This window comes from Prunus avium, chromosome 2 (genome assembly GCF_965620075.1).
Source record: "Prunus avium chromosome 2, drPruAviu1.hap1.1, whole genome shotgun sequence".
Classification (NCBI taxonomy): Eukaryota; Viridiplantae; Streptophyta; class Magnoliopsida; order Rosales; family Rosaceae; genus Prunus; species Prunus avium.
In genome coordinates this window covers 26436912-26507001 of record NC_142285.1, presented here as the reverse complement: position 1 = coordinate 26507001, position 70090 = coordinate 26436912, and the positions used below count along the sequence as shown (strand labels likewise).

The 70090-nt window shown below is 36.1% G+C and overlaps 8 protein-coding genes, 1 long non-coding RNA gene and 1 pseudogene across 13 annotated transcripts in view; 4 read left to right on the top strand and 6 right to left on the bottom strand.

The window, feature by feature from the left end:
* The window catches only part of LOC110759847 (uncharacterized), a 3029-nt gene extending 1218 nt beyond the window's left edge, over positions 1-1811 (top strand). The window contains exon 2 of the long non-coding RNA XR_002527185.2: positions 1095-1811. This is a non-coding gene — a long non-coding RNA (uncharacterized LOC110759847). The remainder of the gene's footprint in view (positions 1-1094) is intronic.
* A 3179-nt stretch (positions 1812-4990) lies between these two features.
* On the bottom strand, positions 4991-11676 carry LOC110759829 (RING/U-box superfamily protein). 3 transcript variants are annotated; one of them, XM_021961965.2, is made up of 8 exons: positions 11454-11676; positions 9861-11312; positions 8877-8995; positions 7269-7895; positions 6808-7120; positions 5778-5946; positions 5522-5624; positions 4991-5385 (listed from the first exon to the last, which is right to left on the bottom strand). In XM_021961965.2, exons 2-8 carry the CDS (start codon positions 11016-11018, stop codon positions 5268-5270), a joined length of 2607 nt encoding a protein of 868 aa, XP_021817657.2. In that variant the 5' UTR covers positions 11019-11312; positions 11454-11676; the 3' UTR covers positions 4991-5267. The 3 variants fall into 3 exon arrangements, with proteins under 3 accessions (XP_021817657.2, XP_088105018.1, XP_021817658.2); XM_088248892.1 differs by having other exon boundaries at positions 9861-11676; XM_021961966.2 differs by having other exon boundaries at positions 5778-5943; positions 9861-11676.
* A 13551-nt stretch (positions 11677-25227) lies between these two features.
* Positions 25228-29646, bottom strand: LOC110759871 (RAP release 2, galactose-binding-like domain protein, putative (DUF1997)). Its single transcript, XM_021962009.2, has 6 exons — positions 29253-29646; positions 28947-29137; positions 28817-28862; positions 27469-27551; positions 27237-27353; positions 25228-25485 (listed from the first exon to the last, which is right to left on the bottom strand). The coding sequence occupies exons 1-6, from the start codon at positions 29470-29472 to the stop codon at positions 25414-25416; spliced, it is 729 nt and encodes a 242-aa protein (XP_021817701.1). The 5' UTR covers positions 29473-29646; the 3' UTR covers positions 25228-25413.
* A 1312-nt stretch (positions 29647-30958) lies between these two features.
* On the top strand, positions 30959-35292 carry LOC110759854 (uncharacterized). Its single transcript, XM_021961991.2, has 7 exons — positions 30959-31099; positions 31900-31933; positions 32051-33363; positions 33969-34136; positions 34254-34709; positions 34791-34859; positions 34957-35292. The coding sequence occupies exons 2-7, from the start codon at positions 31924-31926 to the stop codon at positions 35092-35094; spliced, it is 2154 nt and encodes a 717-aa protein (XP_021817683.2). The 5' UTR covers positions 30959-31099; positions 31900-31923; the 3' UTR covers positions 35095-35292.
* Positions 35293-36097: 805 nt separating this feature from the next.
* Positions 36098-36667, top strand: LOC110759849 (monothiol glutaredoxin-S5 pseudogene; annotated as a pseudogene).
* Positions 36668-36849: 182 nt separating this feature from the next.
* Positions 36850-41061, bottom strand: LOC110759848 (phosphorelay protein). Its single transcript, XM_021961986.2, has 5 exons — positions 40732-41061; positions 40158-40615; positions 39284-39396; positions 38138-38242; positions 36850-37576 (listed from the first exon to the last, which is right to left on the bottom strand). The coding sequence occupies exons 2-5, from the start codon at positions 40549-40551 to the stop codon at positions 36929-36931; spliced, it is 1260 nt and encodes a 419-aa protein (XP_021817678.1). The 5' UTR covers positions 40552-40615; positions 40732-41061; the 3' UTR covers positions 36850-36928.
* Positions 41062-41808: 747 nt separating this feature from the next.
* On the bottom strand, positions 41809-42531 carry LOC110759853 (uncharacterized). Its single transcript, XM_021961989.2, has one exon. The coding sequence runs from the start codon at positions 42529-42531 to the stop codon at positions 41809-41811; it is 723 nt and encodes a 240-aa protein (XP_021817681.2).
* A 1815-nt stretch (positions 42532-44346) lies between these two features.
* BTR1L (binding to TOMV RNA 1L (long form)) lies at positions 44347-52509 on the top strand. Of its 3 annotated transcripts, none has more exons than XM_021961963.2 (8): positions 44347-44708; positions 46411-46649; positions 46744-46850; positions 48735-48928; positions 50797-50858; positions 51673-51768; positions 51845-51906; positions 51994-52509. In XM_021961963.2, exons 1-8 carry the CDS (start codon positions 44624-44626, stop codon positions 52088-52090), a joined length of 942 nt encoding a protein of 313 aa, XP_021817655.1. In that variant the 5' UTR covers positions 44347-44623; the 3' UTR covers positions 52091-52509. The 3 variants fall into 3 exon arrangements, with proteins under 3 accessions (XP_021817655.1, XP_021817652.1, XP_021817653.1); XM_021961960.2 differs by having other exon boundaries at positions 50731-50858; XM_021961961.2 differs by having other exon boundaries at positions 44348-44708; positions 50794-50858.
* Positions 52510-53626: 1117 nt separating this feature from the next.
* On the bottom strand, positions 53627-54831 carry LOC110759839 (uncharacterized). Its single transcript, XM_021961978.2, has one exon. It carries the CDS (start codon positions 54474-54476, stop codon positions 53853-53855), a length of 624 nt encoding a protein of 207 aa, XP_021817670.1. The 5' UTR covers positions 54477-54831; the 3' UTR covers positions 53627-53852.
* Positions 54832-66083: 11252 nt separating this feature from the next.
* Positions 66084-68577, bottom strand: LOC110759832 (rust resistance kinase Lr10-like). Its single transcript, XM_088247986.1, has 3 exons — positions 67757-68577; positions 67409-67432; positions 66084-67258 (listed from the first exon to the last, which is right to left on the bottom strand). The coding sequence occupies exons 1-3, from the start codon at positions 68439-68441 to the stop codon at positions 66129-66131; spliced, it is 1839 nt and encodes a 612-aa protein (XP_088104112.1). The 5' UTR covers positions 68442-68577; the 3' UTR covers positions 66084-66128.
* Positions 68578-70090: the final 1513 nt, after the last annotated feature.

Sequence of the window (70090 nt, the reverse complement as noted above, 5' to 3'; positions counted from 1 at the left end):
TTCTCTAAGCTTAGTTGTTTTCATTTTTTTTACCTTTTTTGTGGGATTTTTAGTTTTGGGTCTTATGCTGTAGTGATATTTTGTTAAGTGTATTGACAACTCTGTATTTCCTATTTGGTGTGCTTATACCATAAATTGTACTCTTCACTAGCAAAATTAATTGATTGAGAATGTGGAACTTTGAGATTGGGCGTCTGTAACAATAGCCATATTACCCAGCCAATGTAATATGCCAATTATTATGTCTTTACTATAATTTGTTTCTCTCTTGTCTCAATCAAATGTAGATAATATGCCAATTGATAAATCATGGATGCGATCAGGGAGGTCAACACATGAGTATTTTATTAATTACGCATATAAGCATCTCAAGTATGATGACATGAAAATTTATTGTCCTTGCGTTAAATGTAGTAATAGGGATAGACGGGTTTGTGATGGAATACACCAACATCTTCTGTTTAAGGGTATTAGGCATGTTTATACTTGATGGTATTTGCATGGGGAGGATGAGGATAATGATAGTGATGAAAGTGATAGTAGTAGTAGTAATGGAAATGAAGTGGATAATCTAGATTCAATTGATAACATACATGGTTTAATAGAAGAAATTTTTCCACAAGAGGAAAGTTTTACAAATTGTTAGAAGAGGCGGAAGATTCATTGCACAAAGGGTTTTGAGACATACTCCTACTTGTCTTTTGTTGTTATCTTGATGCATATCAAGTGCGCAATAATTGGAGTAACCAATCTTTTAACATGTTGATGGAAGTGTTGAAAAAAGTATTTCCTTTTGGTAAAATGTTGCCCACAACCAAGTATGGTGCAAAAAATATTGTTAAAGATCTCGGCCTTCATTATGAGAAGATTGACGCATGTAAGAACGATTGTGTAATCTATTATAAGGAGCATTGTTGGGTTCTTTTTTACACATGATTTATCATGTTATTCACCCAATATTTTGAGTTAGTTCTTGACATTTTATAGCATTTTACTTCATTTTTGTGTTTTTATAGAATTTTACTTTGGTTAGAATGAAAGTGAGCTAAAAATGCATTATTGGTTATAATTTCTGTTTTTGCTCATTTTCGTAGGTTAACTTCATGACCATGGATGATCATCTTACGATGCTCGAATGTAGTGAAGCTCTTCATGAAACTTGTTGCAATGGATGTCAACTATAACATATCTGAATTTGAGCTCCATTGAACAAGTATAGCTTATCCAACCGATCCAGCATTTGACCCTAGCTCTAAAGGTTCGTCTTGGGCCAATTTTTACCTCCATGATGTCATCTTGATTTTTCTTGTTACCATACCATTTGGTAACTAGAACTTACCTTGATGGAGTGCAATTTTCTGAGACAAAGAGCGTCTTTGTGAAGACAAAAACCAAAAATCTCATCATGACATAGAGAAAAAGAATCATTATGTTATTGATGGGTGAGTTGGAAATGAGGAGAGAGAGAAGGAGCAAAAGAAAAAGGGGCATAAGCCCAATTGAAGGGGGGATTCGACAAATTTGGATCTAGAGAGCTGGAGAGGAAGCAGAAGGTGCAGCCAAGCAAGAAGGAGAGGAAGCAAAAAGTAAGGAGAGAAAGATTTCCACCATTAAAGACCTTGAGCTTCCATCACTTTCACAAAATCTGTAAACTCTTTCTAGTTATATTTTGAATTTGTGTTTGAAATAAGTATGAGGAACTAAACTCCATAGCTAGAGCTGAGGTTGAAGCCTTAAACATGATTACTCTATTGTTTTGATACTTGAGTTTATGAATTTCTAGATGTTGTTGATGAATTCACATTCACTAATTGAATATATCCTTGATGTATGTTCTTTGATTGATCACCTTTGAAAGCATGTTTCTTGAGGTTGTTGGGATTATATGTACCCTCATGTTTTTCTAAGCAATAAATGGATGAAGTAAGAATCATCCATGTGAATTGGTTTCTTGAATGCTTAATGTAAACACCATACTATTAGGGTTCTTGTGATGTTCATATTCTCTTTGAACTTAATGGGTTTTCCATATAATTAATTCGAAGTATTGAGCACACCTAGATTGATTTTAAGGAAAGCACAAGTATTATAGCACTAGCCCCGTACTCTACTTATTTTAGAGAGAATCAATGCATCTTGAGCCACTGGACTTGATATTGATTGCGAATATCTTCATCAACACATTTAGAGTTCATTACTTGAGTGTCCATGAACATGAGTAGGATTGTTTAAGGTGGATTCCGAAAACCCTAGTGTTTGTTACATACTAATTTCACACTTTGATATTCATTTTTGTCAATCTTGTTAAAATTAGAGTTTGATTACATTTAAGCATTAGAATTCGGTCACTTGAATCAAACACCACCACCACCACCCCCCCCCCCCCCCCTCTCTCTCTCTCTCTCTCTCTCTCTCTCTCTCTCTCTCTCTCTCTCTTAATTGTGTGTGTGTGTGTGTGAAATCTTGAGTGTTAATACCCCGATTAGATTTTTGGCTCGTGAGAGGACTTGTTCAATTTCCGACAAAATTGAAAGTTGGATCAGGTTGAGAAAAGCAGGCAAGCACGGGCTGGGCCCTGATGACTTGCTTCTTCTAGCCTGATCACAGATTGCGTAGGCGTGCCACTTTTGGGGATGAGACCAGCCCAATAGACCTGGTATATATGATGTAGAGTGCTTGTTTAATGGACTTGCGCTTGTTCTAGACCTTTAATCAAGCCATTGTGTTCCAAGGGGGGGTACTAGCTCAAATGAGTTCTTTTTCTATACCTCAATTAAGAGGACTTCAATATTCTTTCAATCGTACGTCGATGGTTTGGCAAATGCATATGGTACCTAGCCAAATAGGAAAAAACCAATGTTGAGGTCAATGCTCCCTTGATTGGGTTCATAAACCTAATTTGGGCCTGAGATAACCCCCTAGACTGGGTTAAGACTTAGCTAATTCGGGCCCGGATAAACCCTTGTTTTCTGGCTAATAAAGCCCTATTCAGACATAAAACCCTTATTTTGGGTCTATCTAGTAATGAGCAGTTATATCAAGAAGTTCAGATATAAAAATGCGGGAATATAAACTTTTAGAAAGTACGATGCAAAAAAGATCAATGACAAGAGTGTAAAGCATGATTAATGAAAACTGCAAAGAGAATAAAATTTCCAGAAGCCGGAGATTTCTCTATCTAGCTCCAGCATGATAACAAATTAAAATGAAAACCAAAGATTTCTCCATTTTGCTGTTTTTTCAAGAACAAGTTACAATATTGAAGAGATTGGATATTTCTCTTATCCAATCTATACAGGTTTTAGCTGTTTAGAAGAAAACTATATTGAGTAGTTAAACAAGAATCATACCATATAGATGGCAAAGCAATAAAAGATAAACGCAGGAGTTGTCAATTGGTTATTTGGGTAGCAAGTTGGCTAATTGAAAAATCTTGAAGTTTGTTCAAGTGTTTACAAGACGTTGCGTCTGATTTTGGAGAGAGATTCCTCTTGTGCTGCTGTTGAGCCTCTATATTTATAGGCAAAAGTCCCTAATGATGACGGTGAAAGCTGGAGGAGGATACTTGGGTGTTGTCCAAAGTCAGTTGCTGATATGTCCTCACGCATTGATCCAAAGGTAGCAGAAAGGATATCTCTGATGAAAATATTGGTTTAAGGGATGTCCCTTTGATTTTTCATCCTTTCGTAGCTGGAAAATCAATTGGAAGACGATTCCTCTTTGTTTTGGCATCCATTATCCAGCCTGCTTTCTTTCTGAGAGACATGGTGGTCAAGTCATTCTTAATGACGAGAACCCATCTTTAGACTGTCACATGGGTCAATTGGTAACGGTTACCCATTTTCTAACTTTAGTGTGGGTTAAAACTGGAATCATTTCGCAACATGGGCTTTTGAGTGGGTTTCATTCATTACTAGCCCGAATCCAAAACAGCCCTTTTCGTTGGTTTTATGAAACAAAGAAATTGGGCTTGGGTCTAATGTAATTTTATTGGGAAGGCAAACCATCTTTGGCCCATTTTCTAAATATGGTACAAACACTATTGAAATCATATTTTTACATACAGACAGCTATGAACCATATTTTGATCACTTGAAGGCATAAATTTTATAGGTTTGGTTAATCATAAGTTGACACCAAGGAACTTCGTTGAAACTTTATGTACCATTATGATGCTGCATGATTCCTCTGAGCAGTAAAAAATAGTTGTGATTTTTTAATTATACTTTTTTGTTACATTGGAGGAAATCAAACACTTCTCTATCATCTAATTCATTATTCCACATTCCCTTGCCACTTAAACTAACCCCAAGAATTTGAGGGTTGGGATTCTTGGTTCAAAAGGGCTCGCGCCTTGCCCAACCTGAACCAAGAAAAGCATTACCTTTGATCAAGCGTTAAAGTTGCCCATTAGCAGTCATCGGCTATCTCAGGTGGGCAGAGGCTAGAGATTTAATAGAAGAAAAAAAAAACCAAAAGTATGTACAGAATTTGAGATACAAAGGAAAATTGCCATTCATGACTGCAAGTCAAGGTTGCATTTCCACAAAGCAGATTTCTAAAAATTACACAAAGTAGGAAGCTGTAGTCAAAATTACACAAGTGAGAATCCTTGCACGACATCACCAAACCCAAGCTTGTACAAAGATAATATCTCATTCTGCTACTTATACTATACTTAAGAAAAAAATCTGTCAATCGTGACACAGGGAAATGTTAGTTATGTTCTAGTACATTAAACATAATGTTAGTAATTGATTTTTACAAAAATAAAAAATAAAAAATAAAAATAATAAAGTTACTGTAGTAATTAAAACATTACCTTGCTATTTACCCACCCACCCACTTTTATCCTTACCATGTCCATTTTTTCTCTCTCATGCCCAACTTAGTCACAAGATGAAGATTCTACTAATTTTGTGTCAATTTACTGGACACAAGATTCTGCTACCTATTTTTGCTTTTGCCTATGATAGCTAGAGAAAGAAACAAAAACAGAATTTTCATGAGAAGATTTTATTTACGCAAGAATGATGAATCAAGAGTGCCATTTGTTATTCCAATTATACAACGCATTCTGTTTTCCATATATAATCAGAAAAACATCGGCAACTACTGAAACAATCTACAGAAAAAAGGAGGACCTCAGAAGCTTCCCAATCATCTTCATCCTAAGGAACAACCACTGCATTTCCCCCTTCCACCATTCAAGTCATTCTATTCAAGTTTTATTCTTTTCTTTCCTTCTTTCCTATTAAAAGTTATTTTTACAGTATGGAGTATGCTCGAATCACCTCAACAATCGGTGCTCGACAAAGTGGGCACTTCCCTCCGCCACGAACCAACTCGTTTGCACATTTTGAACAAGTGCACATGTGCCCGCATCTGCAAACAGAAACAAAAAGAAGGGAAAAGGGGACACACAAAGAAGAGTGTATTATAAAACCATAGTCATCCTGCACACCATCAAGTTCCAAAATAGTTATTCAAAATGAATGTGTAACGGTTATAAGCACAATACCTGTACAAGAGAGAATCGATGTGACTATCACAACAAACACAACAAGTCCCTTTTCTCACATGACCCCATTTAGACCCATCCTCTGATGTCTCAGCGCCTAACCCTGCAATGTATTTGCATATTTCAAATCAATTACGAAAGATCAATAGATGACAGTTACAAGTTACAACACTAGTATGAAAACCCATCCACAATTTTGCTTCAATGATCACATCTACAGTTCCATTGCACACAGAGAGACATTTCTTGAACAAACCTTTTTCACCAGATGAACGATTCAGAGCTGCAGAAACTTCCTGTCTGACAGAACGTTGCAACTCCAATTGCATATCCATGCAGGCCTCCAACATCCTCTGCATGTGGCTCATGCCTTGCTGAAGTCTTGCCATGTCTGCTCTTAGATCATTAATCATCTCCCATTCCTGCTACAAATCAGAATTCACATTCAAAGAAAGCAACAGAGAGCAAGGAAACTAAAACCTATGCACAGAAAAGAATGTAGAATAGAAGATCCAGTCCAGCTCCCATTTACATCAATCATCAACTAATCAGGCAAAATGCATTCTAAATGAGTCTTGAAAAGTACTTTTGGTATGGTATGATGTCTTAGCAAACAAGACATCATAAGAATCTTAAAGCATGTGAAAGATGATAGGCCCCCATTAAATATCAAATTGGACAATAATTTTCCACAAAAATGCAAAATATTAGGTACTAGGCTATTTATAAAGAATAGCACATGGTAAGGGGAAAAAAGTAATGAAACAACCCCATGTCATTATTCCTCAAGTTAATGTCATACTAAGGTCCCAATTCCTTATGATCAACAGAAAGATTCCATATATAAAATAGAATTCTATTTCTAGTACTACATTCTTTTTTTCTATACATATTTTAATTCTGGAATAAAAATTTATAAAATCTGTAAAATATATTAATACATATTATATTATGTACATAATAGATATTTAATATAATAACTACATAATAGATATTTACTAATGTACTAAATATTGAATAAAAATAGATATTTATAAGTAAATATTACCTTTTATTAAATTTATCATACATATGGTTATATTATATACTTATTAACCAGGTGATGGTTTAAGAACTCAGAAGCCATAATGATAGCATAAATCCACACCTCAAATTTTGAGAGGGAAAAAAATATAAAATCAGAATGCCTGAGTGAACTGCATTTAGAGAAGAGAAAAAAAAGAGCCAGTATGCTAACAAATGGGATATGAAGTCCTAAAAAAAATTGTATAAGGGAGATGGCTCACGATTTCTGAACGATGCATGCTATGACGAGACCAGCCAGTGTGATGTAAGTCCTGATGCCATAATGGCTGTGGTGGGGGCACTGGTGGAGATGGTAGAACAAGTGAAGGTCTGTTGATGGCATCATGTTGATCTTCATTCTGATCATCCCTCTGTTGCTCCTGATCCTGCTCTGGTGAAGCCGGAGTTGGTGTTGGCAAATTCCTATGCAAATCCCAATCAATGGGAGAACGACTTTGCCTTTCGACATATGACTGTATTAGATGGTCCAGACTTTCACGGAACCCACTACGAAGAAGATTGGAAACGCTTCTCCTACAAAATGAAAAATCATAACCATCATAAAAATAATCAAATCATAATCATCATAAAAATAATCAAATCATAACCATCATAAAAATAATCAAATCATATGTCTACGTTGCTTGCAATGCATATAATTCATCTACTATTGATCAAATACCTGCTCAAAAGTTCCCTGAGTTCCATACTGTACACGTTATCATCATCTGGCGGATGAAATCTATTGAATCTTCTAACTGGAACAGAACGACGATTTCTCACGGGAGCAGAAGGCCCTTCGACCCAATTTCCAACAGCTTCCCGAGAACCATTCTCATGCCAAATCCCCTGGGCTTCTTGCTGATGATCTGTTTCTCCATCAACGTTTCTGGGAGTCTCCTGAGGCCAATTATTGACTGAATTTTCTTGCCAATTTTCAACAGTATCTTCAGCATTACCACCTCTCCATTCATTGAATTGACTGAAAGTTGTCTGCTGCCAGTTTTGTGTCTCATCTTCAGCAATTGGCTCCTGCCAATTCCCTCCTTCATTAGCAGTTTCTTGCCAATTGAGACGTTCAACAGCTGTGTTGCTTTCCAAGTTCCCCATTGGATCAGGCAACAGATTGACGCCAGTCCCATGACTCCCAGTCTGCAATTCCTCATGATTTTCCTGTTGGACATCCTGTGAAGCATTTGTTTGAGTATGATCGCTTCTAGAATCATTAATGTTACTGTTAGTCGCAGAATCAGTATGGCTGCCAACTTGACCACGAACAATGTTTTCTAATCTGGAGCGGAACCCTTCCCTAACAAGGAAACAAACTTGTCACTATGCTAACAACTGACATTCATAGCAATTTTGACCATTACCATTCTGACACTTCAAGGGAGTCAAACAATACGCAATAGATAAAACTGGAGCAATTAATCCAACTAACAAAGTAAACCAAACCAAAATAAAGAAAAAAGAAAACATAAATCAAACGAGTGCCCTCTTTATTCTGGCTTTTTACTATTATCCCAGGAAGAAATATTGTAAATCTCTTCCCATAAGTATCATAACATAGCCACCAAACGAGTGTCCTATTTATGTAGTACTGACGAACATTTATTCATCTATGACAGTTCTATTTGACACCTTGAGCAAAGCAGGTGCTTAAAGCAATGATTGCTCTGGCCACGCCATCTAGAAATGTTTCTATGTACCCCAGCCTAAGATCACTATTAATGTTTTTGCAAAGCACATTAGACTTGGAAAGAAATTTAAATCTCCTAAAGATACAAATAAATACCAACCAGCTCTTGGTCCAGTGGTACAAACCTCCCAATGTTGGAAGAGGTCTTAAGTTTGAATCTCCCCTCCACTATTGATTAAAAAAAATGAAAAAAGAATTTTGGGCAATGCTTCATATATTAATTTGAAAAAGAAAAAGTAAAAATCGCAATCAAGCTTTAGAATATCAACAAATTTATAACGATGTAAATAAGTTCAACAACAGAAGCAGACAGAAATGACAAAAAGATGACAAAAGATGACAAAACTTAAAACTGCTTCTTCAAGATAACAGAGATAAATAAAGAAAAATTAAAACTGTGTTTATGGCATTCTAAAACGTATGATATCTACACTTCATTTTTTCCTTGTAGATGCATTGCAGAAAAGACAGACCCACAAAAAGTCTGAACAAACAGAGAAAAGTAAAATACGATTTAAAGCTACAATAAAGGCAATGATGAACCAATTAAGTCATCTTAAGAAGTATGGCATGACTAAAAACATCTCATACCTTAAACCAGAAACAGTGTGTCGTTGTCTCAACTGAACTAATTCACCAGCAGCCATAGAAGGCGGTCTTTCTTCTTCAACAGGTCTTTCATTGCGTAAGAATCTACCTCTGAGCAATGACTGGAAATGTTCAATTGTATTAGTAGCCAATTCATGCCCATTTATGTAGGAAGTTTAACATCCACATTATAATATAAGGGAACTTTTTGGAGAGCAGAACAAGGAAAGAACTACGCAATTCCACTATATTAGGATGACGTCAATGCAACATCTAGTACGCACATGTAATGACATTATAGGCCATTGTAATAAGAACAGGCATATACAGGAAAAAACTTATAAATTTGCATTAGGGTTTAGGGTTTAGGGTTTAGGGTTTAGGTTTGAATACTAAAAGGGGAAAAAAGATCAATGGGTATTAAGACACGTAGGGGACAACTAATAACTATTTCCTATATTAACATAACTTAAGCATTCACCATATAGCAATATAATTATTAATTAAAGTGTGAGTTAAAATTTTCTTCACAGGGAGTAGAGATGTTAATTTGGGAGGAAACCAAGTGAATACAATGATATCCATGCAACCGGATGTAGAAACCTAGAATAAGTCCGTATCACCCACTGAGACAGAATAAAGGTATATCAGAAAGGGAGGAAAAACTAATGCTTTCTTAACCATCAGCTCTGGCTTCTGGTTCGTAGGACTTATCCACTAATATGAGGGGATACACTAATATGCGACCATGAACATATTATGAAGACTTAATCTGCTACTTGCCTGACAACGATTGTACTCAGCTATTTTGATCTCCTAAAGAATCCGGTCAAATTACAGAGCTCAAGTTTGAAGCTCTAGTAATTTACAAATTCTGTAGGATGGCAATTTGTAGATGCTCATTCATTGATAGACACCACACCGTGGGAGCAAATTGATTTATGTTAAACATACGAACAAATGAACAATCTTCATGAGGCAACTGACCTGAATGCGGTTGCGATGAGCAAAATCAGAGACAGCCCGATGCTCCACCAAAGATTGGAGCTCCCTTTGTCTTTCCGTCTCAATCCTCACAAGCAAATCAATTACAGCTTGTCTTCCGCGCAACCTCAACATGTCCCTGCGAATGTGCTCTGGTTGGCCTTCTTCATGGTCAGCAACAGGAGCATCACGAGCTCGATCAACTTGAGCACCAATGCTCGTAACTTGATCTTCCCTTCGGCCCCCACGTGCTCCTCTTTGCTGACTTGCCATTTGCACCCACTCACGAACAATTCTCACCCTTTCACGCTCTGTCTCACCAAGCCACTCTGCTCTGGGACTATTATTTCTCGGAGCAACATTGGATGAATGATCACTAATGCCAGTTTCCATCCATCCTCGTACAATCTGCCTCACTCTCTCCCTCTCAACTTCGCCAAGATCAGGAGATTGCTCCCTACTAGACGCGTCATTAGCGCCACGTTCATGTTGTGAAGCCATCTGATCGTGTGACCAAGTCCCATACTCATTCTCGCTCTCACTCGCATCCACCAAACTACCCTGATTCTCACTCCCTCGACTATCAGACATATTTGTGGTCGACTCATTAGTATTAGAAACAACACTCCTCCGATGCCTCAACCTTTCCCTCACCCTTTCACGCGCTCTGTTCAACACATGCTCATCCTCTAACTCCCTCCACATTTGCAAAATTGCAGAAGCCTGAGTGCTTGGCCTCTCCACAGCCCCCTGCCGCCTTGAAGTAGGGGACTGCGACTCCCTCAAGAATGAGGAGTCAAGCATCGACACCGTATGCAGCCCTGCAAGTGCCATCAGCTCAGACTCACGATTCCTCCTCTCAATGGTAGTTATCATTTCTTGTGCCTGCCGCGCAGCCCAACGGCTCAAAATCCGGGAGTGGTGGCGTCGGGCAGCAGATGACTCTGCTAAATCATCACCCTCCAAATCCAACCTCCGTCTCCTCCGCACGAGCTGCTCACCCTCATCATCATCATCATCAGGATTACGAGGAGAACTACATGATGCAAATGACATACATTCATCCAAGTGCCCACGCATGAATTCCTCAAATCCACGCTCAAAATCGGCGCAGGCATCGGCGGATTCTGGCTTCTGTTGTAGCGGCTCAAAATCCGTCATTACTAACCTATCAAATCCCACACTAGGACACCCAATCACCAACCTTTAACCTCTTTTCAATTCCCAAAACTCGCCTAAACCTTAGCACTCCATTTCCAAGCCCAAAAGTCAAAAACAATAATAAAATAATCAAAAAAACAGTTGCATCTAAACCAACATTCACAATCTACAGCCATACAGAACCAAATCCCAAATTGATTCTCAAAATCACAAAATTAAGAAATCGAGGAAACAGTGAACACTAACCTAATCAAAACCGAAATTCATTCATAGGTTGTACACACATCCCCACAGCTAATAACAAAATCACAAATGAAATTGAGAATTGGATGATTCCAAGAAGAAGAAAAATAGAAATTCGGAGGCCAAATAGATCGGCTTAAGAACATTCGTGAAAATGCCGGAATTTCGATTGGTGCGAAGAAAAAGGCGTACCTCTGAAGCTTCAATGTTTTTCTAATCGCAGTGGGTGTGTGTGAGAAAGAGAGAGGAACAGAGAGAGAGAGTTTGCAACGAAACCCTAAGCTTCAGGCAAATGTGAGTGAAAGAGAGAATTGTTGAAGACAGAGAAAAAAAGGAGAGAGATCAGAGAGACGAGAATGATTTCAGAATTTATAAATTAACATTCAGAGACACAAGAGAGAGAGAGAGAGAGAGAGAGAGAGAGAGGAAGAGAACGATCCAAAAGGGCAGAGAGAGAGAAGAGCGGCGGTCTATTAGGTGTTGCCACGTAGTTCTTAGTTTTTTGTTTAAAATTGATTTTCTTTTTGCTGTGGGCCATCGGTATTTTCCACGTCACGTCAGAAATTGCAAAAATTATGTGGTGATATTTACTTGTCTTAGTTTTCTCAATAATTAATATGAGAATATCTCAAACCTCTATAAATCCCGTTTGGTTTATGGGAAATGAGATTTAGGGATGGGAAATCAATTGTTTTCTCATGTTTAATAAGTTCATGCATGAAAAATGGTTGCTTTGCACATGGAAAAGTATGGGGGAAAGTGAAGCCCTCCTTCCCCCTTGGGTTTTATTTTCGTTTTCTCATGTTTAATAAGTTCATGCATGAAAAATGGTTGCTTTGCACATGGAAAAGTATGGGGGAAAGTGAAGCCCTCCTTCCCCCTTGGGTTTTATTTTCCCTTCTCATGGGAAAGTTTGGAAAAATGAGCCAATATTAAAAGCATATTTTTCATGACCATTTTGTCCCTATTAACAATTTAGAATTACAATGTATCATTAAATGCATCCTTTTTTTTATTTAATTTAATATGGGTATAATTAGAAAATTATACAAATTTTGTTTTCCATTCATACTCAAAACAAACATGCGAAAGGAAATAAAATGATATCTCCATGTTACTTTCCCAACTTAACCAAACATGAGAAAGGAATCTTCCATTTCCCATCCCTTGGAAAATGACATGGAAAGTGATTTCCCCTCAAATTCGTTCCTTGAACCAAACGAGGCCTAAACAGAAGGAAATTCAGCTATGAGAACGTTTTTGGAAACACCATAATTGTTTTACCAAGTAAGTCATATTATTCAGCTTTAGTTCAACTAGCATTAGGAGAGGATGAGCAATGAACCAAAAATAAAAGGGTTCTCGTATGAGAAAAACTTCCAAACCTTGTGTTGTTTGTTCCAACCATGTGAAAACATTATAGAAAAATTTATGTGGGGCTGTTTCTGTTACGTGACATTACAAAATGACATAACAGTCTAGGTAAAATATGACATGTGCTGGAATTTGACAACTAATTTTTATATCATCAGCAGGTGTCATTTATTAATTAGATCAATTTACCACTATGTACTAGCATGTAATTAAAGGAAACTGTTTTGTAAACCTTGGTAATATATTTGAACAACATATGCAAGGTACAATAATCATGACAACAAAAGTTTTATATATTTAAGCATGAGCTCAAAAAATAAAATTACACCCAAGGTCAATATATTAATTGAGTTCATTAAAGTTTAGTACCCTATAGTTACACCCTTAAGACATGTTAGTCCCTACCTTCTCAATTTTTACAATAACATACCCCGATCTTTTAAATTTGTTACAATGTGGCTCCACCGTTAGGTTTCTGTCAAATCTCTTCATTAGTTGCCTATGTGGCACTATGGGTCCAATATATATATATATATATATACAGAGAGCTTCCATTGAGGGATCCCTCAAATAAGCTTATTTGAGGGACACCTCTTGTAGGCCTCACTCCGGATTGTATTTCACTAATCCAAACCGTCTATTTTGTAGATACTCATTCAAAGATCATCTCTACAAAAAATCACTTGAATCCGATATCATTTGACCACTCAGTTGTGTTATTGAAATTTGAGTACTTTCTTGATGCACCGTTGTTCGTTGATTTTGTAGGAAACAATTGGATATCGAAACGGTTTCCGATTTGTCTAATTTTTTTGTAAGGACGATCTATGAATGAAGACCTAAAAAAATAGATGGTTTGGATCATTGAGAAAAAAATTGTAGGGTACCCTAAAGGGCGTCCCTCAAATAAAACTATTTGAGGGATCCCTCAATAGAAGGGGACTGATATATATATATATATATATATATATATATATATATACTTCAAATATGAATAAAATATTAAAAACAAAAATAAAATTAAAAAATAAAACTCTCTCTCTCTCTCTCTCTCTCTCTCTCTCTCTCTCAACCACCCAGCACCCCTCCTCTATGATTTTGACAACTGAATGATGCAGTTCTGATTTTGAGACACATTCCGTTTTTCCATAGAGACCCAAGTGGTACGAGCACAAGTGGACCTGGTGACAGTAGCAAGAACAAAGGTAGAGAGGGATCCATTAAGCCAAGAAAGCACCATTTGATCTTGTTGAATCCAGGCTTCATAAGCAGGATTGACTTGGTGTGTCGTTGCTAGTGTCATCTTTAAGAAACGCAGAAGGGCAGGAACTTTTACCTTCGGCAAACGACATCCAGTTCCGACTGCGAAGAATAGGAACTATATGTGCAAGCCACAACATATAGTTTGTAATAACCTAGTCCTAAATTAATAGTTAAATATTAAATTATTCAAGAAAAAGAAGATTTTAACTCGGGAATATTTTAATAGGTTTAAAATTTGACTTTTTGTTCAGGAAAGAATTTGGAGATTTGAGAAGTACCGCTGTGTAGAGCACGTCGAGATGAGTTCGTAGACACATAGTGCGCTCAAATTGGAGTTGTAACGAAGAAGTTACGATAAAAAATAGTCTAGTGGCAAAACTGTAATTTTTTCAAAAATGATTTTTTTTTAAAACATGATCTCTCTCTCTCTCTCTCTCAATCTCCCTATCGCGACAGCCCCCTCCCCCTCGTTTTTTCTTCTAGCCAGTTGGCTCTTGGAGCTACCGTCACCACCACATGCCACCACTGGCCCCAGGGTTGGAGCCAAACGAACCCCCCAGCTACCTTTGAAACAGTTTTGTCATTTATGAAAATGCCCCATGAGTTTTGAGGACACCTGAATTGTGTGATGCGAGGATGTGCATTCTTGGGCTGATTGGATGTCCCCCGAGTTCTGCGTGGAATGCGGCTTAGGTTGACTAGGTGTCCCCTAAGTCTTGCAAGGATTGCGGCTCGGGATGACTTTGTGTCTCCGAGGCCTGCGAGGATGTAACAGTTCGGGTACTTGGAATTGACAATATACTAATAGAATTAACGAAATATTAAAGGAATTGACGGAATATGAATGGAGGTACACCTAGGTGGAGAGTATTTGGGTTTTAAGATGTTTAACTAATATTGATAATTTTATCTTGGTAATTGGAGTAAAAGTTTAGTACCTATTTTATGATTATGAGACAAGGATTGATAGTTTTCTAAGTTTTAAGGATTTTATACAGTTCACAATTATTTTCTTAAGCGGTGACTTTGTTTTTACATATAAAAGAGGGAAACATATTTTATCTAAATTGTTGATATTGACATTAAGATTTCACGTGGTCAATGCTATTTTAATAATTTTCTCGTTTTCCTACTTATCTGTAATAAATTAATTATATATATATATATATATATATATATATATATATATGTATGTATATGGGCCTTATATGAGTTTCGAAGGAAAGGTTAAAAGTACCTTTGGAGTTGGTTTGTTTTATATATATAAACAATACGCAAGTAATATATATATATATATATATATATATATATATAAACTGATTTATGAATTAGAGGAAATTCTTTAAGTAGCCTACTTATGTGCAAGTATGAACTATTTTGAGAATTGGGAAAGTTGGAAAGTATACTTTAGAGTTTGTGAATATGATTGGGCTTATCACTAACATGAGTACTTAGATTGATTTGCAATCATATTGAAATACAACAAATGATAAAGATATACACTTGCATAATAAAAATGAAAGAACTACGTGTGGCTTGATCTCTCGATAAGGATACGTAGGCAACCTAGGTTAATCTAGGTGCAACCGCAAAATAAACTGTTGAACTATGTTTTGAATGGATTTAGTTGAAATCCATTGTAATTGAGCAGAATATGAACTACCGTTTATTCCCATATATTACAGGGTGAAGGCCAGTGTTTCGTTTATGTTGTGAATTACTGTGAATTGAGTATGGATAAAATTATTGTATGCTGAACGTTTGGGATTATGGAATTGTGTTTTATACAAGTGAAAATTTTGGGAAACGATCAAGTTACAGGGGAGACTACCGAATTTTCGGCAGAGGTCAAACTTGAAAAAGAATTTAAAACTTATAAGGGCATTTTGGTCAAGTGTGCTCGGCATCTGCCAAGTGTCAGACACGCACAGGGTTCGTCACAGATTCCAAAGTGGAATTTGGGTCGGGTTCTGTCATAGTTAGTCCTATCCAGTTTGACAAAAAGAAGGCTGGTAACCTTAGCAACACCAATGTGCAAGGAAACTAAAGTAGAAGAAGAAGCTTTAGTCGCCATAAGAAAGAAGAAAAAGAGAAGTCGCTTAACTTTTAGATTGCTTTGATAACAAGATAGGTTTTGGTAAGCCTACAATTTTAATTGATTAAGGTTCCTGTGTATTGTATTTATAAGGGCTTGTCCAATATAGATCCCTACATTTTCTATTTCCTAGACATATACCCATCACTCTATAAATCTATGTGTCAAACCCAATTTCAAATTTAAATGACCAATATGATATAAGAGGTCGTAGTATTCCTAGGTTTTTACATCGTTGCCACCAAACTTCATATTTTATTTATAATTTATTTCAAGCATTTCATTAAATGTCATAATTGTAATTAACACTTCCTATTAATAGCATATCAATCACCTCATTTCTTTTGGTTGTCATTCCCTCTCACATACCGCCCCCTAAAATTGCAAACCAAAAAAAAAATTTGTAAATTACATATCCAATAATGTACCTATGAAAAATATAAATATAAATATATTATTTAAATAAAATATAGGTATATTATTTACCAAAAAAAGTTTTAAAAAAACTAAGTCAGTTACTTTGTAATTGAAATTTCCGTACATTTTTCATAAATTAAAAATAGGTAAACAATAATTTATAGAAAATATAGGTACATTATATTACCCATAGGTAAATTATTTTACAATATACCTATAAATATGTATAGGTACATTATTTGGAGAGGAAAAATAGGTTCATTTAAAAAAAAAATACGTACATTGTTTTACTAGGTACATTATTAGAGGAAAAAAATAGGTACATTATTTGGAGAGAGAAAATAGGTTCATTTAAAAAAAATTATTTTTCATAAAACAAATAATAGGTACTTTATTCAGAGAAAAAAGGGTACATTATTTTGAGAAAAAAATAGGTACATTATTTAGAGAAAAAATAGGTTCATTTAAAAAAAATGTTTTTCATAAAACAAACAATAAATAGATTATCAAAATATTTTTCAACATAATTAGAATGTAAACTATTATTCATAAAACTATAATAAAATAGATTACTAGTAGTATAATTCATAAAAGGAAAACCATAAAAAATAAAAAATAAATAAACCAAAACATTTTTTTTTTTTTTGGGGTCATAAAACAAACCAAAACGTTACTAATACTTTAATGTTGAATTTAATATTTAATTTCAAATAAGTTTCTAAATTAATTCCTATATCCATTACAACCATTTGAATATCTTTCCAAATTCAACGTGTGCCATTAGTTACACACCACATAACACGTTAACTTGTAAATAGGTAGTTTTGGAATCCAAAAAATAGAATAAATCAAATTTTAAGTTAGATTAGGTAACTTGCTTACTTGGATCATAGTTATTGGGTTTTATTTGAAAAAATTGGGTATTTTAAATAGAAAAATAAAGGAAAGGGTTGTAGGTGATTATACATAAATTTTATAGATCTAAGCTCAATTTACTATATTTATAAATCACATAGTCCTACTGCAATAGGAGTTACATTCAATGATATACAAGTTATATCCTATCAGATAAAGAATGAAATATACAAAGATAACTGCATGAGAATGAAAGCTATCTAGAACTCTAAATAATTATGTCTAGCCATGACTTATGGGATTGTTGGCATGAATACTGGAACTGCTCATTAGTAGCTCCATCAATATTGAGCTTTTAGAAACCTTCAGGGAACAGCTCGAAATCTCATTCTGATTAACCCCTGCTCATTAGTAGCTCCATCAATATTGAGCTTTTAGAAACCTTCAGGGAACAGCTCGAAATCTCATTCTGATTAACCCTACAAGCACGTGGTTGTTCTTAAAATTGATGAAATTCTTCATAAAACTCAGAAAATCCTTTGAAGAAGATTGGGGTAGGATTAATTCGATTATAAAACTGCACTGTGAGATACACATTCGTTTTTAATTGTGGACATCCTCAATTTAGAATTCTCCTATGAACTGCTATCTTTATATGTTTTAGATTTTCTCTTTGGTGGAACTCCCACTCAATTAAAGCAACCATTTACTTTCTATCAAAAAACAAAAGAAGCAACTATTTGCTTTAATGGGTCAAATCTGTTTTAGGTGTGTGTAAAAGATCTTATGCCAAATTCCACAAACATTCAATTACATTCATCTATTATGTGGATGAGCACTGAAATTAGATTTTAATATCAACAGAAATATCTTCTATAATTTAAACTTTTTATTTTGTTAATAAATTGGCAGCAAAAAGTAGCTGACGTATCCCAACATAGAAAAGTGCTTAATTTGTGCGTAATAAAATTGTTTTGTTTTTTTCATAAACAGATACATTATACAAATTATTTTCAGTCACATCCGAATTTAAATACAATGATTCAAAAAGTAATTATAACAAATATCAAAATTTAACCATCATATGATGGTGGCATGTCGGTCACTTGTTCAATTACCTTTGACAAAGGCCCAATTATCTCTTGCCACTGCTCGATTCGAATGGTATCCAGCCATCCAATGCACTATGTTGAGTTATATTCAACGCAAAATCTATTGACAATGAATAAAGAGACATATGAACTCTGTATTTTCGTTTCTCGATATGAGACAATATTCTTCAACGTTTAATTACTTACGTGTAAATAGCCGGTTCATATTTAGGAAAACGTACTGCATTGTTTGTACTTTCTCAACACAGGCTCCTTATGTTATGGGCATAATTTTTGCATCCTAAAAAGGTATGGAAAAGCTACCAAAGCTCTCAAAAGCTAGAGAGTGAAGATTATAGTGACAGTAGAGCTGAGGAGAATAAAGGCATAGCTTCACAGAGTCGCAAAGCCAAAGGTAACTAAATACCAAAAAGTGAGTGGTGTGATTTTATTTTATTTTATTTTATTTTTGCGGGAAGGACCATTTTTCTTTTTTGTGGTTGAATTTGGCACGAGCGAAATCAGGTCCTTGTCTTACTCTTACACACATTTGGGGTTGCGTGACGGCATCGTTTCATGTACGTTGGGCTGCCTTTTTCAATGTAGCTCAGTACTTGGTCGAAAATTTAAACTCAAACAAAAAAGGTCGTCATGTGTTGATTGTTTGGGGCAGACCAACAAGGTAGTCTAAGAATCTAACTTTAGAACTTCTGTTGGTGTAGAGAACCGAGGAAACAAACATCACTCCTTTGGCATTAATGGCATGGCGTTGCATACTTGACCAAACTTGTTAAAGGAAAAAATCATTAATCCAATTCAATTAGGATCACTGCAGATCTAGGAATTTTCTTTTCTGAGAGCAAGAAAATACTACTACCAACTCACTAATAGTGAAGATTAATCAACTTTTAAACATTACAATCGTATAATGCACAAATTAGTAACACAGACTTTACATATTCTACCTAGTTCTTTTATCGCATGACACAAAGAGAAGAATGAGTCTAGAGAACGAGAAGACTAACATAAATAGAAGAGTAGAGCAAGCCACCCCCTTTGCCCTGCCTTAGTCTTCTTTGAGGAAGTTTATCCAACAAACTTCCCGCCATTCAATACAAAATTTCATAACAATTTGGCACCTTCACATGTAAAAAACCATAATTGTGTGAAGGCAAGTGCCTTTCACTAGACCCTTAATGGATCCGCTATACTTTCTTGAGTCATATTTTGTCACATGGATTAGATTTTACGTGCATAATTTATCGATCATGTGGTTCGGCACGGGGATGTGGTCATTTTGCTCTTTGACCATTATGTCACGTGACCAAGGGTTTGTGGCTAAAAATATGGCCTTATTACATCCGAATAGTGTCATTTCTAACACACATTTGACCATTAACGACGCTCTTGCTAGTGGACATCATATCATACCTCTCGATGAGCATAACAAATGATCAAGCTGACTTTGACGTTTTGAGATTCCAATTCTCCATGAATATTCACATGAAAAAAGTTTAATTTGTGATATACACACAAGAATAACAATTCAAACATGGATTGTTTTTTTGTTTTTTTTTTGGGAAATTAAACTCGACGACCATTTGTTGATATAGTTCACCAAAACTAATTATGTTTTGAAAGGCGGTTTTAAGAACATGATTAAAACTTGCCAACTCTTACCTTAACTAAGTTTCATAACCTAATTACAAATGAGGCTGCAAGAAAATATAGATACAATCATATAATAAAGAAGTAAGACAGAGAGAATATCAGTCAAAGAATTCCTTATCTCACCTCTTTCTTTATGAGGCCCCCTGTTAATTCAGCTAAATAAAACATGATTTGTCCTGTGCTCCTTTTATGATTGGAGAATAAGATTCCAGTACAAGTTTTGCTTTATCTCAAAGTCAAGAAAGTTGAGGAAAATGTCATAATTATTTATTTCAATTTGCAGTTTAAAGCTGGATATTATAGAATTAAATAAATTAAACTGCTATTCATTGGCTATCTTTTGCTGTCAAGTGATGAAATTGGAGGGCACTTAAGTTCTCTAGCATGCCTATGATATTGAAGTGAAACAAAATTATTTTGTTGTGGACCCTTTGATTGAAGGGTTTGAACTTGCCTCATGACCAATGTTGAATTAGCATCCTGCTATCATTACCACTAGGCAAACCTTTTTTTTGAATTCTTTTTTGTTGGAAGGGAAGGTGGGTTTAAAATGGAGGAAAAAGCAAATTACAAAAAAAATTCAGTTTAAAAAAATTAGAAGAGAAAGATATGAATTCTCACATCTCATAATGAAAGAGTGGAGGAATAACATATAATTTTGTATAATACTATAATACAGTCATATGGTATAATATGTTCACGCAGTGGCGGAGCCAGAATTTCATATGTGAGGGGGCCTCTTACAAAATATTTATAAAATAATTCAAACTCACAATACATATATGATGACATCTTTACACTTTTTTTTGTTTTTTTGGTAATCTACAAATTAATTGAAAGATCCATTGAACTCAATAGAGAATAATTCAAATTTTTACAAACTCTAACAAACCATAAGCAAAAAGAAAAGAATAAATAAAAAAATAAGAGAAAGATTAACAATCTTAATTAAGTAAGTTAACCCAATTGAAACTTGATAATTTGGCAAAGAAAAAAAATTAAAACTTGATAATATATTATATGAAAAATAAGAGAATAAATAGCCACAAATCGAGAGAAATGGGTGAAAATGACTCTTAGATTTGAAGGACTTGTGTGAAAAATAATAATATGTATACTAAATTTTTAGAAAATTGATCTAAAATGTGACAAAAGATGTAAACTTGAAGAAAAAATCCTAGAAATATTAGAAGTATCATAAAAGATATTAATATATAATATTTTTTAATATAAAAATGAGAGGGGATTCCAGAACCACACTAGTCTCTTAATGACTCCACCCCTGTCTCTTAATGACTCCACCCCTGTGTTCACGTGTTATAATATAAATAGATGACATGAAACATCTATAAATAAAGTGATCACCATCGATCCTCGAAATATATTTCTCTACATTGAAAAAATTCCTTGTCACTGGAATTATTGTTGTGTGTGTATATATACATATTTTATATATTATTTGGAGGATATTGGGTAAAAGTTCATGTGGATAAAGCTAGAAGGAGCTATGATCTTCCTAATCTAATGCTCCTCGAGGGCTTATAGGTACTTTCCAAACTGTTTTTATGTTTTTATTCTTTGTAAAGCTAATAATAGAGCAGGATAAGAATTACAAAGAATTCTCCAGTTGTCGTAATCTACAAAATATGCATATGTAGGTACAGGTGTCCTGCCTGCATTGGGTCTGTCATGCATGCTGACAAAGAAAGAATGTTACAGTGGAGCCCACGAGCATCTGCTTCTTCTGCATGGCGACACATTGTGTTCCTTCTCCCACTATTAATTATGTGAAATGAAAGCCCATGCGTTTGCTTTGACCTTTAGCAAATAAGTGGATAGACCACCAAACTTTTGTAAATAAATAAAGGACAAACACATAAACAAATGTAGCACCTAAAAAATGCTAACCTAGCAGCAAGCATGGCCCTATTGTTTTATATTCGAAAGAAAGCAACATCCGTTTATAGGGAGACTATAATGAGGAGTTATAGTAAGGAATTCTTTAATAGCTATTCGATCAATTTCCGAATTATTATTGAGTGGTAGAATTGGGCACCCACCCTCAACATAATCGCTTCATTATAAAAGCTCCCGTTTGTTTATGTCTATAAAAATGGTTAGTTCTCAAAAGGCTCTACAATGCAATCAATTACGGCCTTATTTTAGGTTTGATTACTTCTTTTCAAACTAGGGCTTTTTTATGAAAAAATAAAGAGATATTTAGTAGTCACATACTCATTCTTAGTACTAATGATTCCTACACCATTTAATTTCTATAAACAAACTATAAAAAAAAAAATTCAAAAAATGCAGCTGGCCCTATTGAATTTAATTTTAATTATTAAATTACTTAGATACCTTATTGAGTGTTTTGGGTTTTTTATTTATGAGATTTTGATGTTGGGCTTGTTTTAAAAAATCGATAACTGTTTTGTAATTTAAAAGAAGATGGAAAAGCAACAAAAATAGAATACAATAACAGGTGGAAACAAAGAGTCTTGCAATGGTGGACTGTCGACCAGCAATGGAGCTTCCAAGGTATGAGTCAGAGAATTGAGAAAGGGAATTGTGACTGATTAAGTTCTATATATGTTGATGTGGAGTGATTTTGGCCATTAATTTGTTTTTTAGTGGCAAAGATAGATAGGGTTGGGAGGAATTATATAAGAAAATGAAAAGGAGAAATGCTTATGGGTAAAATGGTCATTTTGATTAAATGACAGGACATCTAATAAGTAATGTGATGTGAAATTAAACCATAACGTGTATAATTTTGCCACATCAAAATTTCATAACATTGACGTTTAAACAAAATTAATAGATGATTCTTAAAAAATAAAAATAAAAATAATAGGTAATATAACATGAAACACATTCCCGAAATAAATAAATAAATAAATAAACCGACATAAATTTTGATATCCCAACAAGCAAAACAAACACAAAATGATGGAAACATGTACAAAAGTATGAAAAATGTGGCTACTTGGCAATGAATTTCCAGACATGCCATTTTCAATTGGGTACGAATGAGTGCCCACAGCCGTAAAACAAGCACAATTATTTACATTTGTCCATTAACATATGGACAAAGGCATCGGAAAGGAGGAAACAGTGCAGGATACGTTAGGTAATCTGTCTGTGTTTTGCTCAACTCCATGCAGATCGTCTCCTCTCAATTCTCTAGGGTTTCAGCAAAACTCCATCTCCAAGAAGCCAGAAAATCATTTCCTCCATCACACTTTGGTCCCTTGGAGTTATCTAGGGTTTGGTCTTACTCTTCCATGTGGAGAATAAAATTGGGTCAGAATTAGTGGCCTTTTTGGAAAACAAAATCGCACTGCAACCCCACATTGCTTGTTGGGTTTTTAGGGTTTTAAAAGAGGGAAGGGATAAGGGATTTGGAATCCTAAGTTTTGGATAGAGATTTTGGGTGTGGAAAATGAAAGAGTGTGTGTGGATGGGTCCATGAGACATATTTTACTTGGGTGTTTGTTTATGTCTAGTTGTGTCAAGGGAATATGCCGTCTCTCTGTTACCCAAATTAAGACAGGTGAGTTCTCATCAGGTTGTGTTCGAGATTGTTCCTTTTTGTTTACAAGTGGGTGGAAGTATATTATGATTATAGAGAATGGGCATGTGGTATTTTCGTGTAGGAACAGTAACCCAGGCAGCAGAAGATAGAAGATTAACAGAAAAATGTTATGCTTGTAAATTATGTGCTAGCCTTTATATAAAGTTGAATATATATTGTTTGTGCAAATTTCTCACGGGAAATTATTCGCTTGAAGATCCTTCGCTCTTTGAGCTTCTTTCTCTCTCTTCTTCAATTCCTGTAATATCAAACAGGATTTTAAAAAAAGCCACATCCGAGAGTGTTGACCAAAGACCCTCCGATACCTAAATTAGTTCGATTGAATCTTTGAGAAATAATAGCTAAAAAGGGTACGGAGTTTTCTATACGAGGAGAACCAGATGGCCGGAGCCGTGATAGGAGAGGCGAGAGTGGTGAGGCGGGCGGCAATGGAGATGTTGTCGGCTTAGTTTATTCTGATGTTTGGAAACTGCTAAGTGTTGTTACTAATGGGGAGAAGCGGTTCATATCCACTTCAATTAACACTTGGGCCTTCTATTTAATGGTATTCTACTGCATAAATAATGTGTCTTTGCAGGTATGAGACCCTTGTTCTAGAAGCAATTCATTTTCATTGATACATTTATTTACTTTACTTCTTAAGAGTAATACAAAACAAATAAGCAAACTGTGCAAAGTCACCTTCCTACAAAGACCAGCCTCGAAGAAATGTTTCTTTAACTTGTCCAAAAACAATAAAAAACAAAGAAGGTGATATCACCTGTAGGTGACAAGAGTACATTCTTACGGGGTGGCCTAACTTGGCTCCTTCGACCAAAGAAAAAAAAAAAGACTATTGGGTAGCTTCCGGGGACTTTTCGTTTGGTCTTTAAAAAAAAAAAAAAAATTATTATAAATGTTCGAGAATAAAATATAATAAATGTCTGTTTAGTATCCTATTTGGATCTAATTTTATAAACTCAAAAACAAATTTTAAGTCCAAAGACCACAAAAACCTGTTTGGTAGGTCCATTTTAAAAAACCCAGACCCAAAAAAACCTCAAAAATACCCACATTATTGAAATAAAGTAAAGTGATGTTTTACAATTTCTATCTCTCTCTCCTTTTCCTTTGTTAATTTCAATTTCAATTTTTTTTTAATGTTAAAAATAGTTTGTAGTGCAATACCAATCAAGTTTTTAGATCTTAAAATCAGTATTTAAAAACTCATATTTTAAAAATAAATCATGATTTTTTAGTTTATTTTTTTCAGGACACCAAACGGGCCCCAAATAACATATGATATATTTTTTTGAAAGGAAATAACATGATTTTTAAGACTAAGTTTTGGCATCTTTTTAATTGTAGTGGTACATTGGGGGGTGTGTCCAGATAAGATGTCAAAATTTGGACACAGGTGGGCAGAGTAACTGGGCCACCAAAGATGGCTACAAGGTGTAAATAGAATCCCTCCAAAACTAGATTTGGTGCAGTTAAAAACGATCCAGTCTTAAAAGCCTCTTGGGCTTGCAAAGAGGAACAGCATCTAAACGCAAGGAATTGTAGGAATAGAGGACAGAGAGCGAGTCAATAATATGTTACCGATGACATTGGTAACGCAATCTAGGTCAACAAATCAGAAAATTCATTTCTTTGATACATTTACCTGATCTTTATCCCTCTTGAACAAACCAAGCTAGTACAATAGAGAATTAAAACAATTGTGCGGAAATGATTCGCACTGCGTATAACAGAACAGCAAACATAATACAAGAAGCCAATAGAACTCGCAAGCGCTTATTATCTACAATTTCATATCTCACCAGTGCCAAGAGGCTGCCTTGATCTATCACCAGAAGCCCATGCTCGATAATCCCTCACAAGCTGCACCAAAAATTATGTGAGCATTCCAAGTATATCACAAGGAAAAACTTGAGAGGTAAAATTTGCAAGAATCCTAACTTTCAAAATTGAAAGTTACGCCTTCAAACTTCCACAGAAATGTGTGATGTCACATCTTATCATAATTTGAAATGCTAAATCATGCCCTGTAAGTGTCAAAATCCATGAATTGTTTCTTTGAACTATCTTCTTACAAGTGAAGTGAAATAGACACCGTAAATCCAAAGGCTGATCTTATAACTTCTATGATAAAAGAGCTAATTCCATTGTGGTGACGGCAGTCAAGCATCAAAAGTGCACAAGAGCTCTTAAACCATCCCAAAATATGTTTTTTCCCAATGTGGGATCTTGAGCCCTAACATTCCACTATGCTTCCGTACCCAACCTCCTCATCGACCCACTCTATCAATACTAGCCCGATGGTAGGCCTTTCCATTTCCTCCCTTTGAGATGGCTCTCACTGACCCACTAGTATTCAGCAACTTGATATTATGTCCATACATAATACCAGCCACCTTAATCTAGCCTATAAGTTGCCCCTTCAGTGGAGTCTGCCCAGTTGTTAGGTGAAACTAGAATCTGATACCAAATGTTAGGAGTCCATGGGTAAAACTTGCCCCTAAAAACTGGCTTGTAAGGGAAGGGCCCCCAATAGCTCTTAAACCATCCCAACATATGCTAGTTTTCCAATGTGGCATTTTGAGTCCTAACAACATCCACTCCAAAGATCAAAATTCAAAAGCCTTTGTTAGGTGTTTGCCTCAAGCCAAGTTGTGCCAATCTAGTTTAGCAACAATACCATAACTTCAATCCATAAATTGTTTGAGAAAGCAGTTCACAAGATTTACTATGTGCCAAGACAGCCCAAGAGCATACGACATCGTTCTCCTACTGATGCAAAATTAATCTGCAAGAAAACTACTGGGAAACTGAAACCTAGAGAGGGAGAGACAGACAGACAGACATGACTCTATATCAACTTGGATCATGGCTAACAAATTCACATATGTTAATGAATCCCATGAAAAAATGTTTCTCAATGATTTTATTCACTGAAATTATAGAATTTTTCATTTTGCCTCATTTTGAACCCTTGCTTTAAATCAATCCCATCCATTAAGTTATAGCAAATTCTTGCCTACTTCTTTTATCAATTATACTCATCTGTCATGTCCTCCATGGCTCAATCGGAATGAGATACAATGTGAAAATTAATTTTGATTCAATAGTATTCTGTAATGCAAATGAAACACATTCAATAGTATTCTGTAATGCACATGAACCAGTTTGTCGTCAAAGCCAAAGCCCTTTTTTCATCAGCGCACTTACATAGGGATTTTTTTACTTTTTATTTGGGTCAAATCAAAGGCCATTCAAGCTTTGGCTTACAACAACTCGAGTTCGTTTATCTTGAACTGTATTACTAGTTGGAAATAAAAAAAAAACAAAGATTGTAAAAGAGAAACTGTGACTAATGATGAGATAACAAAGTAATCCAATTCTTAAAATAAGCATAAACATTATGCTATCAGCCCATCCATCAAAATAGGTTTGAATTTATTCCAATTTACCTATCTAAAAAGGAAATTTTTAATACAATTTTATATTTATTTCCAATTTAAAATAATGTATACTTCCGAGAACATGGTCAGATTGGTTTTGAAATCAATAGATTAAAAAAAAACCAACAGAAGGACAAACTGCAAAACAGTATTGAAGAAATTTCCACTAACCTGCGACATAAACCTGGGAAGCATAATTCTTAATATTTGTTCAAGGACTTGGGTCCCGGATGATTCAATAGCTTGTGCAGGGATTGCACGAAATGCAAAAGGAATCTCAATGCTCACCTTAATTTCACAAAACAATCCAAGTTAGTTTCCAGACATAGTAAAATATCAATTAGCATAGTTACGCAACAATATATAGAAAATTTAAATAAATAAAAAAACTTGCAATATACACCTCAATGACAGTATCTGATGTGAGTTGCTGTAGTGAGGATTTGCTTTGGTTGCTAGTGCACGAAATTTGATTCACCATAAAAGCTGCATTCCCATACCAAATCAATGTCAAAGAACTCCTGAAGAGAAGTATAAATCAAAGGACTCAACAAAACGAATGCCTTCTCTTGTAGAAATGAAACTCTTTAATATTAAAAAATTTCATCATTGAGAAATGAAACCAAATACACTACCACAATTCACCTTCCCTACTATCTCTACAAACACTGTGCATGAACCATTCTGCAGACGGACATTTTTTGACCAATAAGTTTAACCAATATTAATCAGTGAATACCATTATTTCAGATGATGACAGTTTCCTTCTGCAGTCATTGGCACAGTTTGCCAGCTTTCACAACTGTGGAAAAGCCACGCATACACAACTGATTGGTGCAGACAAAATTTGTGAAACAAATAAACCATAAATAACCAATTGATTCACTCTAAAATCTGTGAAGTATCTGGAGTCGTGCAAAGACCTCAACAACCTTAAGCTTTGACGCATCCACTTTCAGAGTTGATTAATTCCTTTTCAGTTCAAGTTTGAAAAAATATTATCTTGTATGCCCCCTAAGGCTTACTAAAGAGAAATAGATAGAGATGTAAATGAGTTGAGCCTCTTGACAACTACTTGTGAGCTGCTCAATAAAGGCTTCGTCGAGCTCATTCAGTTATCTAAGTTATCCAATTGTGCCTCGACCAATTCGGAATTCCGATATTTACATCAAGAAGCATACAATGAGCCAGAGCAGGCTTTTCCAAGCCAAGAAGCAGAGTAAATTCTAAGGTTAACTAATTCATGGTCTCGACTCTCATGAGTACCTAGTATAGTTGAGCTTGAGCTTGGTTATTCATGTACCCAGAAGAGCTTAAACGACTACCCAGCTCACTTACACCCCTACAAATGGAAGCAGTTTGTGCGACATCACAAGGTTGCAGGATGCATTGATTACTAGTAAATGAATTGATTCTGTATGTGTTACTAAGATATACTAGGTACTCACGAGACCATGAATTAGTTAACCTCAAAACCTTGCTCTGCTTCTCGCAAAATAACTATTCGAAATTAAGCAGGCAATCATTGATGATTGTTCTTATGAAGCTCAATGATGGCTAACCTGTTTCCACAATAAACGAAAGTACAGTGCACTAATATGTTTTGAACCCTCAAGTATATTTTGCAATATTAAAGTAGTATAGTTATAGCAACATGCCGTAATCAACCTCCACAAATTTGTTTCAACAAAAAGGGCTTTACATAATTCTAATTCTGACTATCTCATAAAACTAAGCAGAAACTCACTCACCATCAAACTTGTCGTTCTGCGCAACCGCGATGGGTGAGCCGTCAAGCTGTACCAACAAAGCATAAATGAGAAACAAAAGGGCACATGATAATATTCATAAAGTTTTTTAAAAGAATAAAACTACACACACCTTGCAGGACAAGAGCTTAATGCAACAGCCATTGGGCTGCTCTTCGACTCTAACAAGAAGAACAGGGCAAACCTCAAATGCAAAGAACTTGAACCTATACACATAGCACCTGAATGTATTCTCATCCACTCTCTCTATCCTCTCTGCATCTAAAACCGAGTATTGACTAGCCGGTAAGCTCATATACTCACCTGAAAACCCCAACAACAAAAACCCATAAATTTCCGGAAAAAAAAAAAGGACAAAATTGAGAAATCAACCATGAAATTGCATAGAAAGAAATCCGAAATGTCATTCTAACATTACTTAGAGGCCGCTGGAGCTGCGGAACCGATACCGATTCGGTTCGCCGAGCGACGAAGCGCGCTTTCGGTGTCGAATCTGCCGAAATATGAAGCGAGGGTTTCGGGGAAGCGAAAGCGAAAAGCACATGCTTGAGTTTCAGTCCCGGAGACGTCCCGGTCCTCAGGTTTTCGTACGGACACGAAATGGAACCAAATTTTATAGAGAACGAGCTCAGTGCCATTTTTTTTCTTTATATTATAAAATAAATATTTAAATTTTTGCCCCGAAAGGGAAGCAAAAATAATAGGAAATGATATATTTATATATAAAAAGATTTGAATTTGGGAGGTTTGTGTCCGCGTATCAGATGAGAGAAGCAGAGGAAGAAGAAGCAGTCGAGTTGTGAAGGATAACAGGATAAGACAAATAATCTACCAAATTTAACTGTTGCATTTAATTTTCTTTTTTTCTCATCACTAGAATTTTGTGAATAAAAAAAAAATGTCAATATTTGCATGAAAATTATGTTTTTATATAGATACTGTTTGCTGCTTCTCTCGAAGAAGTCATTTTTACTATAAATCATAGTTTCATATGTGTGCAAAAATAATTCATTCAAAATTACTCTTTTCGTAAGCGTTTCCGCATCTATTAGAGGCTTTTTAAAAAAAAATTAAATTTATTTTTGAATTACAAAAAGATAATGGGTAGTTGTGTTCCATAAAAATAGGATTCATTATTTGATTTTTCTTTTAATTTAATTTAATTTAATATAAAAAGTGTGAATCTATCATATTATCCTCATTTAATTAATAATTTCAATTCTTAATGTTTGCATTAACAAATAGTAGAAAATATTTTGAATGTTTTACCATTATCTGCCTTTTGCTTTATATATATAGATTTAAAAAAAAAAAATTATTCTACACATGTCATACAAAACCCCTTGAGGTTTCAAAAATTACATAACACCCACTAAGGTTCCAAATTTTTTTCACAAAACTCTTTCCGTTAATTTTGCACCTAAAAATAGTTGATATCATGAAAAATAAAAAATAAAAAGTTACTCCAAATGATACTCAAAGATTCGATTGCACATATACCCTTAAAGCTTAATAATTGAGAAGTGTTTTAAAATATAAAAAAATTATTAACTTTTCAATGAAAAAAAATATTAAAGGAATGAGTTCCGTGAAAACAATTTGAGACATGTGAGAAAATTTAGTGTAATTTCTAAAAACTTAGAGGATTTTGTAAAAATACTACAGAAAATAGAGGGTGTGTAAATAACACTTTGTGGATTCGGGTCATTCCCTCAATAATGTGAGAAAGTTTGTACTTTTCACTTTGACCGGCTCTAGTCAGTTATTTCTAAAAACTAGGAATAAGATCAACCAAGTAGTTAATCCGATTCCAATTCTTTATTCCCAAATTCTTAAGTCTCCCGATCATAACTTCTCCAATTCCTTGTAATTAAGCATGCCATAAAAAGTAAGTCATCAACAATCTATAAGAATTTTAAATGTAATGATCTGTTGAGTGAAAAGGAAGTCTCATGGAACACAAAAGCCAAAAACCCGGCAGATAATATTGGAATCATATTCCTCCAAGATAACCAAGTCCAATAATAACCCGAATCTCTCTAATCTGATAATAATATTATTATATTGTTATTCAATTTTTATCCAGTTAGAATTGTAGTTGGCTTTGGGAGATATAACCCCTTTCCCACGTTAGATATAACAAGAAAAGAAAGGAAAAACCTCTGTACAAAACAGGCACCCAACCAAACCCTAGCTATATCTCCATTCAACCTAGAAGAAGGGACGAAACCGAAGCTTGGAACTTGGCTCTTCTTGTTACGTACTGTGAGTACTGAATTCCTTCTTACACCTAATCTGTTTTCTGTTTTCATGAATCATGTCGAGCGGCATGGTTTTATGCATAAACCCATCATGTTTGGTTACTTTTAATCAATACAAACATTACTTTGGGAAGGGTTAAATTGCTGGAATATTTAAGCTTGTTCTTTCTAATTAATTTTCTGAGCATAAATCTCAAAACGTAGGGAAGGAAATAAATCTCAAAACGTAGCATATGGACTTATGGGTTTTGTTTGATTACTGCAAAATCGGTTTATAATTTTTTTTTTAAAGGAGAAATCTTAGAGAAACGTGAAGATTTTTTATTTTTTTTCTTTCTGGCATTGGATCCAAAACCAAAGTTTTAAAGGGCTTTACCCTCTTTCCATTGGATCCAAAATCACTCAATTTGCTGAAGAAACGAAGGAACTACGGCTCTACAAAGAAGGGGTTCCAAACTGGAGTTTTAATACCAAAAAATTTCCAGAAACTAACATGATATGTAGAGCAGGGGATTTGGGGAAGACTGATATTGATTTTATTGTTTTCGAATTGATAGATGCTGCCATTTACGGGTGGAAGTTAGAATAATTTGAGTTTTATTGTTTTTGAGTGTGTAAAACGAGCATCTATTCGTGTAACACTGAGGCATAGAATTACATAGTACTTACAATTGTTTAATTTGCAGATCTTTCGGCTAAGAACGTACATCTACATACGAAAATTCTAATATGTTATTTGTATTGGTATACTTCAATTACTATGTGATAAATTATAACCTGGTAGTTTTGTTTTCTGAATTGTAGGTGATCACAATTCGGTACGTAGAAATGGAGTATGGTGAGTCTTTTTTTTGTTTTTGGTTTTCATAATTAAAGTTTCTGATTACCCTTTGCCTTTAGAAAGGGCTGCAAGATAACTAACTTATATTAATTTTCATGCTATGTTGTAAAATAGGATACTTTCAATTTCAATCAAGTCACCAGCAGGCCTTGAAACAGCTTGAAGCTCAGATGATTGAGCATAAGAAACTACTTGTGCAGTTGGAAGCTGAAAAGAGAGGGCTTAATGCATGTCTTGACAAGACTGAGGCTCAAAATTTAGATCTTGGGACGGAGCTTAAGCAGAAGGAAGTTGATAAGATGGAGCTTAGAAAGAAAGTGCTTCAGTTGCAGAAGGAAAAAGAACTTAATAGCAAATATTTTTCTCAGAGAATGCTAGTGCTGCAGGGTGAAGTTGATCGGAACCAACAGCTTAGGGCTGAAAAGGAGGATCTTTTGAAACAGCTTAAGCAGCTTGGGGTAGATAAGCAAATCCTTGAGGAAGATGCTGAGTGTTGGAGGAGAGAGCTTGAGGTGGAGCTTGATGCGAGTGAGCTTGAAAAGGGAGATATTGTGAAAGAGCTCAAGGCGATTCACGCTGAAAAGAAAAATCTTGAGGGACAGCTTGAGAAGATGGAAGATTATCAGAAAGAGCTTAAGAAGAAACTTCTTGATCTGCAGGATGAAGCTGAGAAGAAAGAGCTTCAGAGCAAAGAGCTTAATCAGAAAGTGTTTGACCTGCAGAGTGAAGCTGTTCAAAACAAAAACTTTAAGAGTGATCTTGAGAAAAAGCTTGCGGAGAGTGAAGCTGAAAAGAAAAAGCTTGAGGCGTTTCGGGGTGAAAAGGAAGATCTTGCGAAAGAGCGTCAGGATATTCGGGCTCAAATGGGATATATTGTGGAAGACCTTGAGATGATTAAGGCTGAGATGGGAGATCTTGAGAAAGAGCTTTGGCGGAGTGAGGCTGATAAGACGGAGCTTAAGAGGAAAATGCTTGAGCTGCTTAGTCAAGTGAAGACGAAGGAGATTGAGAACAAAGACCTTAATGATAAATTGTTTGAGCTTTGGAGGGAAGCAGATAAAAACAAACTGCGTAATGATTCTCTTGAGAAAAAGTTTGCGGTTAGTGAACGTCGGACGAAAGAGCTTGTTGGGATTGAGATTGAAAAGAAACATCTTGAGCAAGAGCTCGAGAAGATTCGATCTAAAACGGAGCGTGAGCAGAGTGAGACTGAGAAGAAGGAGCTTAAGCTGAAAGTGCTTGAGCTGGAGAGTGAAGGTCGTCGAAACAAAACGCTTTTGAATGATCTTGAGAAAAAGCTTGAGCAGAGTGAATGTCAGAAGAAAGAGCTTAAAGAAGAGCTGGAGATGAATAAGCAAAATCTCGACGAAGAACAACAGCACACTGTAAAAGCTTTTCAACGGAATGAGATGCAGTTGGATCAAATGGTATTTTTCTTGTTCTCCCCTCGAATTTACTTTGGTTATTTTCTTGGATTAAGTTACAGGAAATTAGATTGTTACCCTTAAATAAGATGTTATTCATTAATTTGAATGTATAAGTAAATTGTGTATATCATAATGCACACTTAACCTAAAGAACCTAAAATTCTGTACCTATGTTATATTTTTTTAAAAAAATTAGGCTTTTCACATGTAAGTCCATAAGTAGGACCCAAAATATAAAAAAATCCTACAATACTCGAACCTTAGGAAAAAGTCCATTTTGACTTTTCAAAGGGACCAAATATACCATACAAGCCTTGAAAATCCTAAACATTACAACACTACCATTGAAGTTTTTTTCTTTCTGAAAATCATAATGTAAGGATAATAATGGTATTTCACACATCAACTGGTCCTTTTTGGGTTTGTTTTCTTCAATTTATAGCTTTTAGTGTTTATACATAAAATCAATGCAAGAACTAGGTTTTACTATAAATTTCTCAAAAATTAATTAGGAGACTAAAATCAAAATGATTGATGTAGTTAGATATTTTAATTTGAATAACAATAATGATTCTTGTCTTCTTCTTGTTGTTGAATGTCAAAAGAGAGATCTTAAAGAATTGCTTGAGAAGAGTGAGGCTCAGAAGCAAAATCTTATGAAAGAGCTTCAGCTAACTAAAGCTGCAAAGTTAGGGCTTAAACAAGCTCTTGAGGAGAGTGAATGCCAGAAGAAGGAGCTCCAGGAAGGCCTTCACAAAAATCTTAGGCAAATGGTATTTTCCTTGTTCTCAACTTAAAATCATTTTACTTAAGCTAGCTTTTCTTTTAATGAAAAAACAATTTTATTCAATGATTAATTGGGCAATCTTGTTTCCGGCTGTGATTTTCAGACCGAAAAGATGAGGGAAGTGTTTCAAAATAGTGAGACTCAGAAGGAACAGATTAGGAAAATGTTTGAGCAGATTAAAGATGGAAAGCTAGATGCCGAGAAAGCTCTCGAGGAGAGTGAACGCCAGAAGAAGGAGCTCAAGGAGGTGCTTGCGAAGAGTGAGGCTCAAAAGGAACATCTTGAGAAAGAGCTTGAGAAGATTGAAGATGAAAAGATACAGCTTAAGGAAGCTCTTGAGGAAAGTGAGGTGATGAAAAGACAACAAGTGATAGTTTTTGGCCAGAAGGAACAACTTGTGAAGGCAGAGCTTAACAAGAAAGTGCTTCAGCTGCAGAATGAAGCTGATCAAAGCAAGGAGCTTAACAAAAGCCTTGAGCAAAAGCTAGGGCAGACTGAAATGCACAAGATATTACTTGAGGATGCTCTCAAGGATAGAAATATTCGACTGCAAGAAATGGTATTATTTTTTTCTTGTTCTCAACTTCAAATCAATTTATTTACTTAATTATTCTGTTTGTAATTATTATTTTTCTTTCAGAATCAGAGATTTGCTTTAGAGCAAAAGCATAATGAAGATACGGTGGCAGATTTGTCGACAGTACGAAAGGTTTGTTTAATTTCCATAATCAATCATATTATGCCTTAATTAACCTATTTTCAAATGTTAATATTATTTTGTTGTTTTATTTTTTGTGATTGACTAGAAACGGGAGAGTTTGAAGAAAGAGATTACATCTATCAACAGTGAAATGGAGTATCTTCATTATGTCAACAAGAAAAGCACAGAAGAGTTGGATGTTGCTGATGTTGCTGATGACGATGATGATTGGTTTAAAGTTTAAAGTGGCTATGTTAAGGCCACGTAGCCCTACCTAGACTTTGAAGTTTATTAATTAGGTTTTCTTTCAAGTACATAAGATGCATATAAACTTGTCTACATCTTTTTGCCCTTTGGAACTGAAGATGATTAATTATCTTTGTTTTGATTGAACTAGCCTTCAGTAAATAAACTAAGTTTTAAGTCTAAAATATTCAGTAAATTTTCCCAGCTGCTTTCTTAACCCTTTGATTTTCTCAATCTCTCTGTTCTTTTTTATTCTTTATTTCTCTAAATATTTTAATGTTACGGGCACTTCATGAAATTTATCCTACACTCTTCTCTTAAAAATATATACAAAGAAGTGTTAGTTGGATTGGCTCAGGCCTTTGTTGTGCTCCCAAGTGGTCTTGGGTTCAAGCTCTCTTGTTACCCTTCCCACGTATATACATACAAAGAAGAAATTACAGGTGTGCGAGATGATGAGGGTTAGAGGTTATAATGAGGGATTCGATTTAGTACAGAGTTATTATTGAACTGTTGAATTAAACCCCTCGATATAAATCCTCAACATAACCTCTCATTATAGAAAAAGCTCCCAACCTTTTGGTGTGGAGACTAATATCCATAGACAATTTTAGCCAAAAGCCCATAAGAAGAACGTCACACAAACAACAAACAACCGACCTATTGTGGACATCACAAATAATTGCTTAATTTGAGGACGGCATTATGACACGTTGTGGACATCACAAATAATTGTTCATGACGTCGTTTGAAATCACAATATTATTATTATTTTGACACCACCAGAAGTGCGTATTTGATTGGAACAACACGCAAAGAGTGAGAGACCCAAATATTCAACCAACGCACATTATTAATTCTGATTTCACACAAGAGAACAAAGAAAAAGATATTAAAGAAAGGAGAAACAAAATTCCAAAATATTATTATTATTATTATATATGCAGCAGCAGCAGTACGTATGCAAAAGCATAATCTGATACAAATGTAAACGTCATGCACAAACAAGAATACCTAACCTCTCTCTGATCTCTTACTTGAGCTTGCTTAATTAGTACACACAAAATGCACCAAGCAATTCCATACAAGTCATGGGCACCACTTCGCACCACCACCACAGTGCCACTGATCGGACGTCCAAATCCGACGGCTGTGGCGGCCGAAGACAAAATCATCCAAGGAACAAGTAATGATCATGCGATGATCAAGAACATGGTGTCGGAGACGGCGGTGATCGTGTTCACGAGACGCGGATGCTGCATGGGACATGTAGTGCAGCGCTTGCTTTTAGGCCACGGTGTCAACCCAACCGTGTACGAGGTTGATGAGGGAAAGGAGGACGAGGATGCTGTTGCGAAGGAGTTGGAGATGATTTGTGGTGGTTCGAAATCAAAGGTGGTTGTTATGTTTCCTGCTGTGTTTATTGGCGGTGAGTTGTTTGGGGGATTGGAAAGTGTTATTGCTGCTCATATATCTGGGGAATTGGTTCCCGTTTTGAAACAAGCAGGGGCCTTGTGGCTTTGATCTTACTTTTTCATTTTAATATAGATTTTGTAGGAATTGTTGGGTTCTTTTTTTGGCTGGAATTTAGGAATTGTTGGCATTTTCCTAGCTTGTGTGTAGATTTTAGAGTTTGGGATATGAATTTGTTGTTGAACAAAATAAAGACGGTCTTTTCTTCATTTTGTGATTTCCAAAGTCCACAACTGCTGCCAATGGATAAAAAACTAACCGAGAAAAGCAATCGGGACAATTGGGCAGAGAAATTGAAAAAGTAAACCGATCGGAACTAAGTACAAGGTTACATATTGCGGATTTCTTGTTCAACATAATCAAATTGTATCCAACCAAGAATCAAAATCATCCTGTTCTTCGGACTTTGTTCCAGAATGGGATGATTGAAATTCATCGACAGCCCTTTCTTCCTGGGCTTGAGACGGACCACTTTGCCTGATCTGTATGGATGTTTCATTTATCAAGTCATCAAGCTCATCATCAAGGTTAGCAGTCGCGAGCACCGATGAATCTGGGGCTTTTCTCGGAAGTTGAAGTGGAGCCATGAAAGCTGCTTCTTGTACTGAAACAGTTTTAACAGAACCGAAACCTGATGAATCATTTATCTTGGTCTCACCAAATGAGTCGAGAAGCATATCCAGCTCTGCCTCTGCAGTTGATGCCTCAAATGATTTCACACTGAATTGTGTTTCGGGCTCTGATAATTTGCTTTGATAATCAGATTTGCCAAGTTTACTTGGATCGATATTACCCTGAATCATGGAAACTGATCCTAGGTTAGGCAAGACTGGGTCTGGATGCCCACTTCCGGTTGAACCAGATATTGTAGTCTCAATATCATGATCAGCAACCTGGACCTTCTCTGAAATTGATTCTTCAGGCATTCCTCGGGTTGCTTCCTCATTACATGTTGCTTGCATCGGGTCAGAGGACTGACCGCAGGTCGCCTCTTGTCCCTCCACATGCTGTTACATAAACAAGGATATGTTACTTATCTGTAGCAGAAAGCATATTTATTAATGGACATCTAAAAATTACAAGGATGAAACGTGTTACTGTAAATATTATCACCACTACTTCCTTCCACAACCACGGAATAATAATCTGCTGACGTCACTCTCCCACACATTTAAGCATTGATCACTATACTCAAAAGTACTACTTTCACCTCATAGGTCCATGCATTTTCCAATTTTGACCACTATCTTGTTTACAATTATATTGTCCATTTGAGTTTGCCCTTGCAATGCATGTTTCCATCCCAAAACCCAACAAGCAATGCATATGAAGTCTACTGTAGTCTACAATTAACCGCTTCATAGTTGTAGTTCTTACATTTCATAAAGAAATCAAATGCAGAATTGGTAATCATCCCAAAATGTCATTGGCATTTCACAAGTGAAAACTACTAAGGACATTTAAAACTTCAACAAAGAGAGCACACCCACAACTGCATGCATTCTCATGCGCATCCACTTTTTATTTATTTTTTATATTTAGTTCTCTTTAGTTTGGGGAAAGCATACCAGCTCTGGTGGCAATAGTTCTGCTTCGATGAAAAGCCTTTCGGGTAACGCTATCTTTTCCAGTTGTTCTGCAAGAGCATGCAAATTCAAGGAGAGAAATGACACCTGCATGGTGGGTAAAAATAAAAGCTGAGGTGGCTTGGAGAATGAATAAAACTTAAAAAGATAATAAGGAAAAGAAGTGCATAGCTTAACAAACTAGCACAGGACAAGAATTTCATTTAGCCTACTACAAGGACATGATCTTAGCACAACTTAGAAAACTGAATTTCATTAAATGAATAGAAGAACCAATTTTATTGCTACGCAAAAGAAATATTACATAGCCGTGGACAATAAGTCAACTTACAAAGAAACATAATAAATCCTTAAGGCAACCAAACAACAAAACCAGTGTCTGTCAGACCAAGCAGGCACATCAATGATTGACATCCTCATATCACACTTGCAACAATTAAAACTCAGTAGTCTAAATGACATATGCATAAAACACATGTGATGCAGAAATAAGGCACGCCCACAATAGAGAAAAATACTGTTGGTAACTCCCAAAATTCATTTTTATACTCCTTTATTTCTGTATGGGACAAAACCTGTCTCCAATTACCAAACGGTTTAAAAACCTGTCTCCAATTACCAACACCTTGTGCTTTATAGTAAATTGTAATGCACAATTCCTGATATCAACAAATGAAGCATCCAAGTGACTAAATATATTGAATGTGTTCCCAGCATACACAAGGGTAAAAGTTATATTTATGCCTTTGTAATAATTATTTACTACGTAGTATATGACCAATTTTTTTATGTGTATACATTCCTAATCTTATTCCTCATGGGTGAGCACGGAAACCCAATTTATTTATAAAAGAAAAGTACTTTATCACTATTTGAGTATGAACCATTCAATGTTGATTCAACAGTTGGTGAATATTGAATTTCTGTTTACCAGGTGAGCAGGCTATCACAATCCTGTCTGTGTGCGTCTATAATGATTGCCTTATCATTCTTTCAAGTTCAACAAGAATTTTTTTCTCAGCCATTACATCAGATAGATGTGATTGAGATACATTAAGAAATGTGCAAAGATACATATATGCCTTGCATACATACATGTTCATAATAACAAAGTAAATAATGCATTACCTCATGATGTGCAGCAGTCTTATCCTCCACAACAAAATTATCATCTCCAATCCTTGATAGAATACTCTCACCCCTGACTGAAAGCATAGATCCTATCCCCTCATTCCAGTCCCCTGCACAATATGCAATTTAATATTGGAACTATAAGGACCTCTCTAGCAAGTAAAAAGTATTAGATTATAGTATTGCTTTCTTTTTCTTTTATTTTCCCAACCTACGACCTATGAAGGAAAGTCCCTACTGTATAATTGGAAACACTGGTCACAATGCAAATTATGTGTCAGCTTTACTTAATGTTGTCAAAGACAATGACTAAAGATAATTAGTGACAACTCCAAGAAACTATATGAGAATCAGGTAGGAAATGGACATGCAATTACATATACTAAGACTTCAGATATCACGTGCCTCAGAACAATCTAATGTCATTCGCATATATAAATTTCAAGCCAAAGCTGAAGTATATGCACTGATTGGGAAAAACAGAAAGAAGGAAAAACAAAAATTGATGAAGCTGCATATGGACAAAGGTGCAGGTGAGAACTCAAAAACTGATTCAAGTGAATTATCACATACTTATTGTTAGTTGCATCCTATGGTGAGTCCTTATATGGTTCAGAAGAATTTAACGGAATTCCTCCACATGTTCTTCAAATGAAAGAAAGTAATTTTAACAAAGGAAACATAAATCAAGTTGAACCCGCATATAAATATTTGCAAGAAAAACAAACCAACAAAGATCAACCAAATATTTCACCCAAAAAAATGATCAACTAAATATACTTAAAAAATTATCCAATAGAAACATAAATTTCCCTATTCAATTGTACAGAAAACTAAACCAAATTCAATAACATGGAAGCAAAGAACATACCAGGTAGAACATTATCCAAGGAAGGAAATGGGTCTGAATAAATGGTTAACTCAGACTGAGCCTGAGCCTCGGCAATCAGATGACGATAGTCTGCACCTTTACTCATTGGGACAGCAACATCAGGGGCTCTATTCAGCCCATCACCTGCTGGCTCTTCGGAACCTGCTTCGAATTCTTCCTCGTAACGATCCCAATTCGTGGGGAGTGCAGAGGCACCACGAGTAGGATTTGTTTTCTCCTTAACTTGCTTGCCCAATGGCTTCTTTGCAGGTCCGGCGTCGCTTGCCTTCCCGCCATCTACCGCCGGAGCTTTTGCTTTCTGACTTGGATGATGCTTTTTACCATGGCGCTGAGCGTGAGCCCTATTTGATTTCGCTAAAGCCTTGACGTCCATTGCCAAAACGAAAACTGATTTACATTTGCTGGAGCATTGCTGCTAGGCACTCAATTCGCCATTTCTACGGACAAAAATTAAGATGAAAATGAAAAATTAGGGCAGCATATGAACAATCTCAGAACTTCCTATTAAAAAAATCAGAAGAAGGAAAAAAGAAGAAGCAAGCACTTGAATTACCATTTCAATACGGAGAAACAACGGAAAGTGAGAGACGAGGTGAAGGTTTCGATTTGAGGTTAGTTTGACTTGGGAAAACTCTTCAAATTCTTCTCTCCAGCAGTTTCTCAGCAGCCAAACGGAGTTCAAGTAATAAGATTGTAACAAATTCACGGATATTTGAAGAAAAAGAAAAGGAGTTTGGGGGGCGACGACGAGAGTAATGGTGAACACAAGGAGAGAGACGATCAGAAGTTCTTGAGCAGCTCAGGTATTCGTTAAGCAGCAGGTCATCCTCTGCCCTAATTTTTAATTACACGGTGCCGTTTCAGGTGACACAAATTTTTATTTTTTGTATGTTTTTGAGAGAACACACTATTAAACTGCACAAACAGGTCCACCCTATAAAAGAATTTATCAAAAATACCATTATCTAGCTCTAAAGCATGTGTAGAGGTGGGCACGGTTCGATTAGGTCCAATTTACCTCTCGAATTGAAATCGAAACCGAAACTTACATATTGTTCCCTACTCACATATTGGGTTTTTTTTTGGGGGTTCAAAGGCTTCTCATATTGTTTCACTTCACATTTGTGCTCATGTTCACCATTATTTTATTTTATTTTTATTTTTACTCATTTTACATATACTGTTTTTCTTCATTTCTTCACTGGTTTTTCTTAATTATATTATGGGTGATGTGTCATTTCTATCTCACAATTTTTTAAGGAATGTTTGTCATGTGTAGCCTTCAATGTACAGGGAAATCTAATTAGTTTGGGGATGGAATGGAGGTTGAGACTAGCCAAAAAAAGTGCACTAAAAGGTAAACTAAAATAAATATGTGTGTCATGAACGAAATTATGGTATGTCGTGGAAGAAAAACTTACCTATCACAAGTTCATATCTTCTCTTTATTTGAGAAGTCACATGACAAGATAAATGTATCCTAAAATAATACCGAATAAACTAAGACTAAAAATTACCTAAAAATATAGTTAAAAGTGGATGAATCAGCAAATTACTCTATAGATAACAAATTGAACAATTGATACATGAAATTCGATTCATTTACTATAAAAAAGAATGAAATTACACATCAATCATGATCAGCAGGCGGGGAATACCGGCACAATGGGCAAAACCTACTTTTCTGCAGCCACTCCACAATGCAGCCCTCATGGTAAAAATGTGAACACGGCATTCGAGTCGCCTCGGACCCAACTAAAATATCCTCCATGCAAATCGAACACATTGTCGAGAGTTCGACTACTCTAGCCCTCTCCAACTTCTCAATGAACGCCCTACTCGCAGGCACAAATGCAGGCTGATCACTACCGTCATCATCCGCAACCTCCAAAACATCCGTGCCCCCAAACTCCTCCTCCATGTAATTCTTATCGGCAACATAAACATCGACGCGCACCGCGATACGCAGAACCTTGGGCGCCCCACAATGCTCCCTTGCGGCCTTAAAAGCTTCGGGCAATATGATCGTGTCAATCATGTCTTGATGAGCGTGGGAGGGGACTTGAAGCCGAGCAAGGGTTTGGGATATGACGGTGGCCAAGTCAAATGGGTTGTTAGCTAGGGTTTCGACTGTGTCTTCATACTCATCCACGCTCCAATTATCGTCTTCCAAAAACAACGAAATATCTTCATTGAAATCAATAGGCTGCTGCAGCAGGCACTGCCGAACCGTGGCCTTGGCATCCATCAAGAACTTGGTGCACGACAACGACTCGTTTTCGGGTTCGAAAGCTTGTTGCAGCCATGCCTTGCAATATGTCTCGCCCACCACTTTCCAACTCTCACTGGCCATTGAAGTTATATTGTATCTCGAGTGCAAGAAATCGATACGAGAAAATGGAGAACGGGTTGAATAAGGCAACTGTGGAGATGGAGATGGGTTTATATAGGATTGCGCTTGGTTTCCCAATTAACCTAGGATTCGTGAATCCCTAGAGATGTATTCTTTTCCTAATTGCTTTAGGAGAAAGATATTGGAGCGGGATATTTTTTTATTTTATTTTAAATTTTGGTTTTTGGAGTCTTGTGTCCAAATGTTCAAATCCTCTTTCCTGATATATATCGCTATTAATTTAAAACCTTGTATGGAGCCAATTGTTGGATTTCTTTCCATAACGATTGGATTTCTTTCCATTATCTGAAAACTTTTTAAAAATATGTATTTCTCAAAGAAAAATATTAAAAAATAAATTTGAGATTAAATAACCCAATTTTCGTTTTAAATACGACAACTTTTATTTATTTATTTGAGTTTAATACTAGTTAAAAAGTCAAATTTCATTTTAAAAAATGCATGGGCAGAAAGGTAAATCTCGTACATTGTGGCATAATGTAAAAGGTTTGTGACTTAGAGTAAAACAATTAACAATAGTGAAATATTCAAAATTCCACAAATTGCCCCTATTAACTTAAAATAAATAAACACAAAAATTCAAGTTGCCAAGCTAGTAGCATGTGCTAAGACACCAAAATTATTATTTAATGTGTGAAGGGTATCTTTTTTAAAGGTATTAGATGGATCGTGAAAGATGATACATCAACAGATTAATCGGATTTTTTCCTTTTCTTAATTTCACTTATTGATCATAAGAAAGTAAAAATAAATGAACTGTAGCTGATTGTATTTTATTTGGACATTAGAACCTGTATGAACTTTATTTTTGGTACTTGCAAATGATATTTAACAATCTATTAAAGCTATTAATATACCATTAGGGTTAAGTCGTCGACGTTTTACTACAACATTTTCGTTAAATCTAATTTGGAAAAAATTCTTAGCAACTAAAATTACCTCCTAAAGTAAACCTTTTTATTGGTTATTGTTACAACAAAGTGTTTACGCATTTAGTACTCTTCGTTGTGCACTAACAACAACGTGCTTCTACACTTGGTAGTCTTCGTTGTGCACTAACAATAACGTGCTTCTACACTTAGTAGTTTCTATTGTGTAGTAACATTAAAGTGTTTTTGTACGTTATAATTGTAGAAATGAGTATAGAAAGTTGACCATTTTTTAACAAAAAAATTGTGACAACATGATGTAATTGTCTACATTACGAACCATTTAATTATGAAAATTGGAGCTACAAGTCCCCAATAATTTGATATTTACTCTTATAATTCATCTAAACCTAATATTGTTAAAACTAAAAGCCCACAAATTTTGGGATACTAATTTTTGTTTGTTTGTTTAGAGTTTGCTTTCAAAATGCACTAATTTTTCCCTTCAAATTATAAGCATAAAAACATAATTGCAAAATGTTATTTATCAAGTTTTAGGTCACATTATCACATACTAAATAAATAATTTGAGTTTTACTTGGTCTTTGGTAAAAATGCTCTACAATCGTGTGTGAATTGTAGGTGTAGGACAAGCGATCGTATGGTGGGCCCATCAATGAAAACGTGTGGGGGAGGCGGTTACGCATCAAAAGCTATCCTATCATATCATAATCAGATACATACGGAACGTGGGGCCTCATGGCCACAGCATCAACGGTTGAGATCCATTGCACCTAAAGTCCACGACATCTACGGTAGAGATCCACCCGTTCTGAAAATGCAAAAGAGTTGGGAATTACAATACTAGGACTCGGAGGCGGTTCTGACGGCCAAAACAAAACAAAGAGAGAGAGAGGGAGAGAGAAAGAGAGAGAGAGGAGAGAGATAGAGAGATGGATAGGTAGGTGGGTAGCAGGCAGAGACTAGAAGAGGTTTTCTCCCCAGCTCACAGCGAAAACCAAACCCTCAAAATCACATTTTGCTCTCTTTCTCGATAATTTCATCGAACACCTCCTTCAAAGTTCAAACTCCATTCCAATTCTGCGAATGCTCTAGAGCCTTCTCTCACGTTCCGTCTCTGAAAGAAGAAGCCAAGGAAGACAATGGAGTCCACTGAGTCCTCCTACGTGTCGTCACCGGAGGCCCCGCGGAGGCGCTCATCCCCGCAGCCCAAATCACCAGCTTCAGGTCGCTCTCTCTCTCTCTCTCTCTCACACACACACACACACACACACACACACACTCTCTCTCTCTCTCTCTCTCTCTCTCTGTGATCTGATCCGCTTTCTCTCTCTGCTGTCTTTCCATGTGTGTGTTTTTCTGTGATTATTGGCGATTGCTGTTGTTTCTGTAGTTTAATTGTTCTGTTTAATGGTACAATCATGGCAATGCCAGCTTCGTTGAAGTTATGTTTGCTCTCTGTGTACTGAAACCCTAACCCTAATCCTTACCAACAACATTCTGTTTGTTTGCTGAGAAAATTGGAGGAGATTCGAATTGAAAGAAGATACTGTTGTAAATTACGTTTCAGTATATCAGATTTGGCTGAGCAAGTCTATTGTTGTATAGTTTTGTGCTCTAAACTGGTGTGATGGCCATGACAATTTCTTGTGATCGGTGCGATGGCCATAATATAGCATAATGAGTTCTAATGCGAGTGTCTTAAGAGTGAAGGCTCGAATAGGATCTGATTTCCTTTAATCTTAATTGCCTTAGGTTTTTATTTCCCCCTCCTACTCAAACCAAATGGTGTCTTAGAAATTATCAGATTTTCTCGAAGTTACTGTGGGTCATACATGGTAAGCTTGTATGTTGAATTGTGGTATAGTAGGCAACACCTGGACTCATGATTCAAATTGCTAAGTGCGGATCCAGTTCAGCGTGCAAAGTGGGCATGTGAAATTTATGAGGGATTTTTCTTCTAGACCTTACTCATTCTTTTGGTTTTAGGCCTTGTTTTATCATTGGCAAGGATGGAGGAAAAGAAATAGAAAAATTAAAGCATAGAACAGGAAAGGAAAGAAAGGAGTATGCATAAGACACTGTTCTTTCCCTGGCATGTTTTTAAAATCTGTAACACCTTAATTAAACTTTTGTAGTCCAACTGGAAAAGGGAGACATGTTATGCATTTATTAGTCTAGCATGAACAGATAGGATCTTTTCCTGGATTGTTTGATGCACAGTTGGTTGAAGTGGCTGGATTCAGATTTTTTGCATCACAAGTGCTGCATTATTGGACTTGATTGGAACTTGGAAGATTATTACAAATGGGCCAGACTGTATCCTGTCTTGTGAACATTCCTAAAAACACAGATTTCATTAATGGTGCATTATGGCGGTGGTTGGGGATCACAAATAAATGGATTTGATAGCTTCTTAATAATTTTTGGTTTGCTTGGTTAGCACTTCACATGCTTATATGTTATTTCTAGAAAAATCCAATAAGTTCTTAATGTCAACTTTTTTGGTTGATTGATCAAATGCTTTTTTTATATTCTGTTCTTTAGGAATATTAACAGGTAATGGATCCTTTGTGGATAATAGATAGGGAAACTTAATTTTATACATTTACTCACTAGATATAATGGAAGGAATTAAAGCAAATGTGAGGAGAGCTTAGTGATTGGCAAACTCTTCGCAGATGTTGTTTTTGTTTTACTTTTCCTTCATTTGTTTCTGTGTGAACTCTTGATATTTAACCTTTTCAAGGCGTTTGTGCACTTGCAGTATGTAGTTTTACTTTTACAGTTGTATGTAATATTCTTTCCAAGTTAGTTTTGACCAATAATTTCCCAGGCACAAGTTAACTCATACATGTAGCTTCTGAAATGTAATAAACCAGCCTCCTTATTCTTATGCACTAGTTTTCTTCTGTTTTGCTTCTTCCAGATACTATGGAGAAGCCCACATATGTTAGGTTTCTGGTATCAAATGCTGCAGCTGGTTCTGTAATTGGAAAGGGTGGTGCAACAATCACTGATTTTCAATCACAATCTGGAGCACGAATTCAGTTGTCACGCAATCATGAATTTTTCCCCGGAACAACCGATAGGATTATTATGGTTTCTGGATCAATTAATGAAATACTGAAGGCTGTGGACCTTGTTCTTGCTAAGTTACTGAGTGAGGTACTTGTTATGATATGGTTTCACATTATATGTTTCTTCAACAGTAGTAAACTATATATTTCTGGTGTTAACTGTGCTTTCCCTATGTTGGTAGCTTTATTCTGAAGAAACTGATGATGTTGAACCAAGAACAAAGCTGAGATTAGTTGTTCCAAATAGTTCTTGTGGTGGCATAATTGGGAAGGGAGGGTCTACTATAAAGTAAGAACTATTTCATAATAGCATAACATATTGTTGCCATGCTTACTGATGAAATAATATATTTTCTCGTAAGGATAAGATTCTGAATTCTTGTACTTGAAAACTTGTTTAATTTGTTCTGTCTTATAGAATTTCTGATATTAGAGTTTCGTTTCTATCCACATTAAATGTTTTTGGTATATAGTTTGAAAATTCTCTGTTGATTGATTAGATGATATTGGGATTTATTGGCTGTCATGTAAGGTTTAGATATATCAGAGACACTGGTGAGAGCAACTCTTTTCCTGTTGTTTCCTTAAATAGAAGTGACAAAATAAAGTGACACTCCCTGGTGTTTGTACTTCTCTCAAGCATTGAGTTCATGTATAAAATGCTTATATTTGCATCTTTACTTCACCAGTGACATAGCTATGACACTTTTATAAAAGGCACAGATACTTGAAATGTGATTCAAAGTATATTGCATCTTTACTTCAATGGTTAGGAAACCTGTCATTTATGCATAGTCAAAGTTCTCCTACTAATATAAATGTGTTATGGTGATTCAAACATGTATCTAAGTAAGGAGAACACTGAAGATACGAAGTTGGAGATATTGTTCTTGACAAAATTGGAATGAAGTTGCTCAAAGATGCTTGTAAAATGTCTAGATGAGGTTTTGGATAGAGTTTTCTGCTGTTAGTAATCATGAGAGAATCATCAGTGTTTTTGCTAAACTAGTGGATTTACATGCCATAATTATTGAAGTGTGGTTAGTCAGCTCCATATTGTCGGGCTCTTGCTCAATAACATAACTAATTGAGTGAACTTGACTGTGTTGTTAAATTATCTAGGCCTTGCAAAATGAAGGGCTGTTATGGATTGTGATAGGGCTCTGAATGGCGCATGATGCTAGGTTGGCTGTTAATATCAAACAAAAGTTGTAGCTTACATAGAATTGTTGTGCCTGAGCCTGGTTCATATGGCCTATAGTTAGACGCCTATCACCTCTGTCCAATTGTGTTGCCGATTCACTTGCTTATCTTGTTCAGCTACTCAATTGTAAAGGAGATCATGACTTATGAAGAGAGTTTTCAGTATACAGTTGACGGAGATGCCCTATTGATTCTTTTTTGGGGGAAAAAAAAGGAGGAAAAGGGGGGGTTGGGGTTGGATGGCACACATCAGAGGGATTTAGTGAACTTTTAGTAGACAGGTGGCAAAGATGACCTATTTAATCTTATTTTTGGGGAACCCCCACTGGGGGGGGGGGGGGGGTGGGGTCGGGTGGCACATTGGTGCATATATAGTAGTTCATATTGCAGGGTTCGTGGCACATTCGTGCATGTGGAGTAGTTCATATTTAAAAGAGACTTTTTTTTTTAATGAAAAGATACAATACATACGGTTGGACTAGGAGTCACATCAGCAATTATATTAAGTGGACATTTTGGCACTTAACTTCTCCTTCCTTAAATTTTTTTCATTTGTTTGTATTTTAAAATTGCTGGGCCTTTGCTTATCTTTTTCCATGATTTGTTAAATTAAAGAACTTTTAATAGAACAACTCATACCAAGGGAAGCCATGCTTATTCAATGTTGCTTGGTAAGATAAAAAAGGCTTGGTAAGATAAAAAAGATTAGCAGTTTTTTGGTGCTTAGATGCTAAGGCAGAAGATTTACTAACTAGTAGCTTTATAATTTTGGAAGGCGTTATCGGCACCTGAATAGAGGACATTTTATTTATTTATTTATTTTTAAATTTGTAAACTGATATTTTCCACCCATGTTTGATGAAAATTTCACTATTTTAATTTTATACTTCAGTGTCCTCATTTGTATGTTTGTCAGACCCCTCCTCTCCCCCCTCTCCCCTAAAAGTTGCTGACATCTGCATTTGACCAGGTCATTTATTGAAGGGTCACAAGCTGGAATTAAAATATCCCCTCAAGACAATAATTATTTTGGGTTGAATGACCGGCTGGTGACAGTAACAGGAAATCTGGATGAACAGATGCGGGCAGTTGATTTAATTGTTTCTAAGCTATCTGAAGACCCCCATTACACTCAGTCTATGAATGCCCCATTTTCTTATCCAGGTGTGCCCGCTTATGATCATATTCTTAATTTATTGCTGTTAAAAAAAATCTTCATTTATGGAGCTGCTTGGGGTTTTTGCATGCTAATAGTGCAACTTGGTGTGATTGTGTGCACCCACTTTTGAAATGAATTAAGGAACATGATTTATAAATGGTGTATTGGTTTTTACTATTAAAAATTTTATTTGTTTTTTTTTTCATCTTGAAATATGATTCTTTAGATTGTTTCAAGTAAATAAAGATTTTTTTTTTCAAAAAAAAATTTTTAAATTATTTTACATTCCATTTGCTTTCATGTAAAATGCGTAAAATATTGGACTATGCTAGATGAGCATCCGAATTGGCAAGCACACTTCTGCTCGAGAGGAGAGAGGTTCCCAGTTTGGAACTCCTCTCCCCCACAAAAGAAAAAGAATGTCATAACTATCAGAAGGTTCATAGAAATCTGATACTTAAATGTTTCATTGTAGTTAGCCTGAGGTCTCTGATCACGTTTGTTTTTCACTTGAGTACACCATATATATATATATATATATATTTTTTCTGGATTAGGCGTCCTTGGTTATTGATTTTGTTAAATTAAATCCCTCAAAATATGTTGTGGTGTCCATTCTTTTCCTTATTTAGGGGATACATGTGATTTTTATTTGAAAAAAGCCAAGTTAACTTATTTATAATTGTTAAAGTTATCAACTTCAAAATATTATAGCTTGCATTGAAAACGTTCCTTCTGTTTATGAATTTTGTATTTTAAATCATTCGTCGAGATCTCTCAAACAAGATACACAATGAAAATGAAATTATGTAAAACCAATTGAAGTAACTTTGATATATATATATATGCATTGATCAAGCAATCCAATCGTGATCCTTGTATAATTCAATCATAGCACACACCAAAAATCTTCTCTATCTATGGTCTCATTTGTACAAGAGTCCAAGATGCTCTCATAGCTTTTCCCATGACTCCCAAAGCCTCTATGACAATGAATAGATTACATATTTAATTTCATCACGTATCTTCGAGAAACATTAGATGGCAAACAACTTGGTTACAAGAATCGTGCAATGTTATCATTGGTGCATCACACCAAAATAAGTAGGTTTAAGTGCGTACCTATGGAACCAATTACATATGTAACACCCTATGTATCTCTGAAACAAATACTGTAAATTTTTTTGTATGAGTTTATATTGGCTCTGTGTCTTGTTTGATAGAGTTCGAGGAGTACTTGCCAGAAGTACAAATTTTATGATAGACATGTATAATGAAAGATGAGTGATTTTACTTTTTGAGAAAAATTCTAACATCCCTTCAGTTGGTTTCCTGTGTGTGAAATAGAATGGCACGTTTGTAGTTTCTGTTTCTTCCTTGGCATGTTATATGTGCATCCAATTGACTCTTCTACTTAGGCAACACTTGAAAGGTCTGAAAGTCATTTGACAGGAGCTAATAAATTTGTAACCCTGTGACCAGGATCCAAATTTTTGGTTTAAGTTTTCTGCACAATTGAGGGGCACAGCTTGGCCTTGCACTTAGGACGAGCCCTTAGAAAGTAGGTGGATTTATGAGTGACCTATCGAAGTAGGGCCCTTGTAGTGGACGTTCTATGTGTATAACATTTTATGAAAATATTTGAAGATCATAATTTTTTTTTACCGTGTTTGTAAGTAGTGATTCTTGATGGACATTTGTTTCCCTGCATGATTGCATGATTTCATATAATTGCCTAAATTGGATTGTACAAAACTGTGATGGTGAGATTTGATGCCTAGTAAGTTCTCTCCAACTGAACTTATAGGTGTTTTCTTCTCGGGTTTTCATGGTATTCCATATACATATGTGCTTCCTTCTGTTGCCACAGCAGCGTACAATGCAATGAGCTATGGACCACCAAATGGGACCGGAGGAAAGTTTCAGAATAACAAGGTTCATCCTTTTTCCACTAAGATATAATCTTATTTAAATTAACAGACGTGCAGGGACTTGTGATATAATTTTTCAAGAACAGATGCTTTTTAGGCTGCCATTTTCTTGACTTGTTAGTGTTGAGGAGGGATAATATTTGTGAATTCACATTGAAATATTACAAAAGTTAAAACGAGACAGTGGACGTGCTTGAAAACATGACTTGTCAAGTGGTTCTGGAACTGATTTATACTATGCTCAGAATAGATAAAGTAAAATTGGAAGTTCTGTTGGTAGGCGCATCAAATTGTGTCATTGATTTGATCTGTTAGTCCGTTTGGAAGTAGAAAGTATTGCATTAGCCTCATTGCCATAGAGGTTAAAAAGTGCCACGGAATGACAATGTGTCCTGCATAATTTTCATTCAAAAATGTAATTGATCGCAATTTTAAGTGGATAATTGTTTCATTTTGTCTATCTATCTGTCCGATCTTCATTAATAAAAAAAGGCCTTTTCCTTTCTTGATCCCTTATGAGTGGTTCTAGCCTTCTAGAAAGAGGATACTGGGTATGGTTTTAATTGTTAGTATGTTGTGCAAAATGGCTGCTCGACACCCCAACATTTTTACCATTGCATAGGGTTTGGTGCTGTGAACTAATACTTTTTGGAATCCATCCTTTTTCTGATGCTCCATCCCTGTTTTCTAAATCAGTCCATGTAATCCATCAGCACTGGTTTTTTATTCCTTTTGGGCATGTCTGAGTCAAAACAAGCTACCTTCATCCTTTGAGCTGTTGGTTTTCAAGTGACTAAAGACATTCTTTTGTTTTCTAGGAGGATCGAAGTAACTCGGTCACTATTGGCGTTGCAGATAGTCATATCGGGTTGGTTGTTGGCCGTGGTGGAAGGACCATAATGGAGATCAGTCAGGTTTATAATTAGCAACTTATATCTTTTAGCTTCATAACATCTGCAGAAGCTCTAACCAGAGAATTTTTTTTTGCAGGCAAGTGGGGCCAGGATAAAGATATCTGATAGGGGTGACTTCATGTCTGGAACTACTGATAGGTATAAAGAACTGTTGAGATTATTTGTTTGCTTCTCCCGCTACGATCTCCAATATCTTAACTTTCCTCCATCTGTCTAATTCTGCAGGAAGGTGACAATAACTGGGTCACAGAGGGCGATCCGTGCTGCTGAGTCTATGATACTGCAGAAGGTGTCCTATGCTTCCGAAAGGGCGATGGAATAGCTTTCCAACTATCTCAACTCATTCTCTTCGAGAATCTCTTGGTGGACCTGTCTGAATTTTTCTTAAACATTTTCTGATATTTAAGTGCGTCCACTTATGTTCTCATGGGATGATAATTTGGTTGAGAAAAATCTGAAAGCTGTAGTAGGAAGCAAGAACGGGAAACAAACTTCTTTTTGTCAGAAGAGCAACTTATAGGGGGCCTATCTGAGACGACCTATAATATTTCAGAAAGGAAAATGTTGGAGAAAGTCATTATTTATTGACCAAATAGAAGGATTAGCAATTATTTCTTAATTTTATACAATTGTAACTTCTGAATTTGTAGGTGTTGTCTGAATATACCTTTGTTAGATATTGTCGTTCAAATCATCAAGTTCTTATAATGAAACATTTTTTCCCTGTTGGCTATTGAACAACCTGGATTTACGTATATTTAATGTGAGATACTCAATTCATTCCACAATTGCGAAGATTGTTATGTCTTAATTTGGAATGAAATAGTTCTTGTGTTGCAACAGAAAAAATTCCTTTATTTCGTTCTTAAGAAAAAGAGACATCTGTTATATTGAAGTATTCTAACTTATATAAGTTAATAAGCTGAGTTTTTATACATAAAGTAGATGTATCAGTTGGATTTACGCATTTTTATACATAAATACATGCATTAGTGAGCACATGGGATTTTCATGTTGGGTTTGAACCTAGGACGACCATTCTTGTTACTTTTTTGGGCTAGGAAAAGAGAAGGTTAAAACAGAAAACCTCCAGGGCACCATGCCCAAAGAGGTTGAAATATAAGCTATTGAGAATAGAAAGGGGGAGGCAAGAGTCCCACAATTTAGAAGGAGAAAGCGAATGCCCTAAACTAGCTAAAGCATCAACCACAAAATTCGCCTCAAAACACATTCAGGTGAACCGAATTGATGGTTACATTTTGTTGCTAAACCCTAATCAAGGAGGTAGGAATTGAGACAAGGTCAATGCGTTGTGCGTCGTCAGTTCCCAACCTTTTTGAATCCTAAATTACATTTGTTGGTCACCATTTGGTTTATGAGTTGATTTGTGCATGGTAAAAAATGATTTCTATTCCACGTGGCCAAAAATAAAGAAAATATTAAATTTGAGAAATTATATCTTGCTAGACTATCTGGCAACTTAAATACTTATATTGTCAGACTATAAATTTATGCAATTTATTTTCCTTGTTAGATTTCGTAGTAGTAATATAAGATGATTTATTCATTATGTTGATTTGACATGAACTTGTGGTTCGGATACGGAGCCTGGCAACATAAATATCAGTTTGGCGAGAGAAGATTATAACATGAATGTGTTAACTCTCTCAAACCATTTGCAACACATTTACTTAGATATCAAACCACATCTCTAAGAAAGGAGAAAAAGTTGTACATCATGTAACACTGTTTTGTCATCCCCAATTATCACATGCCGTTATGAGTGATAATTGATTCACATAACGGCACGTGATTAATTAGAGAGATCAAAAAAGTGTTATCCTCGTGAGTCGTTACATGCAAACATAAACTTACTTTATTAATAGTATAATAGGACTAATAATGTGATAATTATAAATGTTTAATAGGGAAAGGTGGCATGCACGTATGCTACGTCCACCACCACATTTATACCGATATATGGATGCATGCATAAAGTGATGGTGAAATCTAAGCATTTATTTCACAGTGGCAACGATGAAAATATCTACCTAACACTCAAATAAGTTCATGTAATATTATATTCATGGTGAATCATCTTCCCCGCCTCCACCACCGTATCCTGACCCATAACCTGACCCGTAGCCAGAGCCCCTGCCACCACCGTTGCCGCTTCCACCTCCGCCACCACCGCCTCCTCCACTGCCACCACCACCGCCACCTCCCTTGCCGCCTCCGCTTCCATATCCACTTCCACTTCCATATCCGGAGCCATAACCTGACCCACTTCCTGAACCCGAGCCTCCACCGCCGCCTCCACCACCACCTTTACCGCCTCCGCCACCTCCACCACCTCCTTTCCCACCACCAGACCCATATCCCGAGCCACTGCCGGACCCATATCCCGACCCAGAACCACCATTTGCACCGGATCCACCACCACCGCCACCGCCTCCACCTTCACCTCCACCGCCTCCTCCTTCACTACCATACCCGGAGCCACCCCCAAAGCCATGCCCCGAACCATACCCGGACCCGGACCCTGAAGCTGAACCACCCCCTCCTCCCCCTTCTCCTCCTCCTCCACCTCCACCTCCACCAACACTAGGCCTACGTCCTTCGATAGCCTTTGATGACCTAGCAGCAAAGGAGAGCTCCACGAGGAGCAAAACCAAGAATGCAGCACCAATCACCTTAGTGCTCGCCATACTCAAACTTCAAAACTCAATGTGGGTTGTGTAGGTTGGTCAAGACTCTTGAGAATGTGAATATATTTAAGTGTACTGGTTGATGTTTATGAGTGAATAAGTTTCTTCAGAAACCAATGCTAGCTGTGAGTGCATAAGGTGAAGGCAATAAGGTCTCTATATATAGGCATCCGAAAGCAAAGCCAAGGTACTTTTACCAAACTTTGATGACAACATGATATTCTAGTAGCTTCTTTTGCACTTACTAAATTATCATCAATGGGGACGTGTCTCTGGTTTTCTTGATTGTTAGTGGCATTGGTGGTGGTGGTGGGTGTGGCGGTGGTGCTTTTGTGGGTGATCCCTTGTTCTTGTCTTCATGCAATTCCTTACTGTTCAATGAAAGTTTTAGCTCCACTTTTGACTTCAAATCGTCCTATGTAGAGATCTACTTAGGACGTGGGCCCACACGCCAATGCCATGCCAATCAGGTGCATTCACACGTCAATAATCTGTGTTGCATATATGAAGGCCAGAATTAGTGCATGAGTTTTTCCATTAATGATTCAATGAATTAGCTATTAGTAGTGGTGTTATTAATTATTTTGGGTGATGTGTGTTACATGTGTCTTTCAGATCGTGGGTTCTCATTAGTATATTACTAGTCACACATCACAATTGTGGTCAAAGTGACACCTAGCTAGTTGGAATTCTTAGCCATCCTTGTGAACATGGTTTGAAATATGGGTTATTGTGGGCATAACGAATGGGAATTCAAGTGTTACAAATTGAATGTGTTTCGCAGATTTTAATCAGGTTGTTACAAGGATCCCAATTGCCCTCCCCCATGGCATATCTTTTGTCACTAATGCAAAACGCCAACATGGTAGCCGATGATCTGATGGTCATTGGTCGTGGAAAATTTATGTATGATTTGAAATTCGTAGAGGATTCTCCTTCTAATTTCTTTCTTGATTGAAAAAAAATCAACTATTATTGCAAGATTTTATAGTAATCATTGTCGTGATGGCATATTAGATGCGATTAACTCGGGCATTGATCACCATATACACAAAGCTAGCTCTAAACCCTAAACTCTAAAATCCAAACTCTAAACTTATTGGAATTTATGACTAAAAAACTAAAACTCAATCCTATAAGACAAGCACTTGGCATTCTCAACTCATGGCTTGCCATCAAATCATCTCAAATAACAGCTGTAAATTTTGCACACTCTCCTTTGTGATCATGAACATCATTTTCACATCATGTCCCCTTGGCAAATTTTTAATAACCAACAAATAAAAGGAAGAAGAACCTATTGGCCTACGCGTATCAAAGGTTATCTCAAACTTTGACAATTGAGTTGCGCTTTGCTATGGTTAGCCATTTCAACGACAATTATGCTTTCGGAAGGTCCTGAAAATCTCAGGCCACAAAAACCCACTACGCTCTCTCTCCTCACCAACCCAAATTCCTTCCTTAATCGATATCGCATGTGTTAGTGGGTCTTTCTTGAATTGTACGCTTTGAATGACAAATGGACCTATATATGTTCTTCCCTATCTTACTTTGCGTGAGTGCCATTTAGGGCTAGCTTGCATGCACTTCACCCTTAATCATGGCAATGTGTGTGTACAGTGTACCCATCATATCTTACCAAAACAGCGTGGGCTCTGAAAATATTCCTAAGAAAATACTCTGCCTCCTTTTGTAAGTCGAAACTCCTACTTTTCTGCCGATTACAATTAATTCGATACGGTGAATAAATTCTTTTAAAGCGTCTCATTCTATCAGGGGAGGAGGCAAGCCATGTATAATTAGGATAATGCTTCCCTCCTTGCCCATCCTTACATACTAATGTGGCTCAACCACAAATTAACACTTGTCTTTAAAAAAAAAAAAAAAATCTCAAAAGTGCATTTGTTTTTCACTTAAATCATTATTTATAAGAGAGATACGTGTCAAATTGTGATTGAGCCACATCAGTAGACAAGGAGGAGTTCCTCCTCTCCTTATAGCCAAAAAGAGAAGCATTATTCGCTTATCAATTGAGCATAGGTCGTATAGGTTTGTATCCGCATATGCTTAGTGGACTGATTTGAGGATGCAAAAGAGACAGTGGAAGACTTCGTACGCGGGTGGTTTACGCGTAATCAAGAAATCTTGATTCACGTGCGGTATTGGGAGATATTGATTGACACGTGTCATAATAATAATATGACATGTGTTATCATAATAATATGATTGGTTGGTTAGTCAGTTAGCATGGTTATTTAAGGATCAAACTCACAGTTTATCGTATTCATTCTATTGTACCAAGTGTTGTGTGAGCTAATTAGGGGGATTTATATCCTTATCAGCGTAGTTGACTAATTCTTGTACATTAAGAACATAATTACCTCTCTTGATAAACATACTTACGTGAATCTTATGTAACCCCTATGTCAGGGCCGGTTCATTGATTTTGGAGACTTTGGACGAAAATGAAAAATAAGGCATTTTTTGTTTAATGCTTACCTCATTTTGAACAAACATTAAAATAAAAAAGTTTCAAACCTAGGTGGTAAGTAAGTCCCATTTATATGAAAAATAAATAATAAAAAAACCCAAAATAGTTCAAATAAAGCCCAAAAAACATTAGTTCCTATAAAAGGTCTTTTTGCTAGTATACTTATTAGACTGGAGGTGTGTAGGAGACATATTTCCTTTGAGAGAGAAATATGTCTTGCATTGATCGAGCTACCTCAATACTCAAGAGATACTTGAGTCCACCTAGGTTCTTCATCTCAAATTCTGTGGCCAAATAGTCTTGCACCTGAAATATTTCTTGTTCATCATTCCTCGTAATAATCATATCATCAACATAGATTATTAAAGCTCTCACCCTCCCTTTTTGGTGTTTTTAAGAACAAAGTATGATATGAATTACTATGCTTGAAACTATTGTTCTTCATTGCCATGGTAAACCATCCAAACCATGCATGAGGCGACTGTTTCAATTCGTACAACACCTTTCTTAACTTGCACACCATACCAGTCTGAGTAGAAGTAGTGTATCCAGGTGGAATGTCCATGTATACCTCCTATGTGAGTTCTCCATACAAGAAAGCCTTTTTAAAATAAAAAATAAAAAATCAAACTGGTGTAGTGGCTGTGAGTCCTTGAAAAATTCCAGAATATTGTTATGCTCACTATATTAATTGCACGGTCCTATTTGAGGTAAGTGGAATTTTTTTTCACAATTACATACCACTATTATATTTGAGAATAAATTATTTTCGACAAATTTGAAGTTAGAATTTTGGAATTTTTTTTCACAATTACATACCACTATTATATTTGAGAATAAATTATTTTCGACAAATTTGAAGTTAGAATTTTGGTATTTTCGACAAGCTTGTGGTATTTTTCGGAAGTCAGAAGTATTTTTGGTAAAATTTTGAAGTTGGAAAATAAGAAAATCAAAATACTAACACCACATGGCAGTGTGTGATTGGACCACATGGCAACATGTGATTGGCTGGTCCATCAATGATTGAGTTCATATATTTTTTTTTGAGATACAACTAGGTTCTATTGTGTTAGTCTTACAGTTTTTAATATTGTTGTGCATATTTTGATGATAATAAATTTTATCTAATGTATTTCAAGTGTGATAAGTTGTAAGGAGTAGATATTCCCAAATGGATCAAAAATAGTGTACACACTGGAAGACATTTGGAACATTGAAGAAAGAAGCCGATATTCAAGAAAATATTTCTTTAATAAGTAAGAGTTAGGTTATTCTTGTAAAACTCTTTAGGGTCGTTTGGCATGACGGACTGTCATAGACTGGATTAAATCCTAGGACTGTCTCGGATTAGCTCGGATTGGCCTAAGCTGGATTAAGTACTGACCTACATTTGGTGCTGCGTCGAACTAAAAAGCTGGATTATAAAAATAGTGAAGACCTATGTTTGGTGTTGTGTCAGACTAAAAAATAATTCTTATAATATTTAAATTTAATTGGGGTTTTTGACCTAAAAGATAAATAAATACTACAAAGAAACCCAATTCAAAGATTTGTAACAATATCAGGCAAAAAAAAAAAAAAAAGAAGAAAAGAAAAAAGGTTTAAAACAATAATAAAAAGAAAAAAAAATAAAATTATGTTTTTTTTTTTTAAGAATAAAATTATGATATTTGTTTTTTGGCTTCTCAAGATTAACCTTAGTTGGTCGAAACATTGTTAAAGGAGCTAAGCTCACTCTATATAATTCTAGGTTTTTCAAGGACCAAGTAAAACAATAATTTAAAAAAATATATATATATATATATATATATATATATATATATATATATATATGTATAATTTTTGTATATTTGACTTTTGAATTCAAACTGAAAAATATAATTTGACAGGGTAAAAATTGATTGCGATAAAGAAAGCATCACATCATGAATTATTAAACTTGTTTCAATATAAAAAAAAAAATCAAACATTTGTAAATTACTATAGTTTGATTTTCCAAATGCAATATCAAAATAATTATTGTAATATTTTAAGGATTTTTATCTTAAAAAAAATAAATGCTGCAAAAAAAAAAAAAAACTCATTCAAAGATCTAAAACAATAATAAAAAGAAAACAAAAAAATTTCTGATATTTTTTTAAAGAGAGGCGTTGGACTCACTTGTTCTATTTAGTGAGCGTGCTATTTAGCGAACCACTTTTCAGGCTCACTGTATTAGACGAGCGAGTGAGGTGTGTTTTTTCACTATTGGACTATACAGTCTCATTTAAGTTAGTCCCGTCTTTTACCAAACAAGGGTTTCGAGTACTTTTTAACCCAATCCAGTTCAATAAGGCGTACCAAACATGGCCGTTGTGGATTGAACAACTCAGACTTTTAACCTAGATTGACCTTAGAGACTTAATGAGCCATCATTTTTAGCCTAAATCATATTTTGAACTAAAACCGATTTTTCATATTTTGATTTGGTGGGAATTTGATTTTCTAGTATTTTTATTTGAATTGAAATGGGGGTACTTCCTTATTTACATTGTAAACTTAAGTAAATAGAGTAATATAAAAATAAATGAAAGTAAAAGGACAACATCTATATTCCTAACAACTATATTTCTATGCTTATAAATATGTCTTCAGATTTTTGTAAAAAAAAGACAACTCAATATATTCATCCAAGCTTACAAGCATTCATCAACCTCTGAATATCATTTTCTCTTGAGCCAATCCTGTTCAAATTCATACAAGAGTTCTAGTGTCCAAATTACTTCTATATCACCTACCCAGAAAGGAGAGTTATAATTGTGTGAGCTTCAATTGTATATCCTTCTCAAACAGGAGAGAGTTTTTGTTCCGAGAGTTGTTTCATTCAAACTTGTAAAAGGGGTTGGTGTGATCCCGTGAAGTGAGAAAGAGATTGTAATTAAGAGATTCTTTAATCTCGAATGAGTCGAACTTAAAAGATAATAAAATCCCATTGCTTAGGTAGTGGTGGTAAAATTATGTTGGGAGAATCACATTTTCCCTCAACAGTTATTAAGAAAAAAATTCTTATCAATTATTGTATTGTAATTTCGCCTCAATAAAAGTTCAATTCTGAATCCCACACTGTCTACATTCACATTAAATTCTTCACATCTTACAGAGATCTGGAGGTATCTTTTGTCTTAGATATTTGGAGTTAGAAGCTTACACAGATGCTGCTTGAGGGGTGATTCTAAGAGCATTTGGATCCAAGGAAAGAGGCAAAGGAAATAAGCAAAGTTGTAACAAGTTAGGTGGCATGTTGCTTACCCATTTGCCTCATGAAAAAAAGTTAGTCACTCCAAGGGATTAGGCAATGCAAGTGTACAAATCATTATTATATTATTTATTTTTATCTTTTATATTTACTATTATATTTTTATAGAAAGTATGTGAAATAGTGTAGATGATATTTTAATAAAAAAAGCAAGTAGGGCCCAATATACCTCTTCACTTTGAAGTAAATATATAGTATTGTCTTATTGGGGAGAGTATGTATATTTTGTCTACGCATTTGCCTCTTCTCTTGGAGCATAAAAATGATGATATGACAAGACAAATGAGGTTTGCCTACTATTTTGCCTCTTCCCTTGGAGATGCTCTAATTATACAAGATTCACCACGGTTTTGTAACCTTTCTGTGTACTAGTCTCATTTCATGGACCTCTAAGAAGCATAACATATCCTTGATTAAAAAAAAAAAGAAAAAAAGAAGAAAAAAAGAAGAAGAAGCATAACATAGTGTCAGAGCCATAAAGGCATAAGGAGGTTCAGCTACTGTACATTCCTCGCCGAAAAATTCCTTAGAGAGGCCCCCTGCATGTGGTGGATGGCTGGAGAAGTCATGCCAACCATCTGATCGATGTAATGCTACAAATAAAGGCTTGTCGGCAGCTTGCATGCATGTCTGTTCTTCTTTTATTATTTATTTTTCTTTAAAGTTATCAACCTTTCTCCCCAGGCGTAAGAAAAACAAGAAAAACAAAAAAAAGAGGATGCCAATAACCCCCCAAAGTCAAACATATTTCCCTCAAAGCAATTCAATTCCCCAACGCAAACCCTACCCACCCAAATAATTTTGCTGGCTTTATGATGTATTTAAAAGTTATTATAGCAAGACATAATAATCTTAACTAGCAATACAAACAATTGCTAACATAAATTGATTATGAGTCTATTTTAAAGCATATTTTTTATATGCTACGGTCCTTAATAAGATTACTTGCAAAGTAGTGTTGATTTTATATGTCTTTTTACAGGTTAGTTTTGTCTAAAAAAAATTTGTGATACTTTATGTAGTAAAAATCCTGGATCCGCCTACCTCACATTCCTAAACCTCGGATGCCTAAAGCTCCCATTCCTTTCACTCCTCATCTTAGATGTACTTCCTAAACGTATTCCTCAAATTCCCCATTTTCCTAATCCTAGAGTTCCTAGCCATCACAACTCCTCTACAAGTGGCATTAACAGTAACCAATGATGATTGATAGTTGTTGATAACCCAAAGTGGCTATTATTTATTATAAATAATATTAGTATTGTTTAAATTCTAAGGGTCTTGTTTGGGCCTAAAATGAAAAAAAACCCTTTAATGGGTTTTTTTTAAAGTACAAATGGGCTTTGGACCGCTTAAATTCATAAATAGAAAGACTTAACAATTGATGCTCAAGTCAAACCAGAAACAAGCCCAGAGGTTTGACTTTCTAAAATAAGAAACCCTTGCCAATAATTCAAAAGGGGCTCATTGTAATAACCCGATCCTAATTAAATTTTTAATTATTAATTTATTATGGGAAAAGACTATTTTGCCCTTGGAATATTATATTAGTATAAAAGTTGACTTTTCTTCGGGAAGGAATTTGGAAATTCCAATTAGACCGTTGCATAGAGCACGTCGAGACGAGTTCGTAGACACGTAGTGGGCTTGAATTGGAGTCGTAATGAAAAAGTTACGATCGAGAAACCCTCAGTTGCATAATTGTAATATTTTTGAAAATGTTTTATTTAAAAAATAAAATAAAATTAGAAACTTCTCTCTCTCTCTCTCTCTCTCTCTCTCTCTCTCTCTCTCTCTCACTCTATCCCCTGTCACGTTGAAACCCTTCCCCCCCCCCCCCCCCCCTTTTCGAGAATTTGCACAGCCGCCGCCCCTTTCCTCCATAGCCACCATCATGCTCCACCACCGGCCACGAGACCGGTCAAGAATGAATCGCCTCTCCACCCCCTTCCCTTCCCGTCCGGTCTCCACCCTTGGAACCGCTGGAATCCGCCGAAAAATCGAAGAAATCCGGCTGGTTTTGTGCGAAACTTCCCACCGTTCGATCTCTCTCCTCCAGATCCCGACGAGTGAGGTATGGATTTTCGTCTAATCTTTGAGCTCTAGCTGATGACTGGGTAGAATTAGAATGATTTCTAGCCTAGGTAGATCAAATCACGAATCAAAGTTTGGCCGGTTTTCAATTCGAAATTCCTACCACTTCCGGTCATCTTTCGGGGTAGGTCCAAGAGCAAAAGTGGCTCCAATCGATGTCCTGAACCAATGGTAGGAATCTTAGCCCTCGATTTTGAAGTTTTTCGGCTGCTAGTATTGCTTAGGACACCCACGCGCTGCCTGCGCATGGGCACTATAGCGGAGGTGCATTGTGTCCCAATGTGATCTCCTGGTTGTCACGGGCGTGTAGGTGTGCTCGAATCCCAATATCGCATATTAGACGTTATCCGGGTTCGATATGTTCGGACTGTTGGATCGACTCCAATTTAATATATGTTGATCTAGGCATTCCTAGGATCGTATAGGAATTCGCGGATCATGAATCGGAGCCCCGAATGTTTCGATTCAATAACTTAAAATTTGAGTTTTACGATAACCGTCCAATCGTACGATCGTGAGCAATTCGACCGTTCAATTTGGACCAAACTTGTAGGGCATAATTATTAAAATATGTTGAACCTATAGGAACTCTCGGATGGGTAATTAGAGGTTGTGGATCCCACGGGGTCCCGGGTTGACTATTTCGAGAAATTTATCGCTTATCGAGTCTCGGGTATTTTTAGACTGTTCTAACCGTCCGAAATGTTTAAGTGGGCATATGAATGGTCTTAAACTATGTACACACACTTTTAGAAGCCAGGGTCAGGGTTTTGGATTAAATAATTATGTTAAGCAAATTTGTTAATTTAATATTTTTAAAGGCCTAAATAGGTACTCGGGCACCATCAGACCCGCATGAGGGACCCTCAAAGGGTCAAGCTAGATTAGACGCCCAGTGAGTGGACTTTTGTTTTATAAATAATTTTATGCAATTAAAATTACATTATTTGATCTTGAACAAGTATTAATGCCTATTGTTTTCCAAGTATAAGTATTTAAATTCAAATATTTATGGTTATATTCTGTTATATTTTAAATGAGAATGACTTGGAAAGTAGGAAGGATAATGGCAACTGGATTTAAGAATGGATGAGAAATAGTTTATAATTTTCCAGAAAATGTTTTTAAACCACCATAGGTACCCATGTTGTCTTTGGTTATAATGTTGCCTTCGGATTATGATGCCTTCGGTTATGTCAGAACAGTTGCCCCACGAGTCTTAGGGCTATCCAGACCGTGCGGAGCGAGGAATGTGGATCAGGTAGACTAAATGTCCCATGAGTCCTGTGAGAATGTGTCACACTACGTGACACAAGGAATTGACGGTAATAAGGGAAATAAGTATAAGACTATGGAATTGACGGTTATATATATATTTCTTTACAATGTTTCTAAAAGTCTCGATGTTTTAACTGAATGCTTGATTAATAATATGTATATAAATATGCATGCTTAAATTTTTGTACGAATATGGAATATAGAGATAATTGAATTTTCAAAATGATTTTAATAGTGGGGTTAGTATGTTCATATTCTATTTTTCTAAAACTTTATTTTTGTCCACTCACACTTTTAAATGTTTTACGCCCCCAGACAGTAAGCGTGAACCAGAGCACCACCACCGAGCATTCGTCATCACTCTTCCTTCTCTTCCCACTATGTAGGATTTATTTTCGTTTCCACACTTATTTGTAATTAAGTAGATTAGTATTGCTCTGAAATTGCCCTAAGATTCTGTAAGGCCAGAGGCCATATAATTTTGTTGTTGGATTGCTTGATTATAAACTTAAAGCATGCTGAATGTTATGTTGGTAAATTGCGTTTCTTGCAGGTGATTTTTTTTGGGGAAACAAGCATTTACAAGGGAGACTCTGCCGAATTTTCGGCAGAAGTTAAACTCTCAAGTAACTTAGTTTTCGTTAGAAGGGCAATTTGGTCATTTGTGCTCGGCACCCGCCAGGTGTCGGACACGCACAGGGTTTGTGCAACTGCATTTGAACTCTCAGTCTCTACTTAGCCAACTTGTTGAAGAAAGCCATGCTAGGGATAGCAAAATAACGCAACGACACATATGATAACTTTTTCATGGGTTATTGTACTACGGATTAGGTGTAAGATCCTACATCGACCAACAAAGAGGGGGTGATGTGCCTTATATGTACATGTCCACCTCCATCTAGCACAAGGCTTTTTGGGAGTTCACTGGCTTCGGAGTCATAGGAACTCCGAAGTTAAGCGAGTTGGGGCTAGAGCAATCCCAAGATGGGTGACCCTCCAAGAAACAAAACCATGAGGGCAGAGAGGGGGGCCCAAGGTGCTTTATTGTCATTACTTATTGGTCTCGAGCAGCGGCGGATCCAAGATCCGTAACCCAGGGGGTCATAGTGTAAATATTCCAAAAAAAAATTAGAGAGTTTTTCTTTTTCTTATCTATTTTTTCTCTTTCAAATTCTCTATTTTTTTGAATTCCAATTGTGATATAACATAATAAAAGATAACTTATGATTATAAATGGTTTTAATCAAATATGCCATGGCCAACAACAAAATAAATATAACTACAAAAGTGGGTAGAAAAAAAGAAAGGAAAAAGAAAAAGAAAAAGAGTGTGACTAGAAGATAGATCCATCTTCTTTTATTTATTAATTATTTTTTCTATTCTACTTTTCTTTTCTTTTATTTAATATTTCCCCCTCTCTTTCTTTATTATTTTCCTTCTTCTTCCAGCCAACCCCTCTTTTTTTTTTTATCCTTTCTTTCTCTCTCTGTTTATTTCTTCCCAGCCTCCCTCGCCACTCCCTCACTGCTAACTAAACGAAGAGACTTTCTTCCATTGTTTCACAAACAAGAGCAGCACGAAAGTTGGTTTGGCTTTTGCATCAGTGCACAATCGAAAACAAATGGTCTATTGATTCCATGGCAGACCAACACAAGACACAGACAGGCTGGGACTTTCGTCAAGCACCTGGTGTGCACAGAAGGGGTCGCTCCGCAGCTGTCCAAGGGGTCGTCCATGGAGTCCATAGCCAAATTTCAGGCATTCCAAGGGGTCTAGACCCCTCTTGTCCCAACGTGCGTCCGCCTCTGGTCTCGAGCATTTGCTGATCATTTTTTTTTCATTTTCCATATTGCTAATGACTTTCTTCCATGTGATCATTGGTGTAAAGGCCAATTCCATGCTCAGAGAATTGAAGTGGGGGGACAATGGATGTGGCTCAAGATTCTTTTTCAATAATATAAATGACATTTAAATACAATATTTAAATTTTATTTCTACAAAAAAATAAAGGGTCATGCTAGGGAGCATCTTTGGAGACAAATTTTGTACCATTTCTCTAGTAAAGATGGAGCCCACCAATACCTGGGTCCCACCTCTATTGGAAAGATTGTACATAAGTTTCTCTAAAGATGGAAGGAAAACTCTCATGTAATGGGATAATAATTTTTGCTATCCCCAACTAATAATGCTACGTGTCATTATGTTATTGGTTACGAATAACAAAACAGTCCTATCCCGTTACATGTAAATTTTTTTGCTAAAGGGTCTCCTTAGCATTTTCCAAAAAAAAAAAAAAAAAAAACTATATATGAGATAAGACTCAATGGTGGTCGTAGTGACAGTGACAATGATGGTGATGCTTATGGTGGCAGAGGAGCAAAACCACATTAGTATTTGTTCAAAATAAAAACGTATTTTTAATGTATGCAACTTGACCTCAAATAATAATAAAACTGAAATTAAAGTTGAAACTCTAGTCGAGTCCTACACATCACCTAGCTGACAAAGTACTACATGTTAGCTCTGTGTTAGAACACATTGGATTCAAATTACCATGAAGATTGTCTCTGGGCATCTCTTGTTGTGGACATAAAAGAAGTTTGGGAGGGAGTTGCAAGCATTCAACCTCTCCCTCAAGCATCTCTATAACTTTGTTCATCGAAGGACGATCGCTTGGCTTCAATTGTATACAGCATAAAGCAGTTATAATCATCTTTTTTATTATTTTCTTTTCCTCTTCTGTAGCATCATCCATCTCAAACTCTTTGCCCATGCAAAATTGCTCTGAGACCCAAAGAGGAAAATAAATTTGGCTTGAATGCTCTATGGATGCTTTCAAATTCTTCCTTCTACTTGCCATTTCCATCAATAACATTCCAAAACTATAGACATCAGCTTTGTATGAGACACCTCCAATATTTTTGTAAAACAACTCAGGAGCCATGTATCCCATTGTTCCTCTTGCTGCCGTCAAAGAGACGATGATATTACCTACCGGATATAGCTTTGCAAGCCCAAAGTCAGAAATCTTTGGGATGAAATTCTCATCCAGAAGAATATTGTTAGGCTTGATGTCAAAATGTAGAATTTGCATGTCACAACCTTGATGTAGATATTCGATCCCTTGAGCCACTCCAAGAGAAATCTCATACATTTTCTTGCAACTTAGAGGGTTGCTTCCTTCTTTACAATAAACGTATTTATCAAGAGATCCATTTGGCATGAAGTTATAAATTAGGGCACGCTTTGATCCCTCAACACAATAACCAACAAGTTGAACCATATTAAAATGGTGAATCCTCCCAATAGTAGCAACTTCACTTATGAAATCTTGTCCATTAGCTTTAGGCTTCTCCAACATTTTAACCGCTACAAATCGACCACTGCGTAACTTTCCTTTAAATACAGAGCCATAACCTCCTTCACCCAACTTCTCATTGAATCTACTGGTCATCTTTTTAATATCTGAGTAAGAGTACCTTATCGGAATGAGGTTGTTATCACTTTGCAGGAAATCTTCTATGCTGCGATACATTGACAAATGCATTCTTCGGCGTTTGTAGATTAGAAGAGCAGCCAGAAATGGAACCCCAAATATAGATCTTATTTGGAAAAATGCTCCTGCAAAGCAACATCACAAAAAGAATCACAAATGACATGCTTTATTGGATATAATATATGTGTCAGGACCTTCCTCTTTGCTTCCATTTGTTTTTTCTACTGACTAATAGGAAATACAATTCTGCACTAAAGGAATATGCAAACTCTTACCGAGAATAAGCCAATAGTAAATACCTGCAAGAGATACAAGAAAAAGTGACCAATTAGCGTGAAGAAGAGAGAAGGGAATTTAAATTAGCCAGACAAAATACAAGTAGTAAAACTATTTAAAAAATTTCGAATTTTTATTTTCAAAGAATATTTGACGTACTTTCTCCATATGTCTTTCTCATTTCCAGCCCTGTATCGCCTTATTTCAAGTAAAACTTATAAAGAAAACAAATGATTGAAAATGAGAAATAAAGCTAACAAAAAGTCAAAGATGATAGATTTAAACAAGTCACATTTGTTTGAGTAAGAAGTTAGACTTGGAATATAGCAAGTAATTCACAAACCTACCCCAGTAGCTGATCCTGCGAAAGCGGAATTGAAGCTCAAAGCCATACCCCAGTGCGCGGTGTATGTCATGAGAAGAAAAGTTTTTGTCCTTTTCGTACAAGAACGACTTACTCATCAAAGTCGTCCACTCTATTCTGCACCCGTCCTCCATATCTGATGCCGTTATATTCCCTTGCTTGACATAATTACGCGTTCTCATCACAGACGAGTTCACTGCTTTTGCACACTTGAAGAAAGTTATAGGTGTTGTACTTGATGCTAATCGAAGATCACTATGAGAAGTTAAGTTGTAAATGGAAAGCGAATAACGGGGGATGGAGGAGTAATCATTGTTGCGAATGCCAGGATCTACAACTCGGATTGTTAAGTTGTCGTATTTGATTGCCTGCACAGAGTAGTTTCCTGAATCTACTTCCAATACTGTGAGGTTGTTGTGACAAAAGAGGTTGAAATTCCAGTTCGTGCAGTGGCTTTGATTTGGATTGTTGGCTAGTCGAAAAGGGCTGGTTATGTTGTCGGTGTTACCGCAGGCAGACGAGATGCAATTACGATGGCTATGGCTCAAGATCAATGTACCAGTTACATAGCCTAATTTAAGAAGAAAAATATAGGCAAACAAGGCACCAAGACAAAGCAATAATACACTTGCTATAACGAGAACACATAATCTGCAAGTGCTTGCCATGGAGAGAGAAATTTTTAGACACACTTCTTCAATCCGCAAGCTAGCTTTGGTCAAGCAGCTGCTGCATTTCTATTGTCTCGACTTAAAGAGGTCAAAGCCACATCTGACAGGAGCTCTTCCAAGTATCATTGACGCGAAGGCCATTGCATGCTCTGAATTGAAAGTGGGCGACAATGGCCTGTTGAAGATTCGTTATAAATAAATAAATAAAAAAAGGTAATTATTGTTTAGTTAAGGGTGTTGGAATTTGGAGCGACTTTATTATTGTTTATTGTTTGCTAGCAATTTCGTGGGCTTTGCGGGAAATGATGGCACAGCCGCACAGGAGGAGAAATGGTGGCCTTTTGTGCCTACGGAACACCTAGTGGGTATTAATTAATTAGACACAGTATCCGTGGCCAATTAAAATTGTGTCAATGGTTAAAATTATGTGTTCTTGGAGTCTTGAGGTTGTCTCATTACGTTTTTGTCTCACTCTGATCTGCATGGGGTTATTTTTCTTTACAATTTGTGTCTGGTAGTTGGCGGTCAACGGTCAAAGCCGCGTTTTACATGCCCGCATCATAGTCTCATAAAATATGATCAGATATGATCAGATAGATATTTGGTTGCTAGAAGAAAATCCATGGGCAATGCATCAAGTCAAAAATAATGCTCATATAAAATCTTCGTTTTGCATGCTGCTAATGACATTTATATGTATTATATAAAGAATTTTTTGCCGTTTTGCCCCCTCAACTGTTAGGGAATTCGAACTTATAATTATGGGGGGAGAAACCCATATTGCAGGGAGGGGGAGGGTGGGGCTAGAACAAAAACATAAAGATTGGGGGTAGGGGTGGGTATGAAGAAGATGGGTGTGGGTGAGATTGTAAAGTGATAGAAATGACAAAAATTTCCTCAAAATTCGAAGCACATGCCCCTCACATGTCCATTTAACGGCAATGTGGATTAAATTCTCAAAAAACTAACGGTGAGTGCAACATTGGCTATTTTTAACGAGTTCATCAAGTGCTAAATCAGCAAACAAAATAATCCAAGGGGTAAGTTCAAAACGCGTCATAGTTCAAGGGGGAAAACGACACTTTATGTAACACTCCGATCCAAAATTTTCATTTATCTATAATTATTTAATTTAATTAATTGTGAAATTACAAATTTGCCCTCGAAATAGGGTCATTTGGGTCACTTTTTTAATTCGGTAGGATTTTGGGGAAATGAATAGCATAGTTGCGTAGAGCGTGTCGATACGAGTTCGTAGACATGTAGTGAGCTTAAATCGGAGTTGTAACGAAGAAGTTACGATCAACGGAAGTGCAGTGGCACAACTGTAATTATTTCGAAGTTGGATTTTTAAAAACCTCAAATTTCCTCTCTCTCTCTCTCTCTCTCTCTCTCGTGCGACAGCAGCCACATTTTGGCCGGCAGTTTCCTCCTTCGGCCACCCCAGGCTATGGGGCCAGTACCAAAATGACTAGCTCAACATCCTCTCTCCGACCTACCCCACCTCATACGAAATCCACAATCACAATTGCCAGTAACAGCTCAAAACCGGCCGGAAATTCTTTGAAATTTCTGGCGTTGTTTCCTTGTTGGGGAGAGTAGGGATATTTTTCCTACCCATTTGCCTCTTCTCTTAGAGCATAAAA

Excerpts from the sequence above, each read along its gene's own strand:
- LOC110759829 (XM_088248892.1), bottom strand. The coding sequence starts at position 11,018 with ATGACGGATTTTGAGCCGCTACAACAGAAGCCAGAATCCGCCGATGCC. Across the intron at positions 8,996-9,860 it reads CTCATCGCAACCGCATTCAG|TCATTGCTCAGAGGTAGATT; the intron begins GTCAGTTGCCTC and ends GAACATTTCCAG. Across the intron at positions 7,121-7,268 it reads CTCAGGGAACTTTTGAGCAG|GAGAAGCGTTTCCAATCTTC; the intron begins GTATTTGATCAA and ends TTCATTTTGTAG.
- LOC110759871 (XM_021962009.2), bottom strand. The coding sequence starts at position 29,472 with ATGGCACTGAGCTCGTTCTCTATAAAATTTGGTTCCATTTCGTGTCCG. Across the intron at positions 28,863-28,946 it reads TTAAGCTCTTGTCCTGCAAG|CTTGACGGCTCACCCATCGC; the intron begins GTGTGTGTAGTT and ends TTGTTGGTACAG. Across the intron at positions 27,552-28,816 it reads GCAGAACGACAAGTTTGATG|CTTTTATGGTGAATCAAATT; the intron begins GTGAGTGAGTTT and ends ATGGGAATGCAG.
- LOC110759854 (XM_021961991.2), top strand. Across the intron at positions 34,710-34,790 it reads ATATTCGACTGCAAGAAATG|AATCAGAGATTTGCTTTAGA; the intron begins GTATTATTTTTT and ends TTTTTCTTTCAG. Across the intron at positions 34,860-34,956 it reads ATTTGTCGACAGTACGAAAG|AAACGGGAGAGTTTGAAGAA; the intron begins GTTTGTTTAATT and ends GTGATTGACTAG.
- LOC110759848 (XM_021961986.2), bottom strand. The coding sequence starts at position 40,551 with ATGGACGTCAAGGCTTTAGCGAAATCAAATAGGGCTCACGCTCAGCGC. Across the intron at positions 38,243-39,283 it reads AGACTGCTGCACATCATGAG|GTGTCATTTCTCTCCTTGAA; the intron begins GTAATGCATTAT and ends CCCACCATGCAG. Across the intron at positions 37,577-38,137 it reads AACTATTGCCACCAGAGCTG|CATGTGGAGGGACAAGAGGC; the intron begins GTATGCTTTCCC and ends TTTATGTAACAG.
- LOC110759853 (XM_021961989.2), bottom strand. The coding sequence starts at position 42,531 with ATGGCCAGTGAGAGTTGGAAAGTGGTGGGCGAGACATATTGCAAGGCA.
- BTR1L (XM_021961960.2), top strand. The coding sequence starts at position 44,624 with ATGGAGTCCACTGAGTCCTCCTACGTGTCGTCACCGGAGGCCCCGCGG. Across the intron at positions 46,650-46,743 it reads TTGCTAAGTTACTGAGTGAG|CTTTATTCTGAAGAAACTGA; the intron begins GTACTTGTTATG and ends CTATGTTGGTAG. Across the intron at positions 48,929-50,730 it reads TGCCCCATTTTCTTATCCAG|GTGTTTTCTTCTCGGGTTTT; the intron begins GTGTGCCCGCTT and ends CTGAACTTATAG.
- LOC110759839 (XM_021961978.2), bottom strand. The coding sequence starts at position 54,476 with ATGGCGAGCACTAAGGTGATTGGTGCTGCATTCTTGGTTTTGCTCCTC.
- LOC110759832 (XM_088247986.1), bottom strand. The coding sequence starts at position 68,441 with ATGGCAAGCACTTGCAGATTATGTGTTCTCGTTATAGCAAGTGTATTA. Across the intron at positions 67,433-67,756 it reads TCGCAGGATCAGCTACTGGG|GTATTTACTATTGGCTTATT; the intron begins GTAGGTTTGTGA and ends TATCTCTTGCAG. Across the intron at positions 67,259-67,408 it reads TTACTATTGGCTTATTCTCG|GAGCATTTTTCCAAATAAGA; the intron begins GTAAGAGTTTGC and ends GTTGCTTTGCAG.